Here is a 72,089-nt window from a genome sequence, read left to right as displayed (position 1 = left end):
CAGGCTGCCTCCTCCCTGCCTGTCAGCTCCAAGCAGAGATGAGCTTGTGGCCCATTCTGTCTGCTGTTAATCCTGCCTGTTCTGCTTTGTCAAAGCTGCTGTTTGAACAATGGAGCTGTCTTCTTGTCTGCTAATTTAGGAACAAACATTTGCCTGCGTAGCAAACAAGCTCTCCCAGGAAGTGCTATTAATAGGATAATTAAGCAGACGGTAATGAGCAGGATTACTGCTAATTATGACAAGATTTGTTTTGGCATTTGCCTGAGAGGCAGCGGAGTGTTAAAGTCTGCACAGGAGTTCATCACTGCACTGAGTGAGCCGGCACCTGAGTAAACAGACTGGGACACACAGGGGGGGTACGGATGTGTTGTGTGCACGCGTACGCGTGAGCGCGTGTTTATGGGTGGATGGGTCGGGGTGTATGATACTGGTATAAACAGAAAGGGAGTACAACGATGCCAGTGGTGCTCTGAGAGCAGGCTATCGTTTTGAAACAATCAAGGTTAATTCCACTTACCCTTGTACAACTTTATGGCTTTGAGAAGCTGCCAGCTCAGACTGTGCACAGTGTCTATGACCTGAAGCTGCTGATGCATGTCCATGAGGGTTCCTCCAAATACAAAACAGCAACGTATTCTCATATGTGTGGCGCTGACATTTATAAATGCTTGACGTTTGTTCTATAATCAGCACCACAGTGTGTGGTTATGGAGGGTGTCACTGCTCTGTAGGGTGATTCCTCCATTCCACTGACTCCCAAAGAAATGTAATGGGTGGAGGATGTTCACCTTTTTATACAAAGGTATAGCTATAGGACAAATCCATAATCATCCATCCATCCATCCATCCATCCATCATCCATCATCCATCATCCATCATCCATCATCCATCATCCATCATCCATCATCCATGCATCCATCATCCATCATCCATGCATCCATCATCCATCCATCCTAACAGCTTAAGGATATTTTTAATTTTTTTGTTTTGGGATCATTTAGATTTTCCCATGTATATACTGTATATCCTCTATGTATCTATATACAGCACTGGTATGTTGGTTGGATTTCAGACATATTCTAATTCTTTACCTCAAAGCTCGTCGGGGCACACTTGACATGAATTTATCAAGTGCTGACAAAACAAATTATTAGTGTTTCATTTGTGTAATGAAAAATTAGGTCAAGAAAACAAATGCCTTTTTACCTCTAATTATTCAAATAACAGCACTGTGTTGTTTCTGAAAGCTTGTTAACCATTGATTTCTTTTGACATCAGACTTTCAAAGAAGAGATTTGTTTGAAGTGAAGTTTGACTTAAAGTGATCATTTCTAAGCACTCTGTGTGCTTCAGCCTCTGCTCCTTTGCTGCACGAAAAAGGCAGCAAGGCAAATCTTTTGTTTTTTACACTAGATTAAAAGTTTGATTACTTTTGAGAATATTATTGTATTATTAGTCGCAGAATCACAGTCATTTTCCCGCATGATAAAAGATTAAATTAGACTGTTCCCTCCTAGGAACACGGTAGTCAAAAGAATTAAATTGTGGGGTGACTTTAACCCAGACGAAACCTTAATTCACAAGATTCAATCAAAAACTGACAACAAACAAGCCTAGTTGAGGTGAAGGGGAATCTTAATGCGATTGTAGCTAAAGCTCAGACAGTGAGCCGCCTCCATTAAAGCATGCCACACAGCCCAGCAGTTCCAGATAAGACAGCTGAGTCTGGGATTTAAAGCTTTGGCTTATCGTCATCTTCACACCACTGTCTCACCAAGAGCACAGTGCATGGCCCCCAAATCCCCTCTGACTTGGAACCAAGTTTGTCTTTGGGTAGTAGATACAGTCCAATTCAGGCCCAGGTATGTTAATAGGTTAAAATTCGCAATTAAGGACCTTGATCTCTCAGCCTCTCCAAAACACACAGCAGCTCTTGGCAAAGCAGCGACACTTTCCATTCTGTAGCAGAAGCCGGGATAAGATTATGGAGGGCGAGAGCTGTGTTGAGTACTGTTTCAGAAATAAAATTGCTTTTATTCCACCCAACATGTGTTCAGTGAGATTAAGGCATAATCTTGCAACGTTTAATAAGAGCCCGTTTGTGGCCTTCCGGCTGAGGCGGAAAAAGTGGAGCGTGCATGCTCTACTTTAAATCCTGTTTATTGAATTATAAAGAACCTTACAGGATCAGCAATGTGAGTCATACATTTAAATATTTTATGGCATGTTCATCTTAAACTGCGTCATCGAATTATGACATATTGAGAAAACTTTATTCTATCACGTGATTTGCAAGATAGTCTTGATTTAAATGCTCTACATGAACCAATAGTGACATATTTTAGACCACAGATATTATTTTGCCATTCATTTTGCGAGCAAAAGGTACAATGTCAATTATTGAAGGATATTGAGCATAACATGAGTAATCATCCTTTAATGTCAGATTCAGCACGAAAGGGCAACGGAAATTGTAAATCAACGCCACAACCTACATCCAAGTCCTGCTCTGTTCTCAAACATAAGACCATATTGGAAATCCCTAACCTCAATTTATGTAATCCAAAGCCCTTGCATGAACTTCGGTTTGAGCTGTGGCTTTCAAGAGGTATTTGGAAGTTAAAGTCTCAGATCAGATTTGGACAGATTAGAATTATGAGTTGGAAGTCTGGGAGGGGTGGATATGAGGATTTGCACTGCTCCACGAGACGGCCTTGTCAGTGATAAGTTATACTGAGCCATGGGTAAGAGGATTGCCTAGACTAATCCGAATCAAAAGACATACCATGTGAATTACATCCCGAAACAGGTTCGCTTACAGAGATTAGGAGCCTGCATGTAAATCCTGTCATACTCTACTTGGCGCTGGAAGATGAGCCTGAAAGAACAAACACAAACATGCGCTTTGTACCCTGCTGCAACTGCTGGCACCAGGTTGGTAAACCAAAAATCAGCGGCTTCCTTGATTACAGCTTTCTTTTTCCCATTCTTCAGAAGATTAAATGTCCATTGATGAGACTATCTAGGCCAGGCACACTAATTATTCACACCACATCTAAGAAAGTGCTTATACTCAGGGTTGAGAATAACCCTTCCCAAGTGAGCTGACACCCACAGACACCCACATAGCAGCCTGCTCGCCCTTCCCTTTCTCTCCCTCGCCATTTCTCCCTCCCACCATCACTAAGCTAAGCTCTAGTTCAATGAAGCATTTATTTCTCTTCCTGTTTGACATGGGTGATTCTATCAAGGCATCTGGCAGCAAGTGCTGTAATACAAGGCTTTCTGTTGAGACGTCAAAGAATGTTACTCTCTGCTGTAGTGAAAGGGAAAAAAAAAATAGCTTACATTTTTCTCCTTTTTCCCTCTCTCTAGAAGTACTGAACAAACAAGACTTGTATCTCTGGCCCAGAATGCTTCAAAGAGCACATGTCTGCTGGGACTGGTGCTGTGAAATGTAGAACAGTGTTGGCTGCTTAGCTTTGCATTTCAGCCAGAGCAGGCTCATAAGAGCACTGCAGAAATCTGGGCAGATCTGTAAAGCAGGCAGAGTGTACTCGGGGCTTCTCTCACTGCAACATCTACAGAAGGTGGGAACATGGAAACATGTTACCGCAATGGGCATAAAAACAACAACAACAACAACAACAACAAAATATAAAAACCCAGTAACAACTGCACTGGTGTCTACTTTTACTCTGAGCTGCACATGACTTTGTGCAGGGCAAGGTGCAATTTTTAATGAAGGCAAAAGGTTTTTCGTGTATGAGTGTGTGTATACATATATACATACATATATATATATATATTTTTTTTTTCATTTATCATCTATGTATCTGCTTTTCAATGAAAATACAGGAAGTCCAGCATTAAGCACGGTGTGTAGATTTGAGGGTGATCTGTGTGTGTGTCTGTGTGATGGTAAAAGACTGTCAGTTGCGGAGAGATACAATGATACGGATACAGTGTTCCTGATAAAAAACCGATGAATATCGTAGCTTGAAGATGGAAACAGAATGCTGAGGCCTGATGTGTACAAGAGAGATATACTATGGTAATTACCCCGCACATCAAACCTTGTGGAAATGCAGCAAAGCAAAGCTATTTTGTTGTAGATTGAGTGGATGTAAATGCTTTAGGCCACGGTGTAAATGGGAAGCACTGAGACGAAAGCAGTAGGAGCCGGCATAAGAAAAACCATCAAGCAGTGGTGCAAAACTCTCTGCAGTGCTATGAAGCATGCCGAATAGAGGTCTCTCACTGCAGTATAACGGCTCATAAAGCTGCAAATGGTATTTCCACTTCATTCAGTCTCAGGGCCAGGTTCCAAGCAGCTCCTCAACGATGGAATTGAACCCATTAGCAATCGATTAAAGAACCAGCAGGCAGTCACCGCTCCGCCTGCGGGGAGGACGGGGTCTGGCGGGGGTGGGGGCCTGTCGGCCAGCAGAGGCTCATGGGGATTGAGGTTCAAATCTTTGTTTATGCAGAAATAGTGGCGAGCACTTTAACCTCGGATCCCTCTCCTGTGGCGCGGATGAAGACGGTCGGATTGTAAGCTGCTTTGTGATGCAGAGCCTCGCAGCCTCTGATTGACACATCACATCACGAAAGCAAACGTACAACATTTTTCCAGAGACAAAACGGCACCCACAGGACAATCCGCTGCTCCTTAACCAGCATATTCATAAGGCCGATTGAATGTTTGAGCTGCGGCTGTTTACCCTGATCATGAGATGTGAATGATGAACAATCTGACCTTTGGAAACGGATTAGAATTTCAATCAAGACACCACAAATCAATTCCGAAAACTTTATCAAAATGTAGAATTAGGTAATGAAACAACCTGCAGCTGAAATCATTCTCTCATAGCTTTTACTTGTCGTTTTGGTACACGGAGAGCTCTCACACACAGCGGCCCGTAACACACACATTTCTACAGCTTAATCAGATTCTATGATCACACTCGCCTCCACTCCTTCACTATATATTCTCTACATACAGCTGCCTGTCAGCTTTTATTCTTGGGGCTGACCTTTGTCTGCTTGGGCCTCATAACTGACATTTTCAATTACACTGCAAACAACTTATCAATATGCATGGATTTCCCAGCCAATATCAGAGCAAACAGAGTCGTTTGGAGAGCCGAGTCTGTCAGGGGAGAGAAATAGGGCAGACATGTCAAGGTCAGGATTTTGTTAATGAGGGACGGACCGCTGAATAATTGAATGGGCTGAGCAGTATCGACTGTTGAAGCAGAAGCATTTAAAGCGTTGGCGATCGTTAAGGAAAATCCTCCCAGCACTTTATGTTCCATGGCAGTAATTTATGCACGGGCATCCAAGCGGGTGCCCTATGGTTCACAGCACTGAATGCACAAAGCAATGAGTGGATTAGCCAAGCACACTTTAGAAACAGCAGCCAAGCGTGCAAGTCATTCCTCTGGATGAAGTGATGGCTCTGGCAGTGCAATTATTCAGCTGTGCATTTTAAATTCCCAGACAAATGGCAACAAGAGAGACTTTGAATATCTGCTCCGTGTTGATGAAAAAAATTGCTAAACATGTGCAGAATGTCAAGGCCAAAAATGATGAAATTACAAATTATGTATCGCAGAAAGCAGAAAGCAGAGAGAGAGAGAGAGAGAGAGAGAGAGCGAGAGAGGGGTTCAGTACGCACATCACAGTCTAATTTGATAGAGGGCAGGGTAGTAGGTATGATAACACTCAAATAACTTTTAAATCACAGCTCTGAATGTTCACATTAGTTTTAGTGTATAGCTGTACCTGTATATTATGAAAGGGTCTACGATGGTGTAAAAAAAAAAAAAGAAAAAAAGAATTATAAAACCTGAAAATGGTGACATTTTTAAAGTGCAATTTCAACAATGTGCTATTTTATTATGTTCACGAGCAAAACAGTGCGGTTCAGAGTGAATAAAAAAAAAAAATTAAGTTCATGTTTTGTCATTTTTACCCTTTGCAAGATAATCATGTAGGCTGGATTTGAACCCTCTAAAGCAGCGGTTTTGGCCAAATGTTCGACGTTGTCAGTATAACGAGACACTTTAGGTTCCTGATATCATTCAGTACAGTGGGAAACACAGCTGTGATAGCTGGTGGTTGAATACTATTTTCGATAAATTTTGGGACCAAACGCAACAGATGTAAATGCATGTAAACAAGCTAAGTAGTGCCAGTTTGGCCGAATGCCCCTTTTGTTTTGAACACAATCTCAGCCATTTTTAATCTGCACCGAGGACTGCTCAAGCTGTTGTTGTTGCAGAAGCATACTCGAGCAGTTCTCAGACCTTTAAGCCTCCACCACCCCTCTCTCCTCTCTGTAGGTTGTGAGCTTTTGGTGGAGGTGGGGGGTGGCGGGTGGGGGTTTCTAATCCCTCTATGTAATTACTGCTCCCTGCAATGGCCAGACCATCTCTGTGTAAATCAGATTAGCTGACCTAAATCGCTCTCGTTTTTTCTCAACCCCATCAAACAATTCCTTATCTTCACCCAGAGAGCTAAACAACACCACTCCTCCAACCTCCTGCCCCCAAAAGACACAGCCTGTTTATTTGATCAGCACAGGAAAGCAAACAGTTTCTCCATGATACACAAACATGTGAGGGCCGGACCGGCCATGATGCTGGGTGGCCAGGAGAGGCGAGGGTCTGAGGTTGAGTCACCGGCTGGGCTGAAGACATGCAGATAACCACCTCCATCACGTCTGCAACTTCCACCATACGGAGCCATTAAAAAGAAGAGGAGGAAGCCCGGCAGACACATAACACGGGCAACAATGTTGCTCAACGCGCGGTAAATAAAGGTCACCGAACATGATAGAGATGTATTACTGCTGGCTGTGCTGCCTCCTCGCTTCCTTCCCATCCAATTTATTCCTCAGGTCATACATTTACAACTTTGAGAGAGGAGGAGAAGGGGGATGGGGGGTGGGGGAGGGAGGCGGCGTAGAGGAAATGCTGCTCTTCAGTGGGAATAGAGACAGGCTAAAGTAAAGAGGGGGAACAAATGAGGTCTGTGATCCTGCCTGTCCCCTCCTCTCCTCCCTTCCCTCCCCCCGCCGAGCCCCAATCAGGCTGAACCACTGCTCTCAGTGCGACAGCCAGGCCTTTGTTGCTGTCTGAATGGAGGTTAAATATCCCTCGAAATCAGAGCTCTTTGGCTTTCTGGACGCATAGTCAGAGACCCAGTGCCTTTCACATGCTAATACCCATGTTTTTTATTTCCTTTGTAACCATGGTTTGACAGCGGTATCATGCTAAAAGGCGATGAATAAAGCTGGCTGAATTTGTTGTTTTTTTCCCTCAGCTTCTTTCCTCTATTTCTCTCCTACTACCCCCCCTTCTTTTTTTTTTTTGCCCCGCTCCCTCTTTTATCACCTCCTCTCCGAGCCGGCCCACATTCCATCCCCCTCCTGCAGGGGGTTTAAAAAAGCACAGATGGTCTCTCCTGACCTGCTATTCATCATTGTGTCAAAAGCTTTGTCAGAATAATGCTCCCCAACAACAAGCTGAAGGATTTTATTTGTTTCCATTGATGAGGCCTGTTAATTTCACAGACGTCTCATTAGGCTTAAACCACCAATTAATTTCCTTTGTTCTCATTAAATGGCTAATTCTAAACATGAACCTCGCTGACAATGAATGCTGCTCAGAGCCAAAGCCAGACAGAGCTTCTCCCGCCACGGAGCTACTGGAGCATGAAGCGGGCAGGTAGGGGGAGAAAATTGAAGAGCAGGAGGAAGGGCGTGATGGGGGGGTTGGGGGGGGTGAGGAGAGAAAGTGGCGACAAGAGAACAGGGAGGGCGAGCGAAGGAGAGCTGAGACAAAAGCCTCTGTTAATTTGTAGACACCCTTAACATGAGGCATGGATGGCAGCTCATTAACTGCTTGCAGATTTTTATTTTTTTTTCTTCCTGTCAGGGGATCAAGTGGCCCTCAGGAGTAAAGGTTGCAATCATCTGTTGGTGGCAGTAGCCGGCACTCAGCTCTGAATGAAAACGAAAATAAAAAAAATGATAGTGGAATAAATCAAAATACAAATGGGCACAAAAGAAAAAAATGAAAAGCACAGAGAAGCAAGGTAGTAATTTTTCTATTGGAAGTATGCTCACAAAAGCTATCTTGTGCCTGCACTCCATTACAGCGGTGCAAGCTGTCATTATGGCCAAGGATATATGGAAGCCTCATAATATCCAGAGATTGGTAGTTTGTTAGACAGCACTGTACAATTTGCTGCAGCCTTGAAGGATCCTTGAGCCTCTCTTGACAATTTACCGAGGGAATTGCCGGAGCGTTGCCTTTTGTCTGCTGGAGACACAGGGGCAATTATCCAGCCTCCTGTAATGTTTCCCTGACTTTAATCTCCTGGCTGAGAGCGTAAAGCAGAATGGGTAAGGTTTCAGAGTGCCTCTGGGTTCTATTAACACACAACTGCTGTTTCTGTTCAGGCCAGGCAGCCAAGAGAGGACTGCAATCTGACAGACAGGCCTCCCCTGGGCTTTTAGGGAGAAAACATGATTATGTCATAATATATTTTCAAAAAGAGATCCATTTGAAAGATTGCCCCTCTGTCTTTTCAATCTAACATGGCTCTGCTTTTGTCGGGCACAGTGGGAGCACTGCAAATGACAGATGCTTCAATGAACCAAACAGGAATAAAAATAAAGTGTTTTATCCGGGAAGAAAAAAAAAAGAAAAGGAAAACACCAGAGACCGGAAGCAGAGGGAAGAAAATTCTGTTTTCTTAATGATTTCATCATGTGAATCGCATGTGTCATGTTACTCTCTGGTGTCAGCTTCCATAAATGTGTTGTATGAAGGTAATATTCGACAGAGCAGTATCATGTCATACAAGCATACCAGTGGATTGATTCACAAACTGTCAGAGTTTCACAGGGTCACAAGTTAACCTCACATGCATGTTTATGGACTGTGGAATAAAACCACAAATACCCAGAAGAAACCCACAGACACACTGGGGAGAACATGCAAACTCCACACAGAAAAGACTCTCCAGTATCACCGAGGTGAAACCGCGAACCATTGCTCCACTGTGCAGCTATGCATTAATTCCTTCAACAGATAAATCAGTTTAAAGCTCGAGAAATCAATTGCCAACAGTTTAATCAGTCAATAATCTGACTGAAAGATAAAATAATTTTATATAAGCAAGACAAATCTGGGGGTTAGGGGGAAGTTTTTTGTTTTATTGTTCCAAAATACTAATGAAAGCACCAAGTGGAGAGCACATTTATGATGTATTTTATCAAAACACTCATTTTGGACTGATTGATATCAGTTACACTTATATACTACACTATACTAAGCCTCTGCGCAAACCTTTCTGGTAGAACAATTGGACACTTAGACAACAATTACAAGTGAATATGCAAAACTTTTAGTGTGTTTTGGTTGTTTATTTACAGACCACTGGGCAATTGAAAATGCATCTTTTTGCAATTGGCTCCCAAGGTGTGGAAGTTTTCAAAAACCTGCGACAATGACACTTTCTGGAATCGCTCACGGCCCATGTTGTTGACAGCAGAAACTCTGCTACTGTGCATGTGCACCACGGAAAGTCATAAGTAGTTCTTCTGCAAATGTGCTAATGGTGGAGCTCTTTCCCCTAAACCTCTGTTCTAGATGAATTCTTTTCTAATTTCTGGGGCCCAGGTGATGTGACTGTCCATGGTGCTGTTAAACAGAAGACACACTGTCAGTTGTGTTATTTGGACAGGGGTGAGTTCTGCAACATAGACATCCTGCAGCCACTTAACCACTTGTATGTGTGAGAGCTTTCCAAAAAGCTGAGAGACAATGGTGGGCAATCTTGTGATCAAAGAATATGCCTTTTAGAGTGCAGGCTGCTCTCTGCTCCTCTTCCAGTGATGACTATAGTGCACTACAGCAAGGCTGACAAGAGAGCAGTCACTACGTGAGAAGCGAAAGGTCCAGTGTTGCCAACGAGACTATGAGGCCGACACACAGGTAGTGATTTTACTGCTCCAATAATGACCGGAAATCTAAATATCCCGCACCTGTAATGTTACCGGAGAGTGGGAAAGAGCCGAGGCCAGTGGGAAAATGATGCATCTGAACATAGTGAAACAGGAGACTTCCCTCTTTTCCAGTGTAAGAGCCCTCAGTCTGGTGACACTCCACATTACAGCGGTTTGTTAAAAGTCAAGAAAATAACTAATTTTCATCTTATCTTTGCTTGTGCTCCTCGATATTAATTAAGTATTAAACTTTATAGGAACAGTTATAACAATTGTTGTATATGTTGACAGCAGAAAACAAAGTGTTTGTTTGCAGTGGCAGACCGGGCTTATTTTATGCCCTGGGCGAACATCCCTGTAACCCGCGCCCAAATTCTGCTTCAACTTTCATGAAAGGAACAAAAAATAAATTGAATTAAATTAAAAATGAAAGTAATAGCCGCACAGTAAAGCACATGATTACCCTAATTGTACATCCTGGGCTTCAGTTCCTCCTTGTGGGTTATTCTCAGACATAAACTGGTAGACGAGACCTTCCCAGTTTGTAACTCTCCCAGTTCAAGTTATGTGGATCATGAATTCGATTGGACATTAGAACGTGTTATATTTCATGTTTTTAATATCGTAGCTTCACACGAGTCCATGGTAGTATAGAGGACAGCTGTAAAGTAGGTTTGTGTAATAATGATTCACTCATAGAGCTGAAAGCTCAAGAAGATGATGTTGGGGAAGTCCCATTTCCCAGTTAATGTGAAAATGGCAGATAACAAGTTCACCTCACAAAATTCTGCAGATAAACTGCAATGTTGCCATCACTGATATCAGTCATGGGCAAAATTCTCAAAATCTTTAACAGGGATTTCTCGTAAATGTGTAAAACAAAGGGTTTAATTTCACATTTCCTCCATGGGCTGCACCCATAAAGACCAGCCAACTCCGTTGTATGATAATTCTTGGACTTGTGGTAATGTTCAAAGAATTACTGAGTTCCAAAAATGTGTTTTGTAAGTGTGTTATATTTGTCAGACTGAGGGAACCTGATGTGATTGTTGTTTGACATGAGTCTGGATATTTTCTGCTCTTCAGATTTAGTTTAAAATGCATCTGAGGGCTGTTACCACACATCATTCACATAACCGCTTAATCTGATATTAAACATTCAACCTCTGTAGTCTTCAAAGTTTGGTTGCTTTTTTTTTTTTTTTTCCTCTCAGTGGTGAAAATGTGGTTAGCTGGATGTCATGTAGCTGGGCTGATATAAATGCCAGTGGTGACAACAATTCACGCTTGGAAAAAATAAATGTCAAAAGAAACAACCAAAACATGCACAGAGCAGTTCTCCGTTGATGAAGAGTATGATTGGTATTTTCCAGATATAAAACCAAACAAAACATTTTGGGAAATTCCACAACAGGCTGTTGCTGATGTTTAGCGACAAGATGTCGTCGATATCGATGTATTACATATATATATGATCTAATTATATTCAAAAATATATTATTGATTATAGTATAGGGCACTCACAATCTTTTTGTGATTTGTTCCAGGGGATCATTTTCATCCCAGCCCTTTTAATATCTCAAAAGTCAGAAATTAAAACCACATGTGCCATTTATTTACAATCTGTGTGAAAGATGCATGACTGACCAAAACTGTTTATATTTGATTATTTGTCATTCAAAATGCATTTGAATACAATATATTTTTCATGTGATTTCTGTAAGTTATTAAGTCTTTAACACGTCTTATTCAATCCTGCAGTGGAATGTGTTTTTTTTGCAACAGCAGAAACTTAACTTGCCCCCAATGTATCTATTATTGCATGTTTTACTGGTATAGCGATTAAATAAGGTGCAATGACGCGTTTTGTGTTTACTTAACTGTAGCTGTAATTACAATGTTCAGTGTGGCCCAATGGCTAAAATACCACAGCAAACCCAATCATTACACTCTTTGAAAAAACAAAAGGTCGTAATAACATTTATTCTGATTAAACATGTTAAAAGACTAATTTCCTTTTCCAGGAAACAGAAAACAATGAACTAGTAAGTTCAAATGTTGAACACCCCATCAAAGTCGTTTTATGGCTTCAAGCTGACTCCGTTTGCACCTCTGCTGATTTTGATCTCTCCTTTAATTATAAAACTGTCAATATATTCCATTTAAATGAGTCATTTCCATTATTTTGTGCAAATTTTTGTGCTCCATTCAGATCACTATGTGTTCTATTTTGCTCGTGTCAAGTCTCTCACTGGTATCCTGAAATATGTATTCTGGTTTTAAGTTAGGAGCCTTTAGACTCTAAGTGTGGCATTTTAATTACTATAGTAGCACTTTAAAATAACCTCACAAAATTCTGATCTGTGACTTGTTTAATATTAGTTTGAATAATAATAATTATAATTAAATACAGCTGTTTTTTTGTTTGTTAGAGAATCATCGGTTAAACCTTACATAAATATACATTAGTTTTCATCAACGAACATCAATCGAACCTAAAAACAAGACAACTTGATGGCTTCAGGTATTATTTTGTTCCGTCCAGTATTTGTTCCAATAACATCAAATATCCAGCCTTTCCTTTTCATTGCAGAGTATGTGGTCAAACTGAAAAGAGATCAGCCTTGTTAAAAGAAGGAAAAATAGCTCAAAGTAAACAGAGACAGGAGGTGGTTGAAGGGAAAGCTCTCTCACACCACTTTAGCTCAACATTACTATTTCCATTGTAATTAGTCATGTTGCTTATTTACCTCCAGCTGTGCTTTAATCAAGAATGTGTGTGGAAAAATAATTAGCATGTTAGCATAATGCCCATAATAAAGAGTACTTGTAGTTGTCTTGATCTCCATATCAAAGAGCATGTTAGTTACTTCTCAGGGCATTAGTAGCCCAACAAATCTAATTACTCCCTGAACTGAATTACAAGAATATAATAGATACTTGGAGCAAATACAAAGGCATGTTCTGATACAGGTCCAGTATTCCAGTGGAAAATGGCCATTTAAAAATAGAGCAGACATGAAAAGATGGTGAAACAGCATGCTGACAATGTGTGTGGTTTCTCTCCTCGGGACACATCAGAGGGAATCTGTTTTTTTCTGTGTTCATGGTCCTTCAAGCAGTAGTGACACAGACCTGCTCAGTCCAGACAGTCCTTTGACCTCAATATCTAAAATAGCATCCAATCCACTTCTGTGGCTCTGTTCTTTAGCTACAACCCGGGACCCCACGGGGTGAAGTGCAACATCAAGTTCTCGTGTCGAAAGTGCAGCAAACATCAGTAGTCTGAACACAGCGGCAGCAGTGAAAGTAGCAACGGCGGCGGCAACGGCGGCAGCAGCAGCAATCCAGCCTAATCCAAATGAATCCGGGTCTCCCAGGTTCGTTCATCCTGGTTGGAGGGTGATGACTGCTCTGCTCTGCTGGAGTGCTTATCTGCTGTCAGTGGTCGGTGGCTGTATAGGCCTCGTGTTATCAGGGCTCAGCCTGCTCAGGGATTGGAGGGTCCGTGGAAAGTAAACATAGAACCTGTCCTTTGCTTATCTATCCCGAGAGAGAGAGTGTGTGCATTATGTGAGTGTGTGTGCATGAGAGAGAGAGAGAGAGAGAGAGAGAGAGAGAGAGAGAGAGAGAGAGAGAGAGAGAGAAGCTTGTTTCCATGACAACCTCCTCCTTTAACCCCCCCCCCCCCCCAACACCCACACACCCTCCACACCTCCCCTCTAGAGGAGAACCCTGGTGGTCTTTGTGTAATGCGATTCCACTAGAATGCACTGTGGATTAGAGCTGTGCTGCCTTCGGGCCCTAGGCAGGGCAACAGTGAAGACATTATTACCCAGATCAAATGCTGTAATCACTAGGCACCGGGGGCTTTCACATCCATCGCAGATAAAACCCAGGACTGGCAATACTCAGGTGATTAGGGGATTATTATTCTGCATTTCAGCACGGTGCCAGTCCCTCACTGTAATGATAATAAAAAAATAAAAAAACTAAATGAAAAAAAAAGAAAAAATCCTGATTCCCTGTGTGATGAATGGGGGAGGGCAGACAACAAATGGTGGCCAAAAGAATCAGCCAGTTTTCTGGAAGTGCCTGGGAGCTAAACCTAAATTGACAGGGATAAAAAAGAAAGAAAAAAAAACTTCACACAGTCTACATATTAGCATACAGACCCCCCTTTGATTTTCTGTATGGTCTTTGAGTCTTGGCTCTAACAATCCAGGCAGAAGTAGGGAACTGGCCTATGTTCTTGTGTTCAGAGCTGCTGTAAAACACTTAGGCCACTCTACTTTTTAAGTCTGCACTGTTGCCCCTCTCTAAATAGTCCAGGGCAGCCTGGGCTTTTGCATGAGAACCTGCTGAAAGCCTTGCATTGAGAGGTAGATCAGCGGAAGGCGAGACAATGACCCCCTCAATGTCCAGCAATAGGCACTCAGAGGTACAACCTTTCATCTGCAGATATGCCACTATTTGATTAAGTGAGGAAGAAATTCGTACTTGAGCAAGGAGCTTAAGCTACAAATGCACACACAGGAAGTACGCACTTCAGCAATGTGGGAAAAGAAAGACTATAGCCTTTAACAAATGAGCCCGTGAGAGCGGAGCATGGCGGCTGGCTCCATGCTGAAAGCATCCGGCCCCGCTTTTATAATCTAACAACAACATCTCTGAAGAGGCAGCCCATATGAAGAGCTCACAGCTTCGAGCACAGAGTTGTAGAAGAGCACTGGTCTGGAGTGGAGGGATTGGGCCATTCACCTCATCCTGGCCAAAAGTATTCAGCCACCAAAAGACCACTCGAGAGGCCTCAAGAGCAGTGTTTGCGTCATACCTTTAAAGTGGCGCTGCATAAAACCTCTGCCTGATTGTATCACTCAGAGATGGCTGCATGATTTCATCGCTGCCACAATCGTGGATCCAAACCGATGAAAAAAAAATGTGGTTTCTGCCCGTGACCTCAGTTGCTACGGCATGCGGTGACTTTGAAAGCCGCACTAAGTTCAGCTCTCAAATATTAATGCAAGCACAGTCATTTTCTGAGCTGAAGCCAATGCCAGAGGTCCCTCATAGACACTCTAACGGCACCTAGAATGTCTTCCTCTCATGTCGGTGGTTCTCCTGAGACACTTGTCAGCTCATATCTGAATGCATTTACAGCCATTTGCTGCTGTGCTTCCATTTACTGTCAGGAGGAGCCGGTGAATGAGGTTGTATGGAACACGGATGCAGACAAGAGAAAATGATAAACCTCACCATCGACATATGGGTCAATAGTGACTGTAAGGACACATTTCTGGTTTTTAGACCAGGAAATTAGAACAAAAAGGCAATCAGCATCAATGCCTGTGTTGCCTTTAGCTTCTTTAATAGTGCACTCAATAGTAGGTTTATGCTCCTTTATCTACTTTTGATCGCAGCGCAAACCATTTTTAATTATTAATTGTGTTTGAAATGAGCACTGCCACACCTGAATGAATAGGTTGGCAGTTTAGAAAATGAGTAATCGTTGTCTTACGTGAGTTACCCAGTGAATAAACACGTACAACCTGCAACCAGTTAACTATTTTAGCACAGTGGGGAGATCAAGGAGGCCTTGCTCTGTTAAGCAGTAACCATAGGTTAATTTAAAGCTCACCAGTTAACATGCAACACAGTGTTTCTGCAATACAAAACTGAAGCATAAAAAAACTGTTACATTTTGTTTTTCCTGCACGTTGCAGTGAATGAAGCAACTACGGACTTCAGTGAGAAGCAAGGAATTAATCAGTGTGAACAGTTAGGCACATTGATCTGTTCAGATAAATTAAACAAGGAATGATTTAATTACTGGGCTTCATATTTGCTGGAAGTTAGATTTTGTGACATCCAATCAGAGCCTTAAGCTTGGATGCTGTTGGTAGCTCCTTCTTCTGATTTAAGTTTGCAAACTAATGCATCAGCCAAGAAACATTTCCTCAAAAGTCTTTGTTACATGTCAGCGGCACTGTAGAAATGCAGTCAAGTTGATTTTCTTTTTAATATAAAAACAGTTTATTGATTTATCAACAACTGTCAACTGTACAGTCCTTATGGGTTGATGACACGTGTATGCTACACAGTCTAACTCGTGTTTATGCGGAGACCATTCCTGTCTGAAAAGATTGTAGAGGAATATTATGAAATACTGAGGAAAGTAAACAGTATACTCAAAATGTCAAATGTGGTTATGGCCTTTGCCTGCCACCTCTGTGAGCAACCATGTAAGTCTTGCGAAATCAGTCACAGGCCATCAAACAAGAGAGACAATAATTGATGAACTCTTGCAGACTGATGACTAAACTTTGCTGAGTGGAGAAACGAATTTTCATCAACAGTTGAGTCAACAGACTGAGCACAAGTCACAGCTGCTTCTCGGTAAAACCCATTAGTCCCCCAGTTGAGAGGTATCCATTTTGATGTTGTAGAAATCAGCCAGTGTTCAGTGATACGTCTTCACTTCAAAGTTAAATTTCAGGTGACCAGGGCCAAACGATACACGCAATAGAAGACCTTGATTTTTTTCCATCTGCAAGGTTGTTGTTTTTTTTCGCAAAAGGGCTTTTTCCAGAATCTGCTACTGCTCAAATCCGTGCGACAAACATCTGTAACTGCAAACAGTGAAAAAAAAAAAAAGCTGTTGCCAAGGAGAAAAAAAAATCAAAATTAGATTTCCGAAAAGGTCATTCTGGACAATGAACATGGAAAAAAAAAAAGCTGAGGGGAGAAAACTGAAATAGAATATCCTCTTACAAAGTCCTAATCTAATTTCCATCCCCAGAGGGGACAGAAAATCACGGAGAGAACAAGAAAGAACCATCACAAGCGTAACTGGACACCAAAATATAAATCTATAAAAGGCCTTTTATTACTCCATTATGTACACTTTTCACAGGACCTCCAAGGAGAAGCTCCAGAGTGAAGCGCGGCTTCTAGTTGTGTCATGGAACTTTATCTCCACATTAAAAAGGACGAATAAAAAAAGAAATATCCAACAAACAGAAGGAAAAAAAAAAAAAAAACAGCAAGACATTATTTTCTTCTTAGTGCCTTGGGAAACTGCACTCGCTGTACAAGTGTTAGTTGTATGAGTGAGGAAGGGCAGGACCGAAGGACACAGCATCCCGGGCCTCAACAGCACCACTATCCACAGCGGTCTGGCTCTGCCAAACGTCCTGTCGATTCCACCTCGGGGCTGCAGGCAACATCCATGCTGTCTGTGTGAGGGAAGGTAGATGGAGGAAGAGTCGGCTGTTCCTGAGCATTATCAACATGCTCCATCCAAAGCAGTCTGATCTAATAGATCACTTCATATACAGTGGCCTTCTTGTCACCAGAGCCCGTCACAATGTACTTGTCGTCTGTTGAGATGTCACAGCTCAGGACAGACGAGGACTCCTTGGACTGTTAAGAAGGAGGAGAGGATAAAAATAAATAAATAAACGAATAAACAAACATTTGAGAGCAGTTCATAAACTCAATCACATTTGACGTTAAGTGGGAAAGATTAGCTGACGACAGGGTAAGATTAGATTGCAGAGACATCCTGGCCTGACGGTCCTCAAAAAGACTTTCTTCGTCAGGTCAATAATTCAGGTTCAGTTTTCACTGATAGGATAGTCCTGTCAGACAGCGGTCGCTGTGCCCTTCCTCTCAGAGACAACTGTGCATTCTTTTGGCCTGGCTGCAGACAGTGTGTATTGATCTGCATACCTGGAATATGCTGGCGCCATAAGGAGTCCTCCAAGCATTCAACAGATTGTCCTTCCCAGTGCTTACAAACCATTTACCTGCAAAGAAAAAAAAAAAACAGTGCCATCAGATCACCTTGGACCGAGAAGTAGTATGAGAACTACCTACAAATAAACGTTCTAACATCTCTACAGTTCAATAAGACTGTGAAAAGGACAATGTAAATCTAGCATTAAATAAAATAGCAGCTAACCCGCTTTTGCAGTTCAACTCGGCCAGTTTTATTTTCGACACTTCGTATGTGAGTTTGTTCTTACCACAGTAGGCAAACTTGAGGGAGAGGACACAGCTTTCATGCAAGTGGAGCTGATACTTGTCAGGCTTTGAATGGTGGAGAACCTCCACGTTGCTGCTCTCCATACCCACAGCGAGCCACTCTCCGGTCGGACAGTAGCCCAAAGAGAAGATCTTGAGATGGGAAACAACAATAGTTACTCACAGTTCTGGGTATAAAAGAAAAACACGCCTCACAGTAAGTCTGGGAGTGCGTGCGTATATAGATCCTTCCTGTGGCACGGTGCTGTACCTGTGAAGTGAAGTCATGCTGCTGCAGCTGTCGACCCTCTCTCAGATCCCAGGAGCGAACAGTGTTGTCGAGACCGCCTGTCCACAGCTTAGTGCCATCGTGGGATATGTCGATGCAGCTTGCACCATCCGTATGTCCCTGGAACTGCCTGCAATCATAGGAAGAAGGCATACAAACATTTATTGACCTCCTCTTTTAAAAAGACCCACCAGAGTGATTCTGTTGTGAGGCCAAACCCCACACACAGTGAATGAGCTGTTATTTTCTTCCCACCTAACAAGAGTCTGGTTGTGAAGGTCCCAAACGGCAATGTTTCCATCGCTGCAGCAGGAGAAGCAGACTTTGGCATCAGGGCTGATGGCCAAGGCGTAACATGCCGGGGCTGAGGAGGTGAGCTCAGCCTTGATGCGGGGTGTCTGAGAGGCTAGATCCCAGATGGTCAATGTGCTGGCCTCGCCTCCAACAATCAATGTGCGACCATCAGGCAGCAGCTTACAGGAGCGGATGTAGTTATCCCTGTTCTGTTGCACAGAGGACAAAGTGAATCAATAAATGTTCAAGGCAGTGGAGAAAGAAGAAGACCTGGGAACAATTTCAGGGAAAACATGGTGAGAATCTCATTCAGAATAAATCAACAAAGGGTCTCAAACCTATTCTGAACAGAGTCAACAAGTTGTCAGCTTGTTGCATTCATACATTCTTTTGGCGATGTTCAGTTTTTAAGCTGTGAATGTTTAGAGATGTTTGGCTTGTTCCTCTTTGGTTGAACTATAACAGACTTTAGAAACAGACTTTACCCAAGAGCAGTAGCCTCTTTCATGCCCCACAACCCAGAGCTGGAACTCCAAACACCCCCCCCTCTCTCACCCCCCTGGGTGTATGTCCCAACATATACAAGTGATAATGTTTGATGTATGTATAATGTAAATGTTGATTGTGATTAGTGCTTTTGAGAATTGTAATCTTATTTAAAGATGCTGATGTTTTAGTTTTTTAAAGTGCCACCAAAATGTCATTGTAGAAATGAAATGACATAAAACAGCCTTTAATCTTATTCTTTTATTTTATACAAACACTGAGAAAAAGCAGCAGCCTGAGTACCAATACTTTCACTGTCAAACTGTCAGATGGGATTTGGTCCACATGTACCTGTATACCAAAGTATTAACCGATTGTTGATGGAATCAGGATGTGTATAAACAGCTCCTATCTTTTAAAAACAATCACACAATAAGGAGTAAGTGTAAAAGTTGTTGATGAATGACATGTGAATCAACAAAAGATCTCACCAGACAGTCCAGTTGGGAAACCGGGCTCTTGCTGCCAGGTTGGCTGATGTCCCAGATTTTGACACAGCCTTTGCCACCAGTATAGACATGACGTGTAGGGTTGCTAATGGTTACAGCACACACCACCTCGCCGTGGCTCAGCGTGTTGATCTGCCGGGCGTGGCGAGGTATCCCGGGGCCAATTAGGGCATCAGGTGGGAATGGCACAGGCTGCATCTGGCCATCAGCACTGACGTGGAAGGAGTATGCTCTGAAAGAGGAGCCAGGCTCATGTTAGTGTTTGAGATTGCTGGAAAATGTATGAGTTAAACACTTTCTGGTGTGACACGTACGGTTTTCCACCAGACATTGATGTGAGGCTTGCTGGAAGGCCCGGCGCTCTCATGTGAGAGTGAGGATCAAACCCCTGAAGTATAACAAGATGGGACATAAGCATGTTTGTCAACACAAATGATCACATATGACAACAACAACAACAACAAAAAAAATCACACTATGAGACGAACTAGTCTTGTCTATAACTAATACTAACTCTGAGAACTGTGTCTAAGTGATCCCAAATACAGAAAAATGTATTACCATAGGGGAGCGCCCATACGCTGCAGCGGCTGCCGCACTCATCTGTGGAGAGATGTGCAGACCTGCGTACACCCCTGGACTAGTCAGGCCTCCGTTCATTTCATGATGGCCCATCATGGCAAAGGGGGTGGGATAAGAGCCTGCGATGGACAGAGGGGTCCTCAAAGCTGGGGCTGCTACAGAAAAAGACAGAAGATAGGCATCAGTGTGGGACATAACAGCATACTGAGAATGAAATTAAAAAGATTAGCTCTCTTTCTAGAGAGGAAAAGAGAAATGGTACCAACCAAGAGCCTCAATGCCTGGTGTTTTGCCCAGGATGGGTCTGAGCCCAGGAGTGGAGCTGGTGCCAGGGGTGGGGGCATCGTTGCGGGGGGTGGGGGTGTTGGATTTGAGACCAGGCGTGGAGGATTTGTCATTCTGTCAAGGGAACGAGAGAGCAAGCACATTCAAAATCCCGGAAACCAGGCGCTGTGCAGACTGACAATTTGAGAGCAAACTGAACTTAATCCAATCTAATTCTGACAACCCTCATAGTCCTGCAGAGCCATAAACTGCTATTTATTCTAAAACCTATTATGGTCACAATAGAGATGGGGACGTTTTTATCCCCTTACTGCTTTGGCTTTAATCTTCTAGTGAAGCAGAGAGAAAAATCCTGGAATAGTTAAATACATTGAGCTATTAACAGAGAAGACCTGACTGATCCTGATGCGGGACAATATTATCCCTGACGTTTAGTCATGCACTTAAAGCACAGACAGCCATTCCTAATCCACTGCGGAAAACGTCCTAGATCTATTTGCCCACATCCCTTTGCTCTCCTTGCAATTTAAAACCCTTTCTGTCCTAGTTTGTCCACAGCTCTCCTGGCTCCTTACATGACTGAGCTCCTTGGCCTTAGAGGATGGGGTGCTTCCAGAGGACGCCACTGACGCCGGGCTGTTCGGTGTGTCTTTCTTTGGTGGGCGAGGCTTATCAATGCCGTTTTCAGGTGGAGAGTGTGCTGGGCTTGCTCGCGGAGTCGCGGGATCCTGTAGAAACACCGCAATAGATTTTCATGTTTAGGTAAGAGCCACATCTCAGTTCACGTCAATATACGACTTACTATTACATTGCTTACCTCGTTAGATACATCTACCACCAGATCGTCACTTTTCTCTCCGTCACTGTCCTGTAAGGAAAAATCCAGATATCAATCAGACATGTTGGAAGAAACACCTCTGACCAGAGAAGGATCAGGCTACAGACCACCAAGACATTTTGGGAAATAAGCTCATTTGCCTTCTTGCTGAGAGTTGGATGAGCGTGAAGCCAGGGTCAGTAACTAACTGGAGTCTTGTTGTCACCATCAGGTTGCCAGACAACCAGCAGTGACGCCAGAACATCACTGCCAAACATTGTCCTGCCCATAACTTGATGTCAAATCTCGATTTGGGGTTTTTTGGAGGAACAATATTGCATAGTGACTCAAAGAAGTGACAAAAATGCAAGCTGCTTCAAAGACATTAAATGAAACTGTAGACACACTTTCAGCAAGAAAGCCCATTTCACACTGTGGTGATATGTGTGTTTATTGACTTACATATCGACTCATGCTGTCCTTCTCCTCCACTTTACGTTTCTTGGAGTCCAAACTGTAGTCAGACGAGCTGCGATGCTTCTCACTGGCTGTGCGTAAACTTTCTGATGGCGATATGGAGTTGTTCTGCAAAGAGCAAGCCAAACAGGCTTCATTAGCTTTTTTTTATCTGCCTTCATAAAAACGAGCAGCAGCCACTCATTCATCCATTACAAATTCACAGAAAACACACTGTGCCAATCCAAACACTAAAAATGCTTTATTCACACAAAGATGGATACGACAGACTCTTAAAATGCAGCTGTAAGCTAGCTCCAAACAGTACCCTGACACCAGCCAAGCCCAATCGCACACACAATCCTGTCCCTGGCCACACAACAGAATGGGCTGTTATCTGAACTGAAAGGAGGAGGGCTTGTTTTCTGAGCTGGGCTCCCTCCTCCTCATAACTGGACAACAAACAGCCTCACAGGGACATGAGCTGTGTGTTGTGGCTGAACAGAGAGCCTTTTCTCCCGAGTCAGTCAGGCTAAGCGTGAGAGAGAGAGAGGGAGGAGAGGGAGAAAAAGCAAGTGAGAGAGAAACTATATGTTGTGGGCACTGGGCATTGATTGCCGTAGCGCGTTTGGGCACCAAGTCAGCTCAGGCTTTGAGCTCTGATAAAGAAAGAGAATCTATATCCTGCCAGTGGGCACGGCAGCGTGGGACTGGCTGGTGCTTCTGCATGGAGCCTGCCCACACAAGCTGGGACAGCTCACTCCAAACGCCAGTAGAATGGGGAGCACTAGGCAGGTGTCCAGCAGCTTTCACAGGAGTTTGCCATTTGCCTGTAAACTGCCAAGTTCTCCCGATTCCCTCTGTCTCTCATCCACGGACCAAAGCAACAACATGGACTAAGTCAGCGGCAACCCAGAGAAGCGAACAATGGCTGATGGACTAGCAGTCTGGGCAAAGGGCCTCTGTCTGCATAATGGCTGACCTTTAAAGAGATGCTTAGCGTGACTCATTAACCAAAGTCACCACTCCACTATCAGATGACCTGGGACGAGAGCACAGAAACAAAACAGGCCTGCTAATCGCCCCAGGAGTTGCATTTCTTCAGACATGACTGCACCCATTCAGCCGACCCAGCCTACAGAAACACAATCTCACAGGCACATCACAAGCCATCAGAGATCGCAGAATTTCAAATAAAACGCTTTAGTAGGTCCAGTCAGACTGGTTGGAAGAACAGAAAACAAAATAACTCTCCAATTGCGTTCATAAATATTCATCACATGCCAAGGAAGAATAAAGAGTGAGCTGGTAAACAAGGGAGACAGTAGAGGGGATCAAATAAATCCTTTAAGAAGGGGAAGTCCAAGTCCTTCTTTAATTGTGATGAAATTACAAGGTTCCTAATCTCTCCAGCATGATACCAGTCATTTCTCCTCTGGATTAAATGTGCAGGATTTATATTCCAAACCTCATTTTCTATTAATCATTTTATTGAAGCAGATTACAACAGTGCATGAAATCAATGACAGCGTGTAGTTATCAAGAATCTTGACTTGACATTTGCAGGGGAGATGAAAGATACAACAAAATTACATCACCACATGAAACAAACACCGCTGAAGTTATGACACTCACCGCGTTCTCTGCATCACAGAAATCCCAATGATGGCCGAGGTGATGATGAAACCAAGTGGAGCAAAGAGAAAAACAAGTCAGTTAGCACATCATAACAGATGCTTCTGGCTGAATGTGTGAGAATCAACTGCAGGGCACAAGGCCCCTCTTATCGCCGTGTATTGGAGCTGTTGAATAGCTTATGCAGTCATGGGCTGGGAATGTACCAGCTCATTACCCAGACAGAATGTGAACAGACAGGATGTGCTCCTCACCTAAGGGCCCTACGATTCAGCTCTAGAGAGTGAGAAGCACTCCACACTAAATTGGTTTATGTCTGTTTAACAGCTTTTGAATAGCCTTAAAATTAATATACATTTCAATTCTCCCACATACATAAATTGGCTGGACAGTTTATGGCCAGTTGGACAGCGATGAGAAGGACAGTAACTCCTCACCTCTGTGTTCAAGATCGTGGTGATTCTTCTCATCTTTCACAGGAAGGTGCGCTTGGCTGCCCAGCGCGCCGAGAGCCAGCAGGCCTGAACCAGAGCCCGTCACAGGGGGGATGCCAGGAGGTTGCAAGCCTGAGGGGTGAGGTGGCAGCTGGACCGGGGGCCCATGAGCAGCATGGGAGAGGTGCTGTGCTTGGAGCTGCTGCTGCTGCAAGTTGACAGGGAGATAGACAGACAGACAGACAGACAACAAGTGGGTCAGAGGGAAAAGGCAAGGAGAAACCACATACTAAACATGAGGCTGATCAGTTAAACCCCAGAAGATATTAGCACATTCACACATCTATTACTGTCAGGAATAGGCAGCAATCCCTCCCCCGTGCTATTTCCAAACCAGGCCGGGGTGGCATAAGCCCTAAATCTGTGTTGAGAAGAGCAGAAGGTATGACTAAAAAGCTTCACAGAAATCCAGTGTAAGTAGTGCACTTGAAGTATAAAACTGAAAAATACCAAGAAATACTCAACTAAAGATAAACAGTGACATTTCAGTCAACCACAGCTAAACATAGACAAAAAATGTTTTTATCTCTACACATTAAAAGACACATGCTCCGTCTTGAGCAGCCATATCACAACTCATCGAGCTGCACGGGAATCTATTAGTCTGTGGGCTAAACAATACGTGTTTTTAAAATCCTTCAAAAACCGATGTGTGTTTACGCCTCTCATATTCACGTTTGAGAGTTGACAGATCATGAATCATTGCAAACCCAAACTTTAAGACACTGAGGGAACACTAAGTGCCGCATTCTGGCACTCCTTCACCCTCACTCTGAGTCTCTGAGTGTGTTTTTGAGTGTGCGTCTGGAAGACTGTTCTGGGAGCCAGGACCAGGGGTCCCATGCTGGCACTCAGTCAACCCTCCAATATTCACCATCAATATTTGAAAGGCATGGGGAAATAGATGGGAGTTAAAAGGCACTCAGCATGGAAGTAAGCAGTTTAAAGCAAGGTTAAATAATACTTAGCTGAGACACCAATAAAAACATCAGCAATTTATTACCCGTCTACGAGCCAGTTGAATAATTCAGCTGCTGTTACTGCATGCGCCCCTCTCTTTTACAAGACGAACTTCAATCAGGTGGCCATTTATGGCCATTTCAGGAATATTAGGAAGGATGTAATGACTGGGGAGGTGGTGAAACATGTTGAACAAGGTAGTGGGCAGACCTTACACATAGTTAAAAATGCATTAACTCAACAGTAGCTTGCTTTCAAAACGTACAGGAATGGAAAAAGCACACCAAAATGTATCCATTAAAACAATATCGGAAGGATCGTTCTAATTTCCCTTTTATTGTTTTTATCTGCCTCGGAATTAAAAGAGGGGGCAACATTGGGGAATAGTGAAGCTTTAACTTGCAACTCTGTCCTTTGCTCCAAGGGGCAGATGTCAATACAATTATAAAATGTACCCGGGACAGCAAGAGAGCGTGTAAGTGTGTTATAATAGTGTCCATGAGGGAAATTAAGGAGCCAGTTCATTGGCAGGGGAGAGCCATCTTTGCTCATTGTGTTTAATGAGGCACTGATGGATAATAAGCATGGTTGATCAGCAAGAGCCCTCATTAGACGCCCATAAATGAAGACAATAATAAATAAAGAAAGGAGTCTGGCTTATTTCCTCTAATTTAATATTCCAAGATAAAGACCTACTCTTTGCCCCTTTTTTACTCAGACAGTGTCGCTACAGAAAAAAAACACAGAATTGGGTGCATGTATTCCGGTAGTGCTGGATGTGCCAGCAAACTAACTACCGGTACGTTGAAATGCATGAGCAGGAGTGCCTTGCAACATGCACAAGCTCTTCACGTGACCACACCAGGGTCTAATGACAACAGCATGGCACAGACAGATGTTTGTGGATGCCACTGACCATGAAAACTGGGCAGGCTGCCTGCTGCTGCTGAAAAGGGGGAGACATGATGATCAAGTCAGCTCGGGCTGTCCTCTATACAGTTCAGTATGCACTGCAGGTAATCATCAGACAGCTACAAGAAATGTGTTCATCAATTGTTTAATGCCCTTTCAGAATGTTGGATTATTGAGATGACCATTGGCAGGGAGAGGGGCGGTCTAATTTCAATTGCTTCTCGTTCAACTTGTATTGTCTAATCAAACAGGAAGAACCACGAGGTGATTCAGGTTCTTCTCAACACAAGCAGCTGCCCTAGATGCATTCTATTAATGGCCCCAAGCTCCATCAATAAGACATGCAGCTGGCTCCTGGATGTTGTCTGTCTGCCTGGCACGCTTTCACCCCACCTTGCTTTACAATATACATGAGGATTTTGGCATGCCTACACAGCTTCTCCTTAATGAATAACTAATGGGGAAATATTCGTAAAACATACAGTAGCGACATCTCCCCCTCCTCTGACAAGACCAACCGGTGTGACTTGGGTGGGGGCCTCAAATGTTTTATAAAACAGTCACTGTGCCACAAGGGAACTGGTACTGAAATCATCAATGGGACTGTGAAATATTTTATAATATAACCATTTCCAAGACTACCATCTGTTTTTACACGTAGAGAGAGTCCAACTGAGAGCGGCAGTGAAAAATTACAGATAGAAATACAAAATGTACAGCAATATTCCTACATTATTTTGCTCTAAATATCGAAATCACATACACAGGAAGGAGCCACAAATCAAATTTGCTATTCTTAGGAACAACTGCTGCCTGCAGCTGCTCCACTCCAACGTGTAATAAAGCATCTGCTTTCCAGACGGATAAAAAAAACAAACAGCTCCTCGTCACCTCGAGAAACCTTCTCACACCAATTGTAGGGAGCAATTATCCAGGAGCAAAAGGTCACTGAGGGGACATTAATTGAATTCCAATATGTGCCTGCAGTCATCAAGTATTCCTTTTTGGCCTGTCTCGTGTGCATGCTAAAGATTCAACTGTAGTAATAAGATCGCTGATAGCCTGGGCTTTGTTTAGCAGGTGAAACCAATCACTTCTGTTTTAGAGAGGTATGGCGAGTACAGCTGATCAATGAGGAGCAGCTGGTGCTCCGAAGCTGTGATGAACACTTCACATTACTGCTCAGTGCTGTGGTGGGCTAAGAAGTGCACAGCAGAGCCGTGATGGCTGACTTCTGTCCCTTTTTGTCTTCGCGAGCTCGCAGCGCTGGCTGTGTTCTCCTCACCCTCAGCCTTTTAATTCCCACAGCTTTCCAGGTCAACAGTGAGGGATGAGGCTCCTCGTTAAAACCTTAGCCAATTAAAGCAATACGGACTGCGAAGGGGATCTCAAGAGCTCTCAGGCTCGCATTTATAAACATACAACAAGGCAGTGAAGATGCCACCGAGACCCACGCTGAAGCAACAAACCGGCTCTTGAGGGCTACACTTATTCTGTACATACATTGCATAGTTTGAAATTACAGCAAAATCATATGATAGAAAGATAGATAGATAGATAGATAGATAGATAGATAGATAGATAGATAGATAGATAGATAGATAGATAGATAGATAGATAGATAGATAGATAGATACATTTGATACAATAAGAGGCAAATCTGCACGATAACTTTAATGAATTATCTGTTGAAATGACCCAGTGCATGAACAAGTTCCATCCACAACATTCTAAGTGCAGATTTGCCCCTACACAAGGTCAAATAAAGGAATAAAAGGGAGTATACACACGGTGAGAGGCAGATTGGGAAGTCCACGTACCCCGATGATAGCATTCAGCTCGGTCATGGTCACCTGCTTAGCCCTCTCCACTGCCTGAGCAACCTGCTGTTGGTGCTGTGGCAACACAAAGACAAAAGATTATTGAGACGTGCCAACATTTATCACACACCCGCTCTTACTTATCTGTGAATTTCACACTTAATTGTCACAGCTCTACTGCAAATTTTAAAAGTGAGCGCAAATGCCCTCACACACAATCACTCAAAGCTACTTATCTACAAAGTTTAGAATACAAGCAACAATAACCAACTTTATTTTAGCACTTAACTGTGACACTGTTTCAAAGCCATATCAAAACTCACCTCTTGTGACAGGAAAGGCATAATTTGAGCTAAAATTGCATTGAGCCGCTTGGCAATCTCCGTCTGGAAAACAAAAGAAGAGCAAAATGAGACGGTAAAGTATGAAACAGACAGTGACTTCATATAACCCCGCCTTTAATGTTTACACCGATTAAGTCAATTACTGCGGCAATCAGAACTGCTTGACTCAACATCCTCTAAACAGCGTGATATTGACATTTGAAATATTTAAAACATTAGGAGAGCCCAGGGGGATGGAGCACAGCTGTGCTGAGAGTGCACTCCATGCTAAACGGATATGAGCAGGCAGAGTGCTGCTGTGTTGAGAGGATCCTCTCTCACTCTGCCCTCTTTCCCCTCATCTGCAACTATACTGTCCTGTAGTTAACCTCAGACTGAAACCATACAACCACACCCCAGCAAGGGGGGGGGGGGGGGGGGGGGGGGCACATCAACTCCATTGTACTGTTTACTTACATGTGACAGTGCAGAGCCTGCATTAACAATTATAACAGCAACGTGAGTAAAGACAACAAACCGTAATAATAACCTTGTGGGAAACACACCTCTACTCTAATCTATGATCAATACTATTACCAGACTGCCTATGTTTAGAGTGCAGCTTGCTGAAGCTCAGTCTTTCCAAGAACGAAGCCTGAGCCATTTCTCACTGCAATCAAGTGCCCAGCCCACCACCCTCCGAGCCTCCCATCTAGCCATGGAGGCCTGCCTCCATTTTTCTGCTTGTCTACCAACTGCCATGGCAACGGCTGCAGCCCTATCTTGCTGGGATCATTATGCAAATGGCACCTCTGCTTGACCGTAACAGGCTTTAAAATCATATTACGTGCTTGGAGGCAGGTCATTAAATTGAATTTTCAGCCTGTCGATCACATGAACATACCAAATGAATGGTGGATAAAAAGAGCAAGGGGAGGAGGTGTGCAGAGGGGATGCGAGCCACCCCCTCCTCCCCTGTAAAAACACTGCACAGCCGGCTTGTTCTGCCTCCTTCTCCTTCCAGGGATGGGAGATGAGACTTTCAGGTTCAAGCTCTGCACTGGGAGCAGAAAAATAACAGTGCCAAAGCTACATCATCTATGGAATTTATGAGCTGCAGTTCAACCCAGGGCCACTGCAGAACACAAACACATCACAGGGATTTTCTCTGATTTTTCATTTGGAGCAGCACACACAATGTACTTTGCAGGCCGCCAGCTTATTTATTACACATGGCAGAAATGCCAGGCAGTTTTGGCAGCCATATATATTACCTCTGAGCAGAGCCAGAGAGATTGGAGAGTAATGTCCAACAGAATGAGACCTGCTGACCCAAGCTGCAACATGGATAGCCACTTAGCCAGGCAAGCCAGCAAGACAAACAATAAGCTGAAGATGAAATATTACATGAAACCAAGTGAAGCCCGGGATCACGGGCAATAATGTGAGACTAAAGCGTGTGCTACAGAAGGTACAATAGTCCAAAAGATAACACTGATTACAACTTGATTATTGCCTGTTGACAAGATGAAGGTTGAACTGCAGTCTCCAATAAATGTGACCTACTACTAATAAAGTGCAGAAAGGGTTGGATAACAGTTTTATGGGTATTAGTATTAATGCAGTGTTGTAAGTGCTCTAGAAATAGCTGAGGAAGACCCTCAGATATGGTTGAAAAGCTACAGGGCCGGTGTAATCCATGTTTGTTGAGATAAGCCATGTAAATAGCAGTCGAACATTTGACAGGATTTGTGAAAAGGCCTTGAGCGCACAGTCCATTCCTCTGTAGCTTAGTGTCATGGTGACAGCTGGCTAGGAGAGGTCAGGAGGTGGCTGATCCACTGTGCCCTAAACAACCGGTCTCTACACTCTACACAGCACAACATGCAAATACATGGAAAAGGCATCAACTCAGCTCACCACTGCTGTCAAAATAGATACAGCGCAGTGCTCTGAGGAGTTTTTTTTTTTTTTTTCCCTTTCTGCTGGCAGATAAAAATGGGGCTGTTGTCACTTTAAGTAGATGACAGCCTGGCCCTTGAGAGGCCAGCTTTGCACTGCTGCTACACAATTACAGGTACTCGGACCTGTGTAGCACCACTTTAAGAGCACTCTCAGGCTGGCTTGTCAATGGTGTGCAGAGAGGTATTCGCCTGTTGCTATCAGCAATGGGAAAATGGACCCGAGACACTGATGAGTATTGAATGCAGAGGGAAAACAACTAGTGCCTCTGGTCACATGATCCACCTATATACAACACTTGACTAGTCATATTTAGAGGGTTGACAATGCATCGAAGATGACATCATTGCGTGATGTCTGTTATTAGAATGAGACAATCAACATATCTGGCATGGGAAAAAAAGGATGTTTTCATAAAATGGAAATGTTACGCAAAGTTTTGGTTCATGCAGTGTGATGTAAATTCAGAATATATTTCTGGAAACATTTTCTTGACTTTTCTCAGCAAAGCTAAAATCTTGTGTAAATCAATCCATTAATCATTTCTATTGATTTCTAATTGAACTTTCCGGCATTTATAACTTTAAATTCAACGCCCGATGAGCCCTAAATAAATATGATACAACAATCATCTGTTAATGTAAAGGGTCTTCATGACCTGGAATTATTATACTTTGGTCCAGTCCCTAATGAATGACTGGGAATATAGAAGCACTGACAGCATGAAGAGCCACTGTTTTTCTCACCAATCCTCAAAATACGCCTCTTTTGTCTGAATACCGCAGACTGGCAGTTGGCTGACCATGTTTACTTTGGCACTGGTTACGGCAGATATACTTTGCTACTTAGCAAATGGTTCCTGCAGGCATGAGTCCCATATCTGTATTATGACTACAGGTAAGAGCCAAATCTGATTGAACTGCACCAACACGCAAGCCCCATGCAGCTCCTGCAAACAAGCACCATATGATGGTAATTACTGGCTGACATCACGCAGCAGAAATTTGCCTTTTGCATGTACATACTGTCGTGGCTGATAGACAGGGATCAGATAACACCACTGCATCAGTCCCTCATAGTTGTGCTGGTGTGCACATTCTGAAATCTGAATGATGTTCCTGCACAGTAATGAAAAAGGCACAGTTAGAGGAATGAATTTCCTCACTGTGGAATAAATCTCCTGGCAGGAAAATAATATGCCTGTGTGCATCCAATAATCCATCCCAACCCTGCCTGTTAACCACTCCCCGTCTTCTCCTCCGCCCCTGCCTGAGCCATAAGCTGGGGGAGCTGCATGGATGGGGCCGGCACTGTTTGCTCACAAACACGCCGTTCAGCAGGTTAGGGCCCCACTGATGAATTATTCAAGCACTTCCATCAGCTCTGTTGAGGTTCCTGATAAAAGTCAGGCGCTAAAATGGATCAGTCGATTAACCTGTTTACACAGTGCTGTGCTGACGCCCCTCCCCCATCCCCTATTCTCCAACTCGTCTCCGGCTCCCATCCCCACCCCACCCCTCCTGCTCTTTCCTCTGGTTGGCGATAAGTGCCTGACAGAAGCTATCAGAGCGGCCCGAGCCCTGACAGACATGTGGCAGCGTGACACCCAGCACAGACACTGATGGATCACCCCACCAGGCCAATCCGCCATGCCGCCAACGTTGTCATTAACCAGGCGAGGCCGCCGCAAGGGAGGCGAAGGGACGACCTCGCTGGTTTAACAGCAGCATTCAGTGGAAGCTCGGGATTACTCATTCATATAATCTTTATCACTTGAGACATTAGTGTGATTGATCTGCTGAGCAATACAAGATAGGATCTTCTGATATAGATAGGGGGCAATATGCAACTAGCAGACTCTTGCTCCACTCTTGTAATTACTGTTCATTTTAAACAAAGGGGGAAAAAAATACAGCTGACCTACCGGCAGTGATCTCGTTTTAATCATTAAGACAAAGACCGGGCCTGCCAAAGTCTACCTTTAATCTCGTCAAGAAGCTTGAGTCGAATCCGGGCGTTATACCATTCGCAAACGTCCCAAAACAAGTCGCAGCAATTATACAGGTGGCCGTTGGAAGTTTGCAGTCGTCTTGTTTGTGTGCAGCGCATCTACCTGTTTACAGCCTATTACTGAGTCTCAGTTCAGTTCACAGCCTGTAAGTGGCTCCTCCTGGAGCTGACATCCCCTGACACTGTGGAAAACCAACGAGCTGAAAAATACGAGGAACATGTTGGTACATACCTGTTTGTGCATCTCTATATTCAGCCCGTAGGACATCTCGTAATACTGAAATCAAAACAAAGATTCAATTAGACCGTAGGTCACATCACTGAAGTTCAAATAGACTTTATGAGTTTATGTTTGGAAAAATTATTTCCAAGTAATTGCCATGTTGAATAAAGCCACAAATCAATGTAATTGATCGCTGGGGCAATTACATCATAACATGGTTTTGAGCATTAAGAGAAAAACTCAACAATCCTGCGGTCACAGGCAAAGGTGATAAACTCGAATCACACTAAAACAGAAATTCTTGCTGCTGATAGTGAATAACTAATACATCGATATTTTGCTGTTTGCAGGGAAGAGAGGGTCACATTTATTGATCGCCATCTTAAGCCCTCAGATCTTCATGATGTCTGTTTACTTAGCGCAACGCGATTGCTCAACAGTCTTGATATTTCCAGCCAGGTCAGTCCGTCTGGCTGAAATGTAATCCATGGAGCCCACAAGTGGCAGCCAGGGCAGAAATGGCTTTCCAGTCAGCGTCTATTTGATGAGGCCAATGCATTATTCAGTCCATTAGCTTCTTCGAAAATTACTCTCAAACAAGAGAGCCATTCTGTCTGAGATCAGAGCCCCACAGCCATGGTGTAACCCGACACCCCGAGCTGGCTGTGGGATACTTCCCTACATGTTTACCTAACCTCCCCCTTGTCAGGCTGACATGTTGTTTCCCTTACAAAAAAAAAAAAAGGTTCAATCTAAGCTGGCATGCTATGGTTTAAATCATATCGGGTGTGTTTACCTACAGCCACACAGAAAAACCTTGTTGTTGCATCACGTCTGAACTAATCTCGTGCGTCAGGGGCACACCTATGTTTTTAGAAGTGGTTCCTTTAAAAAAAAACAAAAAAAACCCCAGCTAATAATTAAGGCTTACAAAGAAACGCAGTGCTAAATAAACGGCAGCGTACTCCACGTCCACCATTTTGTTTACTGTGGTGCGTTTTTTCCCACACCACTCCTCCTCTGGGCCTCCACCAGCAGCTCACACCTAATTTATGGCCATGCATATGTCTGAGCGTGGAGTCTCCTAGGAGAATAATCAGATCAGCACACACAGAGGGCAACGCTGCAGTCGACCCTTGGAGATCAGGAGGTGTGTTATAATGGAGCCTCGGCCTGGCCCACTGCCGCCCGCCTGTCAGGGGGAGCTCCTCCGTAACAACCGGCTGCATCAAACCCCCTGGGGGGCTTTCACAGGCCCGTACCTGACACTCAGTCGCCCTAACCACCACGGAGGTGAGCACTATAGCTTGTCTCACTCCACCCCGACGAGAACGTCCAACAAGCCTTGCAATCTGGAACCATAATTGCTCCCTATTGTAACATAATCTTACCATGACATAGTGGCGCTGCATCTCCGTCTTCTCATTGGCCAGCTTGTCATACTCCACCTTAAGACTAAAATAGAAGACAAGGTGTCATTTTCAAGCGTCTCTATCACTTCAATAACTCACTCACACTTAACCACTTGACAGTGCTGTGCATAGGGCAACAACCAAAAAAAAAAAAAAACAGGACTTTTTTCATTCCTGACAAAGTCAGAAACTAAATATTAACCTTCACAAAGAGAGTAATTGTTGACAGTGTCATGCTTTGGTGATAATCATTACCTGTGGTACTGGGCTTGCAGGAACTGGAATTCATCTTTAATCCTGTCACAAGACTCTGCTACAGTGAATTTGAAGCCAGGCTGGCCAGGCTGATGTGGAGCCTGAAACAAGGTTGGAGGGGGGGGGGGGGGGGGGGGGGGAGAAAAAGAAAATCACAACAGTGCAGTCACACAGGAGAAAGTTTTATTCACCATTTTCTGCATTGTGTGTCACGCCGGCCGAGAGCGGCTGAATAGTTCTCATATCAGACTACTTCCAGGATAATATCTCCTATGCAGTAAGACATTACCACACCAAAGAGGTGGATCGACTTCACACCTCCACAAGCTAACAACACTACACGAATAGGCGTTCACACTGAATATGAAATCTAATTTCAAATATGAATTAAGACCACCACCTGTCCACACATTCACAGCACAGTCATATGTGAGTGTCTGGCTGAGTAAATATCTCCAGGCATGCAAACCATCTGCATCCATTTACCACTAAGTGCACGTTCGGATGTAGCATTGTAATACAACCATATAGAAATGTGATGACCTGCATTAGGAGCGGGAAACGCTTTGCAGGGCAGATTTGAGAGGGATTCAGCACCGCCAGGAACCAAAGCTACACCAGTGTGGTGTGAATAAATATGTGAGCTGCTCTAAGTATAGAGGAAGCGGCGTCTTACCGGATGTCGGCCTTGTGGATACATCTCGATATGTATCCTTTGTTTATCTCTCCAGTGTGCAGGTCCTTTGGCAAAATGGTTGAAATTTGCTCACAGCCACGCCAGTCTCAGCAGACAAGGATCAGGGGGGGGAAAGAAGGGGGGAAGGGAAGGGGGGGTCGTGAAAAGCCCTGTGTTGGAAAAACGACGCGCTTTAATCTACAGCTGTAAAAACAAAAAAAAAAACAACAACCAAAAAACAAGTTATTGCACTTCACTTTGTTTACGAATAAGTAGCGACAACTCATTGGAAGTCCCAGTTACAGCAGCGGTTATAGGGGCCATGTCAAAAAAGCCGCACCGGTTGGTGCGCTCCCGTTTTCTTGATGACCTTATTCGGTCAATGGTCACAGATACAATACAGATTATACACATCTATCAATTTAGAATTTAAACTGATCCACACACGCTGTAGAGCGAGATTAAGGCGCCACTTGTTCCTCGTGCAAAAAAAAAAAAAAAAAAAAAAATGTTTTAAGGTCCAAATCGATTAATCCCGCGGCGTTAACCGACTGATGTTTCTCCAAATGACCAACAAAAAAAAAAGAAGATGAAGAAAAAAAAGAGCGCTCCTTCCTTCAGGACGTCTCACGGCCGAACACGAGCCGACGGCCGCTGGCTTCCACCCCGCCGCGAGACTCCGCGTCGAAGCCGCGGAAGCGGTGCGCTTCCGACCGTACGCCCCCAGAGAGGAAAAAAAAAAAAACACCGAAAAACACGCGCTGGTTGGATACATACCCGAGCGTGCGTCCTGAGCGTCCGTCCGACTTCAGCTCCCAGGAAGAGAGAGAAGGAAAAAAAAAAAGGAGGTTATAATTCATGCGTTTAATTCCTCGTAAGGAAAGCGCGGTGGACGCAGCTCTCGACAAGCATCCTCTCTTCTCTCTCTCTCCTTCTCTTTCTCGTTCTCTCCCCTCTCTCTCTCTCTCTCTCTCTCTCCGGAGCGCACAGCCAGACCGGGGAAGCAGTTGGGAGAAAATTCGGTGCGGTCGGGCTCGATTAAACTACTTTATTCTTCAGCCGCGAACCTCCGAGGAATGTGCGCCTTCCGTGGCTGGTTAATCCAAAATCGGAAATAAATAAAAAAAATAATTGAAAAATAAAATATATATATATATGCTTCCAAAATCTCTCTTCCGATTCGAAAAGAGGCAGGAGATTCTTTAAAAGCGTAACATGGTACTCTCCACAATCTCGCATTTCCCCCAGTTGTCCAGTTTACCCCGGTTGCCACACACAGGCAGCAGGGCTGAACTGCCGTGAAAGCGCCCTATCTGTCCAATCGGATTACTCGGAGCGAATACGGCCACATCTGCCTATCGGAGAGCGACGGCCCCCACGTGGGGTAACAACGATATACATGACATCATCCGGCGGATCATCCGTCCATCCCACCGTTGTACAACAACAACAACAGCAACGGCGGGCATTGATGTGCCCGACCATCATGTCCACATTTGACAGAGACAGCACAAATTTCACATCCGTGCTTCGTTAGGGGTGTTTGCAAAATAGTGTTGATGCTTTGTTTTTGTTTTTTTTGTTTTTTTTTCTTTGGGTGAGACCATAAGCGGGACTGGGGGGAGGGAGGGATGTATAGAGGAAGGTGCGGTGCAACAAGCAGTTTTGTATTTTCATCCCATACAAGGGAAACAAGGTGGAGGTGAGAGTTTGTGTGCCGGTTCAAAACGCGAAGTTACAGTGAAATAGACAACAGTTACAACATGCGGGCTGAACTCTCACACACCGTGAAGGGCGCAATAATCGACAACAACCACGCTGAAGCCACGAGAACGACCCGACATCTTTCTTTTTTTTTTTTTTTTAAGTTTTAATTGTCTCGTGATCCTTGCACATCACGCCCGCGCGTCTACCTATCAGCTTTTGGGGGATAGTTGCAGAGAGTGTGTGTGTGTGTGTGAGAGAGAGAGAGGGGGGGGGGGGGGGGGGATGATTGCCTTTGTGTGATATGAACATCAGCCATGTCTGAGCCCTGCCTCCACGCCTTGTTTTGAAGCCTCCCCCCACGTGGGACTCCTCTGCGGCTTTAAGGCCTCTCCGCCAATAGCGACGCGGCGCACTTACTCGCGCGCTTCCCATTGGTCCGCCCGCCCCGAGTCTGTCATTCACGACGCCGCGTTGTCAATCAATACCACGCGGGGTCAAGCGCTGACAAATGCCTGTGCTCCTCGGTCCTCTGCCTGTGAATAGAGCCTGGAATGGCTGCTTAATTAGCTTCCAATGGCTTTTCTCTCCAGTTCAAACAATCTGTTACCACCACGTGGTAATGAGAGCCTACATTAAACAAAGGAAGAAAGGAAGCATGCAAACAGTTGTAACATTACAACCTGTAGTTTTCCTTTACATATGGGCCTATGTAACCAGCAGACAAAGGCATCTTGCTTACCTTTATCACAAAGGGACAATCGACCCGCTCTCACATTAGGCGTGATGATATTGTTGTTATGTCGTATGAGTGGAGAAACAATCACAACATTAAAAAAAACCAAACAAAAAAAACCACTTGTCTTTTTCTGTATACATGAATACAACAACAACAACAACAAAAAATCTACTCCTTGCAGATGCAGATAGTGAATTAAATAATTTTATACTTTGAATCAAATCTGCTAAACACGAAATGTAGAGCATGTGGAGACTTTGCACACGAACAAAATATAAATATATCCAGCATCAGACCTTGTTAAGAAAATACATAAGAGGCTCATACTCAATATCAGGTAATGTGATAGTAATGATTGGTATTACTATGCAGTGAGTGTTTCTGTAAAGTATCTGGCTACTAACACGATTCAATCTATTTGTCTATCTGGAATAATGCATTGGTTTTATATAGCGCTTTTCTTGACACACAAAGATGCTTTATATTGCATTATTCATTGACTCCATACTCGATGGTGGTAAACTACATATGTAGCCACAGCTGCCCTGGGGCGGACTGACAGAAGCAAGACTGCCAATCTGCGCCACCGGCCCCTCCGACAACCACCAACCGCTCACTCTCACACTGCGTACACACACACACAGGCAGTTTGGGGGTTCTGCGTCTTGCCCAAGGACACTTCGGCATGTAGGCAGGCAGAGAGGGGAATCGAACCTGCAACCTTCCGATTGGGAGATGACTACTCAACCAACCAAGCCATATCTATCTATTTATCTATCTATCTATCTATCTATCTATCTATCTATCTATCTATCTATCTATCTATCTATCTATCTATCTATCTATCTATCTATCTATCTATCTATCTATCTATCTATCTATCTATCCATCTGTAATGACAACCTACATTAGATGTTACAGTCGTCTTCCTGATTATCTAAGCCTATATCTTCCCAATAGGCCCGTGGAACCAGGAATAATCCTGCATCATGGTCATATAGGAGGCGATCCAATACTGGCGACATCAGAGGTGATACTGATGTCATGTTATGTAGGTGAGTATCGTACTGCAACAATCAAAATGTGTATGAATATAGGCTGTCAGTTGTGTTATTTCTCAGCATAAAGAAGAGGAACACTCGATGGCTCAACATACCGATTGTTGAAATCATTTTTATTGAAGCTGCTAAAAAAGCAAAATATAACATATGGAGTTTTTACATGTACACCTCATTTTGTCTTGTGTAGCCATGCCATGGGAACATACACTATTGTAATAGGATATAATACACAATATGTCCAGATGTTTTATACTCTCCAGGTCAAACAACCTTCGAACAATATAAGCTACATTCAATAAAGGAAGCGTGCAGACATTTAAATGTTTCTAGATATGGACCCATGTTGCCAGCAGAAATCTTTCTTATCATTAGCATAAATGGACAATCAAGCTGTGGTTAGGGTTATGTCGTATAGGTGATTAATGTAGTGCGCTGCAGAAACAAAACAACACACTTGTCTTCTTCTGTTTATATGAATGGAAAAAAGGTACTGGTTGTGTTATTTGTTAGGATGAAGAAGAGCAGCATCAAATGCAAAGGCATGTAGATTATTTCAATTATATGAATTCCCAGCTGCCAAACAAGCAAAAGAAAACTGCAGCACATGTAAATCGCAAGATACACCATTGTACTTGTGCTCTGAAAATACACATAATAAAAAAAACATGATGAAAAACATCAAGGGATGTTTTATGCATATTCAAGGTGAATAGAATAATTTATTTTAGTATTTCAGGTGAAATGCAAAGCACAGAGGAAAATGTGTCCCAAATAAGAAAATATTAGAGGGGACGTTGTGAGCCACCTTTTCAAATAGATAAACTTATTGTTCCTCATATAATGAAAGTAGTTACCATAAACATTTACAAAATTATATGAATGGCTTTTTGACTGATGATGAGCCAAAAATCCTAAGACAGGAGTAGAAAAATAGGCGATATGTAAGTCAAATTCACATAATCACTTGATTTATTGCTATGATATGCCTATGATGATATGAGGTCAAAACAAAGACCAAACTAATATGCAGTAAGTGAGAAATATTAAATAATGTCAAATACTTTGGTTATTTATTCTGAGTGAAGATAATCTGCCTGTTATATGCAGACATAACACATCTTTATTATGGTGTTTTGCTCTATACCTTTCCATGTAAAGGGTGATTTTTATTTTGTTGTATTGCTTGTTTTCATTCATCTCATTAAAACATTGAAACTACCTTTGTGTGTTAAATATTGCATGAACACAAGCCAGCAAAACTAGGTGTGGAACAATACGCAATATGGGCAAATTACATCCATGCATCACAGAACAAACACACACAGACACACAAACATTTAAAACTACTTTATAGTCACCAATGCTAACCTCAAATGTTGTTGACAGATTTGTGTGTGGAAACTGGAGTAACAGAAGAAGACCCCTTGTACACACGAGGAGAGCATGTAAATTCCACACAGGAATGTCCACAAGGAATCAAACCAGGGACTTTCTGGCTGCACATCACAACACTGCACTTCCCACCTCTCGAAGAAAGTATATCTACTCAATAAATCAAAAGAAGAGAAAAAAAGAATGAATTATCTACTGTATATATGTGAAATAGCCTTTCTCAGAGTGGGATTATTAGTCCGGGAGATGTGTGGGAGCTCAGCTTCAGTCACAAATAACCTAAAAGCTGAGCCCCTCAACAAACGTGAGGAATCAGTCCCACAGTCCACACACCTATTTACATGTGGCAGCAAACAATACTGAGCCTAATATGGTGGTACTATAAGACTAATTTGAATTAATGACATCAGTGTAGTCACAGAAAGTGACTTAAGTACAAAAACAACCTGCCAATGTTCACACTGATAATAGTGGAGGCTTGTGGGGAATGCTAAGGTCATCATGTCACGTAGAGGTCTGAGATTGCCCAGCAGTCGTCTCACTTGTCATTCTTGTCAGCCACCTTGAGGATGTGGGATAACTGTGTTATTTTCAAAAGTATGGAGGCAGTCTGTGAGAAACTCAAGCACACACAAGAGCTGGCGGGCTAATCTCAGCCAGGCACCCCCTCATGCTTTTCAATAGAGAGTGCTTGGATTAAAGGCAACAAAAGCCCTGGCCAAACCCACAGGGAGAAGGGGCCCTCCGCCCACTGAGACCCCCACACTGTTTATTTACACGGAAACCCCAGCCTCAGTGAAACTCCCACCCTCAGGCATTACACACAGGCTTGTTTGCAGAGGTGGCTCTAATTCTTGACAGAGCAGGGATTGTCCTCACTCCTGCCACTTTGAACTGACTGGCAACTCACTTTCCACATAGCTAAGATATAGCCACTGAGCAAATATTTTGCCTCTTCCACAGAACAATTTCCTCGGGGTCATATTGTTCAAAGGTAGCTAGAACTGTCACACTCTACGTGTATTTTTTGTAAAGGGGGGGGGACAAAAAAAAAAGGTTGAGTATACAGTTTGAAATAATGCGCTGCTGCCAGAAAAGAGGCAAAGATCAACGATATGGTGGAGCTATTTATCATGCACCGACATTGGATGTATTTGCAGATTACACAGTATTGGCTCGTTAATGTGACTTCCAGTTAATAAATGACTTGGCCATATTTCTCTGGCACACAGGCTTCCTTTCCTGTTCACCAAGCAGAAAATGAGGGCCCTGTTACTGCGAGGGCCGGGTTTGTTTCACAATGGCTTATACTTCAGAGCGCTGGCATGTGGCTTGTGCGTAGATAAGCAGACTTACATACCTCACGTTCACAAACAAACACGCGCGCTGCGAGTATCACAGCCACATCATTGACGAGCGGGAGGAAGAAATCCACGAAAACACCAGCGCACATTCCATTAAACAAAGGGCCTACAGTGTGTGGTGGAAAGATGAATTGCATGCACTGTTGTATCGGGATGACTCATCAGACAGTAATCAATGAAAACAAGATGAAAGTCATTATCAAGGGAGGAAAAATGCAGACATGAAGAGTGGCTCAATTTAAAAAAAAAAAAAAAAAGAAAAGAAAAAAATTAAGATGGTTTTGGCAGGAACCTGGAGCTTCACATAACCTCCAGCTGAGGAGGATACAGCCAAATGAAACTGAAATGAATACTCCATGCAATCACCAACCTTCACTGATAAGCACAGTCAGTAATAATATGTGCACAACTGTCAGTTTAAAAAAAGAAAAAAAATAACAGCACTCAATAGCTTTAACCCAATGACCCACTCGAAGTTTGATGAATCCATACAGAGACTGCCATTGGCGCAATGTAACAAAAACACATATGCGCATTCAAACTCGAAATAAAATCACTTTCTGGTTACATGCACTGGAGCCACTCTCTTCTCCCTTTTGTACCATTTTTCTCTCATTCTCCAAAGATAGGTTCATCAAATAAACCCTCCCAAAGTGTCAAGGCTGCTGCTCTTTTCCAGGCGGATCAGCTTCACTCTAATTTCTTGATAGAGCAGGAAACTGTGTTATGGCTCCAACAATGCTGGTAGAACCTTTTTGCATTTGGAAGATTTCCATTGTCATGATTTACAGCAAACCCCCTAAAATTCACTGCTGATCTGATTCTGCTAAATCACAAACCGATATTATTTAAAATATTCTGGAAAACAATGAGTTATTGAGCTTATTTATGCAGCCAAGATTATCATCGGATAATAAAAGCTTTGAGTTTTTGTGAGGTTATATTGTGCTTATCCAGTAACATTTGGATTATGTAAAAGTACTTCTGTTGACGGCTGAACCTCCTCACTAACATACCAAACATAAGTCACGGTGATAACTGAAAGTGTGGAAGCAAACCACAACTATGTGTATTCAATTGTTTGCCAGAAAAATAGTAGATGAAGTTGATTGCATGTTGTTACTGTTAACACCCAGAAATACCACTTGCCAATTTCAGAAAGTCTGAGAGTAAAAACAAAACAGTCTCAAGCATTAATTGGTCTTCATTAATAAAAAAAAAAAAAAGGAAAGGGGGAGGGGGGGGGGGGGGTGGGCTGCCACTTACATCTCTCTTATGATTAATACTACCAAGTAGAAATAAACATTTGAAATGTTCAGTTGATGGTTTGTTTATTACTTTAACTTGCTTTTGTTGGCAAAAGTTAATTATTTCTTCCTGTCAAGAGACTGGATGCAGTTTTTGAAATGTCAACAGGCGGGACATGTCCAACAATGTTCTCATCTGCTTCTCCAGTGCAGTTATTTCAACCCAATCAGGTTCAGTGGTGCAAAACATATATCAATAGCATATTTGCTTGGTCAGTTATAACATAGTGTGACGTCCATCTTCTACTGCTTTATTCATCTTGGGGTTCCAGAGCTGAGCTGAGCTGACTATAAGAAGGTCTAACATAAACAAATAATCACACAAACACACACTTAAATGTACTGTATGTCCACTCATAGGTGTAGTTTATAGTCACCAATTCTCCTAAAATGGAGTGTGGCTGTGACTCAATTGCTGGAGTGGGTTGTCGTAAAAGTGCAGGGTTACGGGTTCAATCCCTCTCCTCCCCTGGTCCATATGTTGTTGAGTCCTTAAGTAAGACAATGAACCCCAAATTACTCCCAGTGGAGGTTGACTGCACCTTTGGTGTGTGAATGGCTAAATATAATTACCAATGAAAAGTGCATTAGGCTGGCTGCAGTGATAAAGTGCCATGTAAAAGGGGTAACCACGTGGTAGTTGACATGTGTTTGTATGTAATATCTTTTTAAAGGGGGAAACATCCTGGGATATCCTTAAAACATAATTCATGGGTATAACAAGTCCAGTCTTACACCACCTGACTAAATTGCATTCAGCGTGGCCAATCTAATTACCAGCCCATATGCCACCATAGAAGGTCTGCCTCTGCATTAAAACACAGAGGAGCTTCTATCTTTGTTCATTCAGTAACGGTTCACAGTGCTCACAGTGCAGACGCTTGCAGCCTCAGTCTCATATGTGTTGCCTTCATGCAGTGTTATTACTGTTGTGTCCAGCACATGCATGAGAACTGGACGGCTGCCAGCTATATTCTTATCCACTTAAATTCAGGCGGCTGTTCGCAGCGAGGTGACAGTGACGAGACAATAAAGCCCTTTGAGACGTGTTTTTTCATTCACGCTCTATAATCAGGAATCTGGATGTCAGTCGTGAGCATTTGTTCAACTGAATCACAGCTAAGAAAATTCTCTGCTGGCTTGATTTGTATTTTCACAATAAACTCCAGATTACGACTAGTCTGTGTACGGAATCATTGCTGGATGACAATCTGCACCTGGATGGGCTCCATAATTCAGGACACACATGCTGTGAAAAAGATTCAACATTAAACTGATCAGAGGATCAGGCTGTACCAGTGGATTGAGAGGACCTTGAGCTGCACAACAAAGATTTTGTTTCTCTAATCCAGTTTGCTAAATGGCTAATGTGATTAAAAAGATTCTTTGGGCCTAAATTCAGTTATGGTTCATGATTACATTCACATGGCATGGGAATGACTTCACATGACCAATGCAGGAAAAGTGCAATTTCAGCTGAGGTCAGAGTCTGTGAATTGTTTGGCTAAGTGTCTCGTGAGGTTCAACATTATATTCACTTACATCAAACAGGGATGTAGGCAGGGGAAAACCTCAACAGACAGAAATGTGATGAAGTATCTCCACAGGGCTGGATTGATCACGGTGTAATGAATAGTAAGCAGACCGCTTTAACCAGCGCCATAATAACACTGTGAGCTGAGTAGTATCTCAGAAATCTCCTTACGAGACCACAAACTTCTCTGATCATATACTGCCTTTCACTGCTCCTGCCTCGCTCAGGAGCATTTCATATTCCCTGGCACACAGTAATATAGCTCGACTCCTCCATGCCAAATTGACTCCACAAGTGCTCGTATACCTGCTGACTGACACATGCTCACTGAAAATGATTCCTTCACCAGCAGCCAGCATTGCTGCTTGCTCTGGAGGGGTGCTTGATTCCATTATTAAGTTGAAAAAGAGAGACAGAGAGAGGGGATAGGGGGAGGAAGAAAAAAAAATGAAGCTTGACTGGGTAGAGAAGAATAATAGAGAGCTGAGGAAGTTATCAGGGCAGGGGAGAGTGAGGCTGCCGTCTGACAGCAGATCAGAGAGCTCCTCCAGCTGGAACCCCGCTCACAGGCCTGGCAGAGCAGCGCCCAGCAGTCGACCGGGATGATGAGCTCTGCTGTGTAGGACAGGTCAGGACAGTAGCACCTATACGGCATATATCATCTTCACATCTGCACTTTACAGCCCCGTCAATAGCAAAGGAAGCATGCAAATCAGTCACATGAGAATGGATGGGAATGATTTACTGTACTTATTAATTGTAAGCTCGAGGTTTGCCAGTTTACCATGGCAGGGTTATCCAATGTAGGGCGGTTAAAAATACCAGCAGTGCCCCCCCCCCCCCCCCCCCCCCACAATCAATCATGTTGCAGCAAATATGTGGAAAGTAACCAAGAGCAAATATTTGTCATTTTTTCAGGAATATGTACACTTTTCACTTTTAATCCCTGCACTTTATAGCACAAATGTCTTTACCTTTTATCATTATTTACTCTGTTATCTAATTAATTTCACACAGTTACATGTATTTTCACTAAAGTAAGGAATGGTGGGTACTTTTACAACCTTTCCACAATGCTGCCGTTGCTGTCGTCTTGTCCCTCTAAACAAGGACATAAAAGGGTTAAAGAATTATGGAGAGAGAAGCCCTGAGAGAGAAAGCGAGACCAAATCAACAAATTAATGCCTGTCCTATGAGAGGCTAAGCCTCTTATTTTTATTTCAAATGAGGATAGAAATTGACTTCCTTATTAAATCTAATTATTAGCCGGTGCCCTCCAAAAGTCTTCTGAAATCGCCTGGAGCAGCCAGGCTATTAACATAAACACCACCACTGGCAAGCTTAAAACAAATGGTATATTTAGTCAGTGTTAATGGGATTAAAGTGTGCTGGATTCAGGAGCAGTTCTACTAACAGTGAGCATCACATCTTCATTATGGATGCCCCGACTTCACCATTTCCACTCTCTTTGTTTGCATTTCATTTCTCTCCACTGCCTCCTGCTCTTCTCGGTTATTCAACAGATTGTGTTCAATCTTGATCCAAAAATCCCAGACAATCATAAATAATAAAGGATTACACCAATCTGAAAAGCTGGTGGCTTGCCAGCGGCAATTTGCACACAGAGAAATAATTGTTGGCCATCTGTGCACCAGATTGGTAAGAGAAAGGGTAAACAAAGAGCACAGTGTACCTGCTAAAGCTATCTTTCGCTCTCTCTCTCTCTCTCTCTCTCTCTCTCTCTCTCTCTCTCTCTCTCTCTCTCTCTCTCTCTCTCTCTCTCTCCCTTTAGCCACAGAACATGAAAAGCTTTGATGACGCTCACCCCTGCAGAATCCACTGGCTCACTCCAAGAGATTTTTTGATTAGGGAGGTTTCAGAACCACAGACTGACAAGCTGCGCCTGTCAGGAATCTAACAAGGCTTGGGGTTATCTCTCTATCAGCTGCCAAACAGTGCTGAAATGCAGCACAGTGCCAGGCAAACAGACTCAGAGTGGAGGATAATTGACCAGGCAAATGATCACATTTACATGTCATATGCACAGCTCTCCAAAAAAATAGGAGGTGAAGTCATGAGAGCTTACCCTTCACAGCCTCGTAAATCACTCCTCTGTGGGCCGACAATGGATTTACAGACTGTGTTACACTCACACTGCCAGGAACACTGACAGGGATGCACAAAGCTCCACAAAGCTCCACAGATCTGAATTTGAGAAAATTGATTTTGCTGCTGAAGATTGTAGAGGGGTCAATCAATGCATGTTGAGGTGAGTGGTACCAGTAACAGTGATCTGCTTTAGATTCATGTGTCAGAGAATGAATCAATATAACATGTATTTCACAAGGGACTCCGCCATAATTTTTTTCATATCACAGCTGACTCCAATTAACTGTCTTGTGATTATGACTCATTTGCTAACAACCATCATGTTTAACAGGAGCACAGTAGCAATAACATTTTTATTTTATGGAATACATGCACATAACATCCCTCCCTCTTTTAACAGGAAGCTGGAACAATAGGGTTTGGCTTAGTTTTGTGGTTTCACGGTCTGTGAAAGGAGTGAAAAATGACCTCGCAGCTTTCCATCCATCCCAACTGGAGGGTCCTCATTATGGTGTGAGATTTATACATGTATATGTAGAGAGAGATAAATTGCCAGAGTTTCTGGAGCAGGGAGGAGACAAAAAGATAAAGCAGAGTCATAATGAGCTCTGTTTATGTGCAGTGTTGCTTGGCCTGTTGACAACAGCTAATGAAGTTACAGTTAGCGGGGAGGATGTGCTGGCACTAATTAAACTTGCTGTCATTAGCAGTGCTGGAAAGAGGAGGCGCTGCAGCAAAAATGGGAGGAGCACAAGTGGCAGATCCAACACAGTAGGGGTGGTGAAGGCATGCACACACACACACACACACACACACACACACACACACACACACACACACACACACACACACACACACACACACACACACACACACACGGCGGAGCTGTATGTGACGAGAGGTATTCGATACAACTTTCCAGCACTCAGGAAAATCCTGACTTTGATTTTTACTTTCAGAGGATGATGTAAATCAACATCTCACTGAGGCTAAGTTATTAATATTTGAAGCAAAACATCAATAAATGTCAACAACAATCTGTAAAGGTTGTGATGTGAGGATGGACTCGAGAGATAAACACACACAGGTCTATGAATTGCTTAGAGGTGTAAAAACTGATTTCAGATTAGGAGTCACATACAGTCACGTTTGATAGAAATAATGCTGGACCAATAGAATTATCCCGTAAAACCCTATAAAAAATGACAACTTTGTTTTAGTACAAAGAAGTATATGTACAGACTTTTCTTGATTTTTTTTTTTTTTTTGTTGACATTTTTACTAAACCTACTATGAAAAAAGCTGAAATTAGCTCTGTGTCTCTGTGTCTAGTCTCTGTAATGTACTGTGCCTCACTACTCCGGCTGCATGAATTCTGCAGTATGTTTTTTTCTTTTCTTCACAAACTATCTCTCACAGTATTAAGTTGGTACTATTGTGAATTTACGATAAGGCGGCTTGCTTTCAGTGCAGCATCAGTGCTTGCAGTGTTGTATTTGATTATTTTTTTTAAAAATAAAAAAAAAGTCCAATTTCAAGTGGAAAAACTATGAATTACAGTTACTTTAATGAAAAATAGAATTACTCTGTTTTTCCACTTGGTAGTTTTTAGAGGATTACGACGTAGTGTCAAAGACGCAGGAATGGATGGATGAATTGTTTTCACAATTTTTAATGTCATTCCACTGGCCTGGTTGGACCTCCTTGCAGGCACAGTTTTGGCCCACTGGCAATATGTTTATCACCCCTGTTTTATAAAAAAATAAAAAAATAAAGCCAGCATATAAGACAGCAGATGGAGAAAGTATTTTACACCTAAATGGACCTACAGTGTGGATTGGCTGGTGCAGAAGCCACAGCTCTGACATCTGGAAACGTTGCAGCCACCACTGAGCTGTTAGAAAGTGGAAGAGGGCTGAATTGACTGTCACAGCGTTGGAGCGGAGCTCAGTGTGTGCCATCTTAACCACAGCTCCATCGTAGCCTGTAATCCAGCTCACCACCAAAGCCACTGCTGCTGGCTTCCTGCACAGACCAAGCCTCACTGTTTGTTTATGCAGCACATCGACCCGGCCATTAAAAGTGGGAAGCCTGTCAAAAATAAAAAGAGACTTTTCATGTTTGAGGGCTGCAATTGCGGCTCTTGTGTGATGTTTTTCCTCCACACTGACCCTTCGCTTTGAGGTCGGGAAGCCGCTTAACCCCAGCCTGTGGAGCCAACTGATTGGCTGGGCCAATACAGTATTTTTGAATGTGGTGGTGTAGTGGGTGCCTCCGGGTGAGGTACTATGGTTGCGTGCAATGACTATGGCTGTGTAACTAAGACAGCCAACACATCATTATAATGGCTCCTGAGGCGAAGAACCCAAAGATTCATCATAAATGTGCACATCGTTTCCCTCATTATGTCATTGTTAAATTCTCTCATGTTGCTCAAATCTCACTGCCACTACGAGGCAGTGAAAAACTATGAAACAAGCCGAGCGAAGGTGGCGAGTCACTGTGATTGTTGTATTCCTGCGCCTAAATACATAAATAACCTTAAAAACTTCTTCACAACCCCTCCATATACAGAAGCTGCTTACAAATGATACAAGCTGTTTAAGACAGCTATTCCCGGCTTGCAGCCTTTCAGATAGTAAAGCAGCGAGGGGAAAATGTGGAAATTTGCTATGTAGTTAACTTGCGACAGCCACCAATTAGGTTTATGATTTGGGCGCCTTTGGGCCACTGTCGCCAGGCCTCAGTCTCCCTCTGATGTCATTACACAAATCTGCTGCAGTCTGACAGAGCAACAGGGCTGTAGGACACAGGGGGAGAAGGAGAAGGAAAGTTGGCTCGGCTCCTCTCCTCTGATAGCAGCAGATAAGCCGGCCTTGGGGCCTCTTATCTCATCTGTGCATCCTGTGTAAATGTAAGTTTTAGTCTGGCAGATTACATCAGCAGAGCCTGCTGGGGACAGAGGCTGGCCGCCGGGGGACCATGATGACTCCCCTCATGCGACAAATGCATCCCCTCCACCCTTCGTGGCCTAACAAAGCAAGACCGGGGTGAACTGTGGGAGACGGCTCCTCTCAGCCAGTTAAAGTGAGTCCCCAGAGGGACCGGAATTAAAACTGCCAACTCCTATTTAGTCCCGTGGTTCACCTCATAGCATTTGTTTTCACTGTCAGCTGCACACAGTGTGCAGTGATAGTGATATTAGTCGACAGTGCGCCTCACTTTTGATAAACGTCCATATCACGGCCTGGTGAAGGTGTGTGTCCCGACAGTGGAGGAGGAGAGCGGCTGACGTGGGACGGGACCTCTGCTGTCCAGGGGCCACAAAGGTGCCATGTGACTGTGAGAGGTTCATTTTAGGATACATAAACATACCCTCCCTGTTTGTCTAAAAGCCGCTCTGTTCGTACGGCCTGCACATTCCAGACAGACAGACAGGCCACATCTGGGGATCGACCAGTGGAAGCCCCCCCCCCCCCCCCCCCCCCCCCTTCTCTCTCGGCTCCCTGCTCCCTTCGACTGTCATCCCACCCAGAGAGGGGAAGTGGTGAGGTTGCAGTGGTTGGCCAGACGGGCCCAGCTGTATGACCACAGACATCTGAGGGAGGGAGGGATCCACAGGACTTATTACAGACCCAGTTCCACACTGGGCCTCACAAACAACTACTTCACAGCCAGTGGCAGCCACTGAGTAGAAGCAGCAGCAGCTGAGGGATTTGTACTGTGACGGTGTAAGAAAGAAAAGCACTTGTGTGTCACTATCAATTAAAAACAACCATATCAAGAAGATAATGCTTTATAACACACACTCAACTGGGCATCTGGTTCACAAAAAAAAATAAACTTCAGCCTTGCTGGTTCATGAACAAATCACACACATGAAGTCACTGAAATGACAAAGTCACTACATTGATACAGATGCTGAAAGACCATGGCAGCTTGGGGGGAACTGTTATAGTACAGTTTGCTGCCAGCTCATATAGTCTGAGAGCGACTTTCGCTGGACTGCACTGTCAGCCAGATCACAGGACAGACAGTCTCAGAGTGATGAAGTCACTGCTTTGCCGTGATCCCCAGGGCAGTGATTTGTGAGCTAATCTCAGTCTGTCCCTCCAGATTCCAGGCCTGTCTGTCTCCCTTGGGATCTGCTAATGGGACAGTGGGGTGAAGCCACCATGCAGCAGCTCACAGCACTGACATCCATCTTCATGATAACAGCACAAGAAATACAACAATCTTGACTACATTTTACAGCACACACATGCAGGAGTGCAAGCAAGCACACACGCGCACACACACACACACACACACACACACACACACACACACACACACACACACACACACACACACACACACACACACACACACACACACACACACACACACACACACACACACACACACACACAACCACATCTCAATGAGAAGGATTCATTTATGCAGTTTTCACAGAGACTTTGACCATGACAATGACTACTTCCTCACCTCTGCCACAGCCCCCCCCCAAAAAATGTAATGATTGACACGATGGGGGATTCGATTTTATCTCTCCATGGGTGTGTGTGGGTACACAGATTTTGGTTTCCATTAAAGAAGTAATACCCGCCCACACGCAAACATTCACAGAGACCAATGAGAGCGCACTCGCGCAGAAGCAAATTCAGAATAAATTAAGTATTGCATATATAACCTTGGCTATTTGCAATTTGTCATGCAGCCCAAGAAAGATAATTGAGGCAACCTCCCAGTATGCAAATGGAATGATAATCAGCCTCACTACTCCAGCAAACACATACACAGGAAAGAAAAAAAAAACAGTTACATTGTTAGCAATTTCTAATAGAGGACACCTATTGACCCATTTTCTCTTGGAAAGCAATTTGTCCCTCCAAAATAAAACTAATAGGTGGCAAGATGAATGGATTAGAGTGGGCTAGACTGGGTGCACAGTGCCACGAGGCACTAAATCACCAGATTATTAGTTTTATGAGCCAAGCCCATGAGAGAATGATTGCTAATGTTCCCAGAGTAACCAAGGGAAATAAAGGTAATGGAGCAATTTATAAATTCTGATTGGTATACATAGAGAACTTCCAGCCCATCTCCTTTGTTATTTTACCGTTCTCGATAAAAAATGCCCCAAGCCACACAAACACTATGGCCTGCTATCAAAATCAATACAATCACAGAACTGCAAGTGCTGCCTCTGCCCCTCTGTTATTTTTAGCACAATGTCGTCTGACTCGTAGTAATAAATCAAAATAATGTGGAAAAAAAAAAAAAAGCAGGAGGGGTGAATCCCCCGCAAAAAGTGCACCAACATCAACTTCCATTCCTTAACTTCATTTAGCCTGTCTGAGAGACACAAAGATGCTGAGTCACCCCTGGAACAATCTGCAAAGGTGTGTGTTACTGATGACGAATATGCGCTCTCTCCAATCGTGCGTCACATTTTGTCCAGTGGACCTGTTCAGCTTGCTTCACTGTGACAAACAGTTGGGAAATTAACAAAAATTCAGTTTAATAGTGACTTATTTAAAACAAGTAATGAAGTCACTTTAATACTTACCCAACAAACCCCCCAAAACAGTCGTCTCATGTGTTACTTTTAATTCATTCTTGTTGTGATAGTGTGTATGTAGGTATTGTGGCTGTGCCACATCAGCTGAGCTCTCAGTACCGTGTAGGTCGGTCGGATGACTGATTCACTCAACAGGCTCACTTGTAGTTACATTCATTTGCTGGGAGGTTAAATAGACATGTTATTTGTGTTGTGTTCGTTAATCTGTCATTAAAGTTGAACGTTGCATGCTATCCACTGCGCCTGTTCCCACGAGAGGGATGCACTTTCCAGCAGTTGGGCTGAACATGGCAAAACACCTGTTCTTCAATAGGTTGATGAAGAAGCTCGAAGGAAGAAAGCATCTGAGATAAACTAGCAACATGTAAGTGACAGAAACCTATCATGAAGATGAGCAGATGTTTATTTGGGCTGTAAATTAGGGTCAATGTATTTTGATTTCTAAAATAGAGGACACTTGGCTTGGCCTCAAGATATTTAAAAGGTCACATAAATATGCCTTATCACTTCATTAATTAAGTATGCCACCTCTATATGGATAATTCAGCTATACAACAACAACAAAAATATATTTCTCCAATGAAAAACACGAATTCAGTTCATCATGCTGCCTAAAACAATATCTTTTCCACTACTAGTAGGTTAGAATGAATCTTTTTGGATCTTTAGAATAAAACTGTGGATTTTCTCTCATCTCAGAAGAACTCATCTGTTTTTGACAATACAGCTTTAACAAAATAGCTCTTACTTTTAAAACAACAGTTCACAGAGATACTATTGTGAGGAGACAATAAACACTGGTTCGTCTGAGAGAGGGGCCGTCTGCATCAAGTGAAACTGACTTACACTTGTTTTCTGCATAAAGGGCTGGCTGGTTTAAATGCATGGTGAATAGCCTCTTTACAAAAATTCAGACTTAACATTTATTTTTCATGTAATTGCAAAATCCTACCACAAAGAGTGTACATGCAGTGACGCTTGGTCATCCTACTGTAAATATATTTCAGGCGGGCTAACAGTTGACTGAGAGAGCAGGACCGGGAGAGACAGCAGCTTTAAAACAATTTTCATCTTTTAAAGAAAATGAGTAACAACCTCACAGGACTTTTAGTAATTGTAACTCAAATATTAATTCAACTATCATAATCTCGCCAAAAGTAGTCATGTTACAAGCAATTCCCAACACTGTGCCGCCGACAGGCGCGCATATGAAAGGCTGCTGAGGCAAACAGGTGTTCAGTTCAATCCACCCAGCTCAGATGAATAATCATCCTTCACTCATCCTGTTTTTGTAACCGCAAGACTTTCCATCATACAAACCCAAATCCCTAATTTCCACCTCTTCACAGCTCTCTGATGTTTAAATTGTAAGTTGCACAAAGTCCAAATGTCGTCTGAAATGTTCTGCAGATGTACAACCTTCTCATGTGGTTCATGAAAGCAGAGATTTATCTGGTTAGAGAGGGCTTTCATTGTGACCACAGCCTGCCTCAAATTCAGCGCGAGGTGGGTGGTCGTATGTCCATTTCTCAATCGGATAAACAGCACATATCCTGCAACAATCTGCTCTCACTGTTCTGCTTTAAACAAACAGTCCAATTATAATTTCATTAAAATCAAAACAAGCTGGCGCACTGTTTAAACCAGACATGTGGTGCTCGGGTCTCTGATGTCATTTGATCCACTGCAGTATTGAATTACACATTGAAGTCAAGGTGAGAGGAAGCAAAACGGTTTATGTCTGGAAAACAATATGGCAAGATGGGGGCAGGGTTAGAGTGTCATGTCATCTCCCAGCCCAGAGCGGCTTTGTCTGTCGGTGCATCTGTGATAGATTTGTTCTGCCGGAGTGTTTGCAGCTGAGCAGAGCCGGTGTCTCACCATATGCAGACACAGCACAGCACACACGTACACACTCGACTTGACCTTTCAACAGCAGTGCTGACAGCTCACAAGCTCAACTTGTAAGAGAAAATCTCATATGCTTTCCACCCACTTCTTGTTTTTTTCTGTGGTGAAACTGTCTTGCTCACTTGTGTTTCACTTCCTCGTCTTAAAGGTATGAAGTAACACTGCGAGCTGCGACAGCACTATCTGTCGAGACTCGTTGAGTAAAGGTAAAGATCACTTTTGTGTAGTTAATATTCATTCCTGAGTGGGTGATTCTGCAGAGACAATACACCACTGTCCTCAGGCCAATACATATCTTTTTTTTTTTTTTTTCAAAATGCAGGGTCCCACATATCTGCTCTCTGTCATTCCATCTGTGCTGCTCCGGGCCCACAGAGAGGGCGTCTTCGAAGCATATTGTTGGTTCATCATCACCTCACGTTTCCTGTTGTGAAATAACGTGACTCTTGACACAGAGTAAGATTTTAACAAAGCATGTGAACGGAAACTATGCAGGATGAAAGATTATTTCCTTGTGTGAAGCTTCAGATATGGTGCCTTTTTTTCTTTCTTTCTTTCTTTCTTTTTTTTTTTTTTTTTTATAAAGCCGACGCATTTCATACATTCTGCTTTTGTGGGATCATTTAAACCGAAACAGGTTTTTAAGCAATTCACTATCCACCTAAAATGTCAATTTAATTCCACACTGAGCTTTCAAGAACCACTGACAGCAGGATGCAAGCTCAGACATGGAAATTGATTTTCCAGCAGATTGATTCTGCCCCAAATCTTGTGCTGATCTACAGAGAAAGAAGCCATAATGACACATTCTGTGATCCCACAGTTTCTATACGATGTGGTTAGGTTTTATCCAAATGCGACAAGGCCTGTAATAAATCTTGTCTTACTTCCATCAGCTTGCCAGCAGCTGGGAGCTGTCAAGGGAAGCCACCCCAAGCAAAATGTTATTCCAGCTTGTTAGTGTTTGAAGTCACAGCAAGCTGGGCTGCAGAAGCTGCTGCCTGTGGTTTATGGCTTGTGGGGTTGCTCAAGATATGGAGTCTCACTTTCCAAGTCAGGATGTCTCACCGCCATTGAAGCCACAACTGTAGCTGTGCGATAACACAGGCACGTTGAGAAGAAAGGACTTCAGAGCAGACATGTGGTCTTGACTCAGTGAGTGACAACCCTGCAGTGTGTGTGTGTGTGTGTGTGTGTGTGTGTGTGTGTGTGTGTGTGTGTGTGTGTGTGTGTGTGTGTGTGTGTGTGTGTGTGTGTGTGTGTGTGTGTGTGTGTGTGTGTGTGTGCGTGTGTGTCTCAGTTCATGTTGTTTTTCTACATCCTCCCACTGGTGCAGTACTGCAACCACTTGCTCAGACAGTATTGCTTCCTCTTCATTGTGTTTTCTGACTCGGCCTCCCAGACACAGTTCTGAGTTAATGTACTTGTCAGGTTCTTGCATGATAAAACAAATGAATGATTTCTTTCCTTTAAACCAACAATGTATTTGAACGCGAGTAAAATAAATCAGTTTGTCAACTCTTTGCAACAGTTCCAGGTATAGTCTCCTAATCTGTGGAGTGGCTGCTTTATTTTGTAGAACAGTTTGCATGTGGCTTAAATTGGCAAATCGTTAAGAACAGACATGTTGCACATGCATAAAAATTAGCTTATTAATTTGTTTCGGCATTAGGCTTACATATTGTAACGGAGGTTTTATTGATGGATTTGACGAACGTCACCATATTTTATGTGGTGAACGCATTTTCTTCTCCTGTTTGAAGCAAAGCTTTCTGTCTGTTGCCCAGTTGGAAAACCCTCATTTTAAAAGGTTAGAAAGTGACAATTGTTGATATAATATGTCGGAATGAAAAGTACAATACACAGCAGTATATGGTGGTACAAAATTACAGGAACTTGTGACTTAAATAGAGTAAAGTAGTATTCACCATTGAAAACTATAGCAAGCACAAACTAAGACTGTTTTACAATTATTTTCTAATACGTTTATTTGATTATTGTTTCTCTTTTGTTCATGACGTGTAAATACACATTAATTTCCTTAGAAAACAAGACAAATACATTCTGGGAAGGGAATTGTTTTGGGCTATTAGCTTGAATATGTGATATATTTCAGAAGGGTATTTTGTTTTTGTCACATCAAATTAAGACCTGAGAACGTTGATCCTCTCCAACTCCCCAAGACACATCTCCCTACTGAGTTAGTGAACGAGTTTTTTGAAATGGCTGTCTGTCCATCCACTACTCATCCTACCTGTGAATTCTTGACTCGTTCATTCACTGTGTGTGCTCTGAGTCACAAGCTCAGGAGAGGTATTGCTGGAGTTCACAAGTGTTCACCTTCACCAACAACTCTCCTGAACCAGGTGTTTAATAGTTCAGAGCATCATAAGATATAATACCTGTCCTGCCTGCGATTCCTCTTGAGCCTGAAAGAATAACTTGAGGACTTCAGGACAGAAGCAGGTGGGGAAAAAAAGTAGTTTGTGCAATTATGACACAGGAGGATGTGGAAGAAGGCCACTATGTATTACTATGAATAAACCATTAGAGCGTAAGTGAAGGACATACTGATACTAATTGGATACACTTGGTTGATTCTATTACACTATGAAGATAAGGTGAGACAGACGGGTCAAGAGGCCAATGTGACGCTCCATCTGATTCACTGATGGCCTTCTCCAATCACCATCCACCTAGACTGCCAAACCTCTATGAGACACACACACACACATACACACACACACACACACACACACACACACACACACACACACACACACACACACGCACACACGCACACACTCAGACACACGACCTGAGGGTCAGCTGTCATGGCTGCTGCTCCTGCTTGGCCCTTGGGGAGGGCGGACGGACAAGCTATTGATCAGCTGGAGTATTATCAGAGCTGAAGCTGTTTATCATGCTGTCTGCCCTCAGCAGGGAGGCTCCGTCTCTAATGGACCATGGTAGGGCGCTCCCCTGCACCTGTCCTTGTCACCCCCACACCTTAACTGCCATCGATCCCCGTGTTGCCTGTCCTTGTCCCACTGGAGCCCGGCTCTGCAGAGGTGGCTAACTCCTGCTGTTCTGTCAGCAGGGAAGTGTTGGCGCCGTTGGTGCTGCCCCGATCATCATTCTCTACTGTATTACCTCAGAAATCGCTGTCATCCTGTTACCTACAGCATGTCAATACACTTTCAACAATCACATGTTCACACCTGAAATTATGGCAAGATGAATAAACAAGCATGAAACATTTTCCTGGAGCTGAAAGTCAACTACAGCTTTGGAATCCATCAGTGCGACAGTTTCGGTTTGTGAATGAGAGATTATTTTCTCTTCTGTTTTTTGAAAAACCGCTTATCCCCCCCCAAAAAAAAAATGTAATAAATAAATACACAAATATCTTTTAGCACTGTGGTTAGAGGGACTTTATGTAAGATATATTTGTGGTGATGGCAGATTGCTGTAGCATCCACTATTCTTTGGTCGGCTCAATTTGGGTGGCTCATAGTTCATACTTGCCTAAAAAATTTAATCTAGCTACCTATATTCACTCCTCTTACTTCTTCTCTAAAAACTGAAGACAGACTAGACAACAGAATGACTCATTACACCATCTTGTGGTACAAACTGGTACTATGGCTTATGATTATGATACGACTTTTGTTTTATTTGCTTTTTTTAAGTATTTCTTTTTTTGGGAAGACATTTTGAGAATTAAAAACACAGATACATACGTACATTTCAACACTTATACATGCAGTACATAATCACACGCAGATATACAGATATCCATCGAGTGGTTGAAATGTGAAGGGCTAAATGAATTCAGCATTGAATGTATGGAACAAGAAACAAACATGATTCTCTGGTCTCTTCTATGACACTGTACAGTAAGTACATCTATTCATTGTGTATTGATTCCCGTCCTATGTGCACTTTCCAATGTCACTAAACTATTCTGCTTTGCTACAAACCAACCGTTGGGAAGGTAGTCTTTGTGATGTCTGCTGAACAGTTTTCTTTTAGTATAAAAATAGAACAGGGTGATTTCGTTGAAGAATAGGCACAAGTAACTTGAGGTAGTTAGATTAGCTTAAGCTTAAGTTTAACACAATCCTTTGTTGACTTAAAAAAAATAAAAAATTGTGTGCATCTTTAATTTGCTCAAGATTTAGTGGCATGCAAAACAAGCTTACTGCCCATTTTCACACATTCTTCTGTTTGGTTTAGGCGCATGTGTCCTGTGTTTGCTGACAAAGCCAAAGTGTATTTTCCGTTGTTGGTGGCTGACCTAGTATATGTGCGCACTCGATGGGATAAAAGCGTGTCCAGTCACACACTTTGAGGCAGCGGTCAATATCAGCTCTGTGTACAGCAAAGCTGTTACACTGGCCTATTAAAAAAAGAGGCAGTAAATGTCAGGCGCCAGAAGCTGAGGCCATAAACAAGCCAGTGGACAGTGGTTATTCAGAGGTCACGCAGAGTGCTCAGTCGTCTGTGGCGACTGGCCGGGGGAAACAAAGTGATGAGGATTTAATGATATCCAGCTTTGTGGCTATTGATAGCAGAGTCAATGGGCTGCACTGTGGGTGTCTCTCTGATACACAGCAGATTAGCAGCTCTGTGCCAGATGAAAACGTCAGAGATCAATAGGACACAGGGGAGAATCAATAATCGTCCCACTGCTCTGTGGCTTTCATTTGGTGGATTGCTCTGGTCCTTTATGGCCCGCCGTGCTGTCAGCGTGCCATTAACTGCATTCATAAAACATGCATCACAGATCTGTCACGGGCATCATATGTTAATGTCTGCCGCTAATGAATATGAATGCTCTGTTCATAAGCCAAGTCTCTCTCTCATTACATTGCTTTACACCTCACTGAGCCGGGAGAGCTTGCTTAGAATGAAATGTAAATCAGGGCCTTATTGGGCTAGAATGCATGACTATCATGCTAAAATGCGACGCAGGTGAGGACAAACTACAGTATCCTCACGACGCAGTGGATCGAACGCTTTGAAGCTAATAGTCTTGTAAAAGTGTGAGAAATGAGTGGGCTAATTGCGGCCTCGTCACCGAGCCAGGGACGAGCAAATAACAGAGAATATTCAGTCATGTCCTTAAAATTATAATCACCATTACCTGGTTTGTCGCGCTTCATTATAGTCCAGAGATCTTAGATTAATTAGCATTATTGTGCACAGTGAGTGAGAGAATTGGACAGTAATTACATTAACCTTCTGGATCACACCTTGTCTTTTTACAAGACGTGTCTGAGCAATAAAGGATTGCTACTGCATAGATGATTACTCTTATCCTTGACAGTGTCTGCCTTCCAAATTGATCCAATTAGCCATTCAGGCCTAATTTAATTACTCAGGGCTGCTATAGCCTCTCTATTTTTCTGTCCTTGCCACCAGGATAATCATAACTCTGAGCTCTGGAACAGATTATCTTTAGCACACACATGAAGAAAGCAAATTTAATCTGATATGGGAAAATGTGAATTAGCGGACCTTCTTGCAGCAACTGAACGCAAGAAACCCTCTCTACCCCGATTCCAGATGTAATAATGTGCTCCACGCTGAGTTTATTCCTCAATACTGTGAGAACCGGGAAGGACGGACTGTGAATGTAGCTTTGTCACAGTTATCAGTCTCAGAAGACTCTTACTTCCCCGGAATATCAATCATGAGAGAAAAGTACGTTTCATTTTATACAATAATGAAGGTGATAGCTAGTTCACATGAGAGAACATATCCACACGATTAGTATGCGTGGGGAGAGCTCATAGTTGATATTAAGTGAAGCCGCCTGTGTGCACACAGAGTAATCTCATCTGCTTCATTTTGAGCACAGCGGCGGGACGGCGGTCACGTCCCAATCTTCTCCGCTCCAGGGACAATACGGGTTTGAGAAATGAGAAGAGGAAGCCACCATGTTGCCAGCCACATCCATAATTGGCAAACTGAACAAGATGAGAATGAACTCTGGGCTTGGCTCGACTTTGTTGTAATTAAGATGAAATTCGCCAATCATTTAGACTCACAAATGGAGGTTTGACTGCAGGCCAAGAGCCGATTGAAATACCATTGGCTTGCAGTTTAGGTATTTATCCGTCTTTATGGAGTCGAGGAGGCAGTTTCTTTAAACACTGTTTGAGGATTCAGATTCCAGTAAAACTGAGTAAAGAACAAATAATAACATATTGAACAAAGCAGAAAAAAATGTCTGTTATAATTCATCTGGGTTTGAAGAAGTACAAGTCTATTCGTCTGCTCCATTTTAAGAATGTCATCACAACAAGTCTCTGCGACATTAACTGTATGGTTTGCTCTCAAACTGGACGTCCTTCTTTCCACAACCAGGATTCAAAGTGCGGACCCAAGAGATATCACAAATTGAATAAATACAGATTTAGAGAGTTTTAAATTGGACTTTGCCATACATGCAACACAAGTGGATGAACACGAACATCAAACAGAAATCACGAAAGTACACAGCAAAAAGAATTAATGTGTAAATAATAAGTGATGGATTCCTCAGCCTGCTTGAAAATACACCTTACAGCACACCCGATGAAGTATCACCGAGTTGAGGCTCCTGTTTGAATATATCAAACTGAGACTTGAGATCAAAACTGTAAATGTCTTTCAGACACATGGTGTCCCTTCATAAAACAAAAGTCTTGGTAAAAAGTGTCAACTTTGACCCCGATGACTTTGGAAGATTGAAACAAATATCCATCCATCCATCCATCCATCCATCCATCCATCCATCCATATGCAAGACTTGTGAGATGAGACAGTGTTGGGAAGCCTTAGAGACGCCGATTAACCTCAAATGCATGTATTTGGACTGTGGGGGGGGGGGGGGGGGGGGGGGGGGGGGACCAGACACATTCACAATATGAGGCAAAAGTGCCAACCACTACTCCATAGTTACAGCCCACAGTCATTTAGTCACTTACACCTTCTAAAACTCTGTGATAAAATATCATCACAATCTTCATAATTATGCAGTTTGCTATAAAATACATCATCTTGAAGAGCCAGGAGCAAATCCATGAGTCGATCCATTTAAAGTGCAGTAAATACATGTGACAAGAGATACTTGGAAAACCAAAGTTGTGCAATAGTTTATGTATCACCACTGACTGTGATCACCGACCCGATCATTAAAATCAGGTGGTTTGTGTCACACCAATCCAGAACGTTCCTTACTTCTCAATGATAGACGTTGGTTTCATTATGTCTACGAAGCAGACGCAGGATTTACAGTGTTCTGACTGTTGTGGGAGTGCCTGGGTAAACAGTCGTTCATGTGCTGGATTAAAGGACATGATGAGACCTGCTGATCAGGTGGTGCCCGAAAAACTTAACCTGCACAGTTCCTTCAGTTGAAAATGAGTGATACAATTTGACCGTACAGCTGTTGGGGTTTCAGAAGTAAGAAACACGACCATGGATTGTTTAGAGCAGAACTAAAATATATAACGTGTATAGAGTGTTGCCTCTACTGTCATGCATAACGGCAGTACTAGATCACCACTACGCCTACCTTGTTTTGATATTAGTATACTAAATTAACCTGTGCATGCAATGTAAAGGCTTCGCTTTTCACATTGCTTGTGAATGAGAAACTTATTTACAGAGTATGTCTTCAGTCTGTTAAATAACTTCCATTCCTGTATGAAAAAAAACAAAACCCAAAACAAACGAAACAAATCTGCTGAATACCCTCGAAAATGTGTCCTTCAGTTTGCATTTACCATTGTACTTCTGTTGTATCTGCTCATCTCCCCACAGATTCCGTTCTTAAGCATGACATGTTAGATTCAGGCAAGTCTTGGGAGCTAATGAGTTGAAACAGATCCAGAGTCTTGGTGCTCACAATAGCCACTGGGAGCAACATTAAAGACAGAGTGTTTGGAGCTCTGCTCGTCCTATGGGGGATTTCTTCAGTGTCTGTGTGTGAATCTCACTTGGTCGTGAGCACAGTGTATAAACAGAGCTTTAATCAGGGGATTGTTTTGGGAGAGTTCTTTTAATCTGTGATTATAACAGCAGATCAATGAGGATTCCTGCTCCGACTAGTGTCAGTGATAAAAAGCCGGATTTACATCAAATATTCATTGCAGCTTCCCCCACCGGGGGAATCACCACCACAGACAACCACTGACTTTTATTCTATACAAAGCAGACAACTAAACCATTGAATACATTTTATGTAAAGGCCAAGCTGCTCCAGATTCGGTCTTATGTAAGGAAAGTTGCAAAACTAAAATAATTATGTATAAAGCGCTGCTTTATGTCTGGAAAAAGAAAGAAGAACTTTAAATAGGGGAAGAGAATATGCTTTTCTCTCGGCATCCTCCGGCCCAGCTAATGTCGCTGAGAAGAAACAACAGCATGCTAACATGGCTACGGGACAAAGTGACAGAAGTCTCCTGGGACTTCCTCTGCTTTCTTATCTGATCGTGTTTACTGTTCGCTTCAAGAGCTCCTTCAAAGAAAGAATGCACAAGTTAAAAGTGGACACAGAAGTTTGACTGCACAATGAATGAGAAATGATTGCTGTCCCACCAAAGGGAAACTAAACTTTAAGTGCTCGAGTAGTTAAAAGTCTCATCCCTCACATGTTGGCGGCGAAGAGCAACAAGATTACATTGTCTTTTAAAAGCGTCTTTAAAAAAAAGAAGAAAAAAAATCCTTAATGAAAAAAAGCTCTTGCTTCATTAACTGAATTCAGTAAAATGTTGACGATCAATATAGATTGATGCACTAAATGGTGCCTGCTTATTTGATGTTGCCTGTATTTTCTACTCGCTCCTTCACAGATATTTAAAAATACATAGTTGGATCTGAGACTCAATTGGGTTTAAAAAAAAATCAAAGCCTTAATCTTATGCGGCCATTTAAACAGATCCTAAAGAACCAATACAGGCCTCGGCAATCCAAGCCACTTTAATCTTTTTCAATGTTTGATGATATTTGCTTGGAAGTGAAAGCAACAAGTACATAATTATCTGTCTAATTAAGCTGCCAAAACACAAGCACAGTGCTGGAGCACCTCTGAAACAGTGAGTGCACCATTCATTAGCATGTGCTATAAGCTTATTAATCATCTAACAGCCAATTAGCACACTGTTACCATTTGCAGTGGGTGTGTAAATAAATTCCTGGGTTAATTTCTTCCTCTGATAATAAAGGGAACATTATGAAAATTAGCTCTGTGACTATGTAAATGATCTATGTCGTTAATTGCATAGCAGCGATAGATGTTTGCCATGAACCGGGCTGGTGATGCAACAAATATTTCCCGGGCTGTTAGAGAAATTAAACGGGTAGCTGCTGATTCCCTGGAGGAATCCACAAGCTACAATAATGACATTTACCCAGCCCTCTGGCACACTGATAATGACAATGTCGCTCCTTGGCAGCAGGCCAGTGGGAGGTGAGGGCGATGGTGTGGGGCTGGCAATCATCTCTCTGAGAAAGACAGCGCGCACACACACACACACACACACACACACACACACACACACACACACACACACACACACACACACACACACACACACACACACACACACACACACACACACTGCCAGAAACAGTGGGCTTTAAGAACTAAATCAGCTCTTGTATCACCCACTGGTAATTAATAATAATTGCTTTCTAATAAGGGCCGTGCCATTAGCAAATTACCTCTCCACTGAAATGCAACCACAGCAGAACACGTTGTTATTGGAAATGGAATCTAATGGGATTCACTTGACCAAAAACAAAACATGCACACAGAGGCAGACACATACACACTGAATTCATTGATGACCACTCACTGCTAATGGAATTAGATGCATAATGCATATTATGGCTGTCAAAATAATGTCATCACTTCAGCAGACATCAAACTGATGCTGAATCACTGTGCGGCTCTGACAGCAAAACCATGGGGGGAATTCACTGCTGACATTTTACTGACAACTGCAGGCACAGATAGATGTTTGGATGTTGTAGAAAGAAAAAAAAACAACAACAACAAATAAAACAAATGCTCTGTTTCCTTTTGCTTGATCTCCACTATGCCAACACCTCCACCCCCCCCATCATGTCCTGGCCGTGTGATAAATTCTTCAAGCTGGTCTTAACCATGCGTGTGACAGAGGAGGAAATGGAGGCCGGTGCAGACAGACAGAATGAATGGAGCATTTACCTCGAGTAGCTTCCATATAACAGGCTTCCATGCAATACTACTTCTGCACAGCTGACGATGTCTAGCTTTACTGACTGTGCAGCCCACACACTTTAGCAAATACACCCAGCTGCCCCAGACAAGATAAAACTAGTCTTTACCAGTGTCAACAAAAGTTATGGATTGTATGTATGACAGTGGATTGATTTGAACTTACACTTCAAGTGTGCATACTGTTTTTATCATGTTCTTTCACACCCACTAAAAGATGAGCCTGGTTGGTATATTTAGTTCTCTGGACCACAGCTATTTTGTCACATTATTTATTGGGCACTTAAGAATCTGTTTTTAGTCATTAGCTGTTTATCCCTGAATTCTCAGTGCAGCCAATAACCTTCCTCCTCCAGCTGCCCAATCAATTAACACACATGTACTACCAGGCCTATTAGAGCCAGCCAAAACTTTCCCAGCCCTGTCATCTGCTGTTGGAACAATTGCTTAATATAACACCAGACTCAAAGGAGCACTTACCAGGGTCCAATCTTCTGGAATCAATAACAACAGGCAGGCTATATTGTTTCAAACAAGGAAACAGAGGGGGGTGTGGGGGATGAGAGGGAGAGAGATGGGAGGTGGGTCAATACAAGCGCTTGGGTTTAAGAGATGCTGGCTCAGCCATTAAAAAAAAAAAAAAAAAGACATTGCACCCTAAAGTACTGCAGTTGTCTGACGGAGGGCAGTGGATCTGTGTGTGTCGTTTGAGGTCTGAGAAAGGATGTGGCCTCACACCAGGCCTCTCCACAAACTATGAGAAAAGTCATGAGGTTTAACCTCTGAACAGTAACACAACAGCAAAAGGGCGGAAGCCTGAAGAGAGACACTGTGTGACAGTCTGACTCTTTTGTCACCAACACCGTAGGACACTGGCGGGGAACGGCAGGAGCCGCCGTGGCATTTTAGGGTCTGGAAAGATCTCATTTTCTCGATGATAACTCTTCAGTGGCTGTCCATCAAAGTTGATGAAAATTCAAATTGTGCTGCAGGAAGATGATTAGAAAGGCATTTGCCATCCACACGACAAAAATGTCACCGTTTTGCGAGCACAACAATGACAGGGCAGCGATTCTCAGGCAGACCTTGAAGGCGTCGTTGGCCCAGCAGATTGTCTCCACTATTGAAACACCTAGTTTCAAATTGCATCGCTCCAAATCAGTAACAAATATCAACATATTGTCACTCGTGTCACACCTTGGACTCATCATGTTCAGAAGGCAGCAGCTATTTGCTCATGCTAATATGAATTTTATGAGAACTGCTAATTGCCATTATCAGTTAATATGACAAGTAAGCAGTGTGATCTAATCCAGCTAACTATAGCTACAGGTTTTCACTCAGACTAAAGAAAACTAAGCAGGGAACATACGACTCACTTTACTGCAAGTATGATTTGCAGCACTTGTACTTTTGTATTTTTTTTTTCTTTTTCATAATAATGTTAATCATAGTTTAATACATCTACACCATGTAATCTGATGACATTCTTTCATTATCAAGTAGTTTGAATCACCTGCGTTTTAGCAGCTAAAACACTCATTACGTTAACAGAAAACAGGAAAGACAATAAAAATTTAAAATAAATTAAAATAAAGACATCCTATTTAGATTACATCAAAGAAATGCTTTTGATAATACTATCAAATATCCATCTTCTCCACCATCTTCTCCTGGACTTTGAGAGAAAACCTAAAGAGATTGAGACAGAATAGAATGGGTTTGGCCATGATACAAAGCCATGACCTTCCATTATGAGGCTAGAGCACTAACCACAGCGAACATTGCTTAAATAGTAACCAGTACTTTATTGAGAAAAGTACTTGGCCCTTTCATTCCAGTAAATTCCAGAGAAGTACCTTCACTTGTAATAGACTGATAGCAGTTGTACAAATCTTTCACAGTATCTTCCCATCTCTTCAGAATCCTTGTTATTATACATTCTACATTGGCACTGGTGTTGTTTTAAGGCAATAATTATTACTGGTGAACAATCTGCATCATGAGGTATTAGCTGGTTTTCATGGGGACACAAAACACATACTACATGTGAGACAATTTGAAGATAATGTTGTGGACCGCACCAGTTCTAGAGATGATCTGAATTCTATTTTTTTCATGGTAATTTAACAAATGTTACCAGTGATGTATTTCAAGAATGGTTATAGCTTAGGGGAACAAACTCAGAAGATGCAATGTGTATCTTATATTTTTTTAATTCATAACAACATTTGTCTTTATTTCATGTTAATCAATCAACGGAAAATGATGCTTTGAATAGTACTCTTGAATTTAATCTGATTAATAAAAACAAGCAACATTTGAGAAAACAATAAATTCAAAAGATATATATTTATGATTGTTCACGGTGGTGATATAAGTGTGATTGATTCATTGCATATCAAGCATTGTAATGGTATTTTGTCAAACTGTCAAGTGAAAAGAGCCACCCTAAAGCATGCAGTATGTACTGAATGATTTGATCATTTCTGGTTGGTGTAGAAAAGATGTATGTGCTCATATGTCTTCATGAGGCTAAATTAAGTTAAGTGTGCTTCGAGGACAAACCCTTTCACTCCAGTCTATTACCACGTGGTGCCTCATGGGGATGAGAGTGGTCCAGCATACTGTTATTTACGATACACAGAGAACATACCAGCCCATTCTCTTCCACCATAGGGCTTTTTGCTGATATGTACACGAACATTGTTCATTTCTTGAAGCTTCTGAACCATAAATTACCCAAAACACAAAACACGTCCTCAGTCTTATCCCACATATAGTCATGAGCCAGGTTTTAACTATTTCAGGGCTGCTGATTTCTTCTCAGTGAAGCTGTTTACTCCATGGGACCTGTCAATGTCAGAGCCGTATGGATTGCGCCGCTTCCTGTGCCAGCAGGGTGAGCTGGCTGGAGACACCACAAGCTATCGATCTGTCTGTAATCACACAAGCAGTTCTAGCTTCAGAAAAACTTCATCCTGAAGTGCTTAGCTTTGAGGACAGGATCCAATTTCTTTGCACAGTGCAGCAGAGGACTGAGGGAGGGAGGGAAAGCGATATGGTGTCAGTGATCTTTACTACAGGCCTGAAACAGAAGAGCAGACAGATATCGACGGCAGGCTGTCTATTATCAGCAATACAGGCCAGAATCTGCCCCTGTGTGACCTAGTGGAAACATTAGTGCGAGACCACACACACACACACACCACTGAGTCTTTTAGCACACAAAACCAATAACAAATCCTTGCAGCTTTTTGCTACCAAATCATAGTTGTTTAATCAGTTAAGCGCAGTACATGCTGCCAAAATATGTTGGAGTCATTTCAAAAGGAGCGAAAGAGAGGGAGCTTAAAAAACCATCTGAGGAATGACGAGCAGCATTCCTGAAATTCTGCGTCTCCTGCTTTCAAAGAGAGAAAATACTTTCTGTCAGTGCTCGTGCAATTCCATTACAAAGTGATCATGCAGCTGAATGGTTTTGACAAATTGTGAAATTTCCATGAAAAATACAAAAGAAAATGAGTGTTTTGTTCCGATGATAAGAATTTGAATAACTATCTATTTTGGGTGCAGAAGAGGTGGTTTCGACAAGCACCGAATGGGTGAATGATCACACCTGTGTCTTTGGATGGAGACAGTGAACCTCAGCGGACAGAAAAAGGATCACATGAGAAAATGAGGACGCAGGTGAAGGGGAGGTGTGAACTATGGCATCCTCCCAGGAGGCGTGTGATCATCTCTGCCTCTCATCTCACTTCTCTCCGAAGAATTTGCATGAAAGTATCACCAAGTCAGACTGAGAAAATCCAAATCATGATTTGAAATATTAAAATGTGTTTGTTTTACATGACAATGTTGATGATGAAATGCAGATAAATAGAAAACCTGTTCCCATAGCTTTTCCTGTGAAAAATTGTCAGGAAATTAGAAAGTTGTTGGTGATGAAAACAAACAACATATGGCTCTATTATCACTTTATCAAGCAAGTGACTATACTTGCAACATCTGCACTTCTTACAATTTTTCAAACTGATATTTGTACATTGATGAAATTAAATAATTCATGATTGGATGGCTACATATTGAACTAAGTGCTGCTGCCGGTCTGCTTTGCTCTATGTTATGAGCAGTTCACCTGCTCGATGGATTTAACTGAAATATAAGCTGAAAAAATATGCGGCAGTGGTGTTCAACAGTATTTAACCAATCTTTACAGATGTAGTGAGAAATGTTTCCAATTCATGTACTTTTAAGAGCCAGAATGGTCCAATATGTGTGATTTTGTTCACGTTATAATTTCAACATTGTTCAAATGATTCTTAAATGGCACATGGGGATGTTTTATACAGAGGTTGAAATATCTTTAGATAACACTCTGGGTGGGTGTTATTCAATGAATACAAAGGGTTAACTAAATGTAGTAATATTTATAAGTTTCATTGAGATGAGGGTGTTTGACTGCATAGAAAAACACTCAAGGTTAGAAATCCATTTAGAAGTCCTGAAATGATGACTATGGGGGTGAATATTTACTCTGCTGCTTCAACATATTGAAGCAGAAGCAGATGTGCAGAGAACCAGCTGCATGCAGGAGAGAGAGAGAGAGAGAGAGAGAGAGAGAGAGAGAGAGAGAGAGAGAGAGAGAGAGAGAGAGAGAGAGAGAGAGAGAGAGAGAGAGAGAGAGAGAGAGAGAGAGAGAGAGAGAGAGAGAGAGAGAGAGCCGTCTGCTGCTCGGTGACTGCTATCAAACAGCACACCATGACTTCTTCCAGCTTACAGCACGCTACCTGCATACGTCCCCACAGTTGCCATGGTAATAGAGACTGGTGTAAGTAGTGACGGGCCAACCACAGACATCAGAGCAGCTGTTAAGCAGAAACATCAGACGACTGCTGGCGGAGGTGATTTATTAAGCCCGTGTTCAAAGTCCATCTGAACCATAACAAGCCTATAAGCATGCAACGAATTGAATACATTACAGTGGTTGGAGGAGCCCTCTCCCTCTTCATTACAGTGTTCATATTACATTCCACCATGCATGGGAGGAAGAACGAAAGTGCAAGATACAAAATAAAAGATACTGGCGTGTGCTCAAAATCAAGCTCACAATCTTTTTCAAAGCAAATTATGTTTATGCCATAATTTGCTCCGGCATAATTGACTTCTCCAATGTTAAGATCTCAGGAGACCCTTTGTGTTGATTCACTGAATGGCCTTTGCAGCACGCGCAGCATATTAGCCTTTCTGAGATGTCTTGTCAGGCCTGCCACCACATTGTACATAGAGGCTCTTCTCTACAACACCCCTCCCTGCATAATAACCTTCAACTAACCTTTAAACCAAGTGAATAATTCCAATCCTATTTTCATATCAATGGCAGAGTCAAGCCAGGCAATTATCTTCTATCCGTATACTTTGCTGTCAGTGGAGAGAATAATAAAGTTTTCCCTTGTGAGGAGCTGGAGACGGAAGAAAAGAGAGGGAGCCAAAAAAGCAGAGCAAGATGCCGGAGATGCTATCTAAAGACATTAATGCAGCAATGAATTATTCAGTAATGACTACAAGATCTGTCATAAAAAAAAAAAAAAACTCTGCTAACATCTGCACTGTGTTCTGAGGGGGCTGAGCAGAGCAGGGCACTGACGCCAGAAAGCCTCTGAAGATAAACATGACAAATTGGCAGATCATCTGTTCAATTAGGATAGCAGAGCAGGTGTGCCGGTGAGGTGCCTCTGCCACAGGATGACAGTTACCAAGCCAAACCAGAGGCATGATGGGAAATACCTTGTTTGTGTGACAGTGATTTAGAGCGATGCACCAGAAGGATACCCCACGAAAAAGAAAAAGAAAAAAAAAATAGGGATATTCCCCTTGGTACTCATTAAAATTCGACTGCAGACGGCACCCTGCCCCTCTCCCCCTCTGTTTCATCGCTTCATCCTTCTGCTTGTGGCTCCTCAGCAGCCTGACTGGACCTTCCAGGATCATTTCTTATTAATCCATAAAACATACTGCTCTGGTGATTGGATTGAAGGGAGCAGTGGAGCAGCAAAACATGAGATATGGAAAAATATCACACATTTTGGCGAGCAAGCAGGCAGGCAGTCAAGCAGATTGAGGTGGGGTTGGGTGTGGGGAAGTAGAGAGGAGAATAAGTGGTGAACAGGGAATGAGCTGCATGTGTGAGAGATGATGCTGGAGGGGGGGGGGGGATCATGGGGGCAAAGGAGGGAGAGGAGGTAAAGAGAGAGGAGGGGGAGTGTGGTGGGGGTGCAAGCAAGAAACATGTTTTGAAATATTAATCCGTGGTTCTGGCCGTAGGCTGGTGCACCGAGATGAAAAAACGGCTGGGGAACCTTTGAAGCGAGGGAATGTACCCTGAATTTGTGAAGCAGGCACTGCACACACGGCCATGTTGGTGGAGAACAACTGGGGCAGGTGCAACGTTTCTGAGAGGCCTCGTCTTCACTCTATCCCATACGGCTTATTGGTGCAGCGTGTATTTAGAGTGCTCCCTTTTCCCAGCCCTGACACAAATGAGATGAGTGTGGTACAGTCCCTTAATCCCCAGTGCCTTGTAAAGCCTTTGAAAGGAATACTTACTGCGGCATAAACTATCGTTCACAGTCTTAAAGCACAGCCTCAGAGGGAAAGACAACTTCCTGCGTGGAGCCGCCACCTTCTGTAGCATTGTCATATTTAGGAGAAGAGGGAAAGTGTACAGCAGGGTATCACAGGATCTTATTGAACCTTAATGACCTGCTGAAACTCTACTGAGGGACTAATAGATTCAGCACTGTGTTGTGAATGCCCTGTGTGCCTGTTATAACCACGGCCCACTTACTCGCAGCTCTGTGTAGCTGCATCACCTCTCAGCCATCTCTCTGTGGTCTCACACAAGATTTCACTACACGCACACACTCCCTGAACACGACCCCCACCCCGCTCCAAATCACCCACCCCCATTCTCTGCACAAAGCTGTACGCCAGCCGCAACCACAGAAAGCGCGAAGCGGCATGGCGATGCCTGCAAAAAGTGGCAAAAAGAGAAGGCTCATTAAACATGAAAGAAAAAACTCATTTAGGTGGGAAGCTTAATATGCAGAGCTAGAATTTACCACAGCAAACACATCCGCTATGAAGACAATACATTAAAACACTTTGAAAAATCACATTGGGAAAAGTCATCATCATTAAAGCATACTCAGGCTAAGTATCTTAGATGAATTATGCTCCCTGCATCAAAAGACAGCAGGAATAACATTGAGAGTGTGTCCTTTTCTCTTCTGTTCTCTGGCAGCACCCTGCTGGGAAACTTGAAATTACCCTCTGTCTGGCTATTCTCCACTAATAATAATGATAAAGTTTTTTTTCCCCCTCCTAATTATGCAAAGAACTCTCAATTAGCATAACTCGTCCTCTGTGTCAGTACAAACAGTAGAACACCCCGCGGGCCCATGATGGTTTCATTCTCAGTCGCTTTTTTTTTTCTTTTCCCCCAGACTTTCACCAGCAAGCTGATGAAGATGTATGTTAATAAAGACAACTGTGGTGGTGGTGGTGGTGGTGCAGGTGTGAGAGGAGCTTGCTGTTTGAGATGATGCTGTGTTTAGTCTGCTGCCCTCTGCAGGCCTCCCCCAGAGTCTGCAGTGCTATGGAAGCAGGCCTGCAGTGACACACACACACACAGACACACACACACTCCCTCTCACACAGCCTGCAGCAAAGATTAAAGATGTATGTTTAGGGCAGATCAAATATAATGCAGAATCCACAGGCCTACTGAGAGAAAACAACACGTTTAAAAAAAAAAGAAAAAGGTTTTAAATTAAACCATATATACTGTATGCTCCAGGCTTTGTCTGAGCCTGGAGTCATGGAGGCTGATAACGTCCATCAAGTCTGCTATCATCAAAAGAAACAGGCCTCCTGAAAACCAGAGCCACTGTTTGTGAAATGCGTGTTTTAAGGACAATAGGGTCCCGAGGGAAAACCATGAAAGAAGCTGCAGACAAATGAGGGCTGGTGAAGGATTCTTTTCCATGTCAGCGTATAATGGGAGTGTGCTGCGACTATAAGATGGCAAACAGGCCTTACAGACACATGCTGGTGACCCATGGGACTAAAAGTGTCATATATAGTTTTTAAAAATGCACAGCAGTGTGAGGGGGAAAATGAGACATTAAAAGCTGAGCGAACACAGAGTGAGAAGTGTGTATTATGTACCACTGAGTGCTGATGAAAGTGCCCGTAAGTCCTTAAGGGTTTGGCAGTAAACACTACAAACAGACAATCCCTAGAGAGCCCCATCACCTCCCTCCTCTTCCTCCTGCTGCTGTCTCTTCTGATGACGTGCTCTTTAAAGGAGAACACCATTAAGACCACACTGAGGGTGGAGACATGGCATTTCCTTAAAAAAAAGAAGAAAAAACAAAAACAAAAACAAAACATCCAGCCAAGTGCCAGTGAGCCTCAAATAGATCCGTCGCTTCTGCTGACTTGTGCTCTCTCAAGTATCGTCAACACTGGAAAAAAGTCACAGCTGAAAGGTGTGAAGTGGACACCCAGCCACCACATGACATGGTGATATCCAATCAGCGGTCAACGTCTTGACACATCAGCAGCACTCCAGAGGGCCTGTGTCGACTCAAGTGTCCGCATTTCTGCTCAGTGGGCCCTC

At 43.0% G+C, this 72,089-nt stretch overlaps 1 protein-coding gene across 1 annotated transcript; it reads right to left on the bottom strand.

The window, feature by feature from the left end:
• Positions 1-16,095: 16,095 nt before the first annotated feature.
• On the bottom strand, positions 16,096-35,617 carry tle3a (TLE family member 3, transcriptional corepressor a). Its single transcript, XM_080504970.1, is given in 21 exon segments — positions 16,096-17,443; positions 17,753-17,829; positions 18,049-18,199; positions 18,318-18,465; positions 18,591-18,838; positions 19,607-19,856; positions 19,939-20,012; positions 20,186-20,361; positions 20,473-20,605; positions 21,067-21,219; positions 21,309-21,359; positions 21,771-21,893; positions 23,780-23,834; positions 23,836-24,041; positions 27,556-27,660; positions 27,909-27,971; positions 32,113-32,157; positions 33,495-33,558; positions 33,771-33,871; positions 34,447-34,616; positions 35,224-35,617. Coding segments are annotated over 20 exon segments (2,355 nt in total). The 5' UTR covers positions 34,471-34,616; positions 35,224-35,617; the 3' UTR covers positions 16,096-17,335.
• Between the last annotated feature and the right edge of the window lie 36,472 nt (positions 35,618-72,089).

The sequence above is a fragment of the Blennius ocellaris genome, assembly GCF_963422515.1.
Source record: "Blennius ocellaris genome assembly, chromosome: 11".
NCBI lineage: Eukaryota > Metazoa > Chordata > Actinopteri > Blenniiformes > Blenniidae > Blennius > Blennius ocellaris.
This window is presented reverse-complemented; position numbering and strand designations above follow the sequence as displayed.